Source organism: Nymphaea colorata, chromosome 6 (genome assembly GCF_008831285.2).
Source record: "Nymphaea colorata isolate Beijing-Zhang1983 chromosome 6, ASM883128v2, whole genome shotgun sequence".
NCBI classification, from domain to species: Eukaryota; Viridiplantae; Streptophyta; class Magnoliopsida; order Nymphaeales; family Nymphaeaceae; genus Nymphaea; species Nymphaea colorata.
The window spans coordinates 13,984,890-14,056,978 of record NC_045143.1 but is presented as its reverse complement, the minus strand read 5'-3'; the positions used below and the strand labels follow the sequence as shown (position 1 = coordinate 14,056,978).

Genomic DNA, 72,089 nt, shown 5'->3' with positions numbered 1-72,089 from the left:
CAGATCGAGGGTAACATGAAGTGAAGCGTCTTGAGATATCCCAGATTGCTATTGCAGCAACAAGGTCTAACCATCAGAGTCACCCGAAGTGGTAGACCAGCCCTTCTAGGCACCCAGGTTAAGGGAATAGGAAATGTCTCGCTCTCCAACCAAAAGCATCACAAAATCCTGGTCCCTTATGCTACCCAATACCCTTGGGCCCTCCAGTGCAGATGCAGGAGTGTGTAACTACAGTAAGTTCATGCGCACCACTACCTCCCAGGACGGAACCAACCACTGGACCAAAGCTCATACTTGCACTTGCATGTACCATTGGATAAAACATAGTCCATGTTTTCTTATATCCATTCAAATGTGGGGGTTATCCTTAGTCGACATAGTATAATAACTCCCACAAAAGCCAACCTTAGGCCCCATTCCTAAAACAAAACCAGTCTAGCCACTTTCAATTCCCAAGAATTAGGGGCGACTACTATATCATACATATTTGGTGTACACTACCAATCCTTTGTTTACTTCCTCACTCTACTCAAAAGATGGCTGGGTTGCCCAAATTTGCACTTTCTCTATCACATTTATAGTTCAAGATCATATCTGCACATTTATCGTAATCATATAAGTTTTATCATCATAAAGTACAATCTAGTATAGTTATTAATACAGATTTATTGTACTTTAGTGATAATCTTGCTTGTAACAAAACTAAGGGTAGGATCGACATAAGCAGGTATTATCCTTTTTTTTTACTAACTCATCTAGTCTGTCAAGTGTTCACCTTTCATCAGGATTTACCGTTAATAATGAGATTTCATTTATACACTCATTGTAGAACAGTCCCCAGGTCACAACCTGTTGCTTCCTAATTCATCTCTCATGATGTTGTTAAGCCACTCATACTTCACACATATTCTCCAATCACATCCTTATGCATATGCAATAAAGCTAAGAAACTCTATACTTTGACCTTTACCAGAGTTCAGTCCAGCTGCAACCATGCCTAACTCGATCAATTCCTGATTTAATGCACTGGGTTACTTTGAGTATGATAATTCCACCAACCGTTATAACATCTAATCCCACTTTACATTTCAGTTGCGTCGCAATCTCTGTTGGTCCCTTCTAATGACATTTGTGATGCATCATGTCCCAATGACCACATATTGTATTCATTATGAGCAGCAATCCTTATAGTACCAGTACACATATGCTTATAACCCTGCATATTAATTCATATGCACAACCATATGCATCCATATATAGGTAAACATACATATATATATATATATACATATATATATATATATATAATATATATATATATATATATATATATATATATATATATATATATATATATATATATATATATATATATACATGTGGTTACCTACACATTGTAACTTGACCATACACCAGTACACATATGCTTATAACCCTGCATATTAATTCATATGCACAACCATATGCATCCATATATAGGTAAACATACATATATATATATATATATATAATATATATATATATATATAATATATATATATATAATATATATATATATACATATATATATATAATATATATATATATATATATATATATATATATATATATATATATATATATATATATATATATATATACATGTGGTTACCTACACATTGTAACTTGACCATACATGAACTCTAGGCTTCTCTAGTGGCTGAGCATGCGTAGAGCAACAGTTCACAAATCCATTACTTTCGTATCTATCAATATGACAATGTCATGGATTCAGTTTGTTGAACCCTAGTTATGGTTTTTTTTTGTCAGTTTTACTGGTATAAATCCCTTGTTGTTGTTGAATACTTTGTAGCATATGTCCGAGCATAAGGAGATATGAGTTGCTGTAATTTTCATCATAGTTTTCTGCAACATGAGAATTGTTTATATCTAATTAAGCATTTGAGTAGGATTATATCAACCACATAGTAGCCTATATCTATGTTACATGAGAGTCCCTTCCTTTATAAAATTTATTGTCTCAAACCTTTGATTTCAGAGTGTTTCATTCTTCAAACAGAACGTGTACAACTGTCATGTGCACATACCATCAATTTCAGCATACGTAGATATTCATGGAACTAGAAACACATGTTACAGACAATTCCAGCACAAGGGTGCCACAACATACTTCATATAACTATATCATGAACTGAGTACCATATTATATATATTATTTCGCAAACAGCTCATATATTACCCTAAATATACCCCTTTATTTTTCTGCACACATGTGATTACACCTCACACACACACACACACACACACACACACACACACACACACACACACATATATATATATATATATATATTCATTTTAGGCAACCAGAGATATCTAAGACTAAGAGTGCTGTGTATCATTTCTAGCATACAACACCTCACACATCTATTCATATCTTGGCGCGTAAATACATAGATTTACTACTATAACATGCATATATATATATATATATATACAAGCAATAAATGTACAAGGGCTACATGCTGCACTCAGCTGAGTATTCCCATACCTTATTGCTCTATGCTGCAGTTCAATTGAGTGCGCCAAGAGGGCTGTCGTTCCAAGGCAGTCTAGCACGGTTTCCTTGCAAAATGTGTATTTACATGTATAATTTCAACCCCACCAAGTAGAATTCTCCTTGATTTATATATATATATATATATATATATATATACCTACCTATATAGATTATTTATAAAAGAAACTATATATATATATATATATATATATACCTATATAGATTATTTATAAAAGAAACTATATAACACTTTCCAGGTTCTCTCTAACTGTACAGCCCCTGATTTTTTACTGTCAGCACCCTAGCTCCTTGGCTTTCTTGATCCTTCAAGCCGCGGATGACAGTCACGTGGACCAGTCCCTCTTTGCTCTTGATCTTGACCCCCAAGACGTAGGAAAACAAGGGTTAACTCTCACTTTTCCCTAATTCCTGGCTGCTGGAACCCTTCTCCCTATGGCTGCAGCAAATGGGAACCTAACATGTGGTTAGATAAGACCAATATATGGCCAGCAACACCTCCATACGAATATTTTGAGTAAGGCTTCTCAGCTGCCGTCAATCATCTTTAGTTTCTTTTAATACTTTCAGTTACTACTTCCAGCCAGGTATATCTTTGGTAGCCCATTCATTTCGTTCCATGGCTGCCCCCTTTATGATATGTTTGACAGTTCCAACTATCATTATCAGTTATTGAATCTATCAATTATAGCCTATACCCTTATTTAATTTTTTTTAACAATAAAGAAAAAAGAAAAAGAAAACGTGGGCATTACAAACTCGAACTCTATAGACAACATATCTATGACCAAATAGTTTGAAGAGACGTCATTAAAGAATGACCATTACTAAGATCTAAGTATGAAGACATTAGAGATCATATATATAAAACAAATAGAGATACCATCGTCAATTAGATACAATCACAAGTAATTGGAAAATTTTAAAATTAAGAAACACAAAAACAATATTCTAAATCAAACATCCAAACAACAACAATATTGAGCAAATCAAAAATCAAAGCAAGAATCAAACAAATCAAATTACTATAGAATCTCAATTTAAAACTGCCATCAAATGCTACACATGAGAACAAAGAAAAATTGAATTTTAATCCAAACAATACAAACAAATTTCTTGAGCTATTGAACATTATATAGATAGCTTCTTTTTGTAAAATATTGATGAGCACTGGTGCCTTTTATTGATTTTGGTTGTAAAAGGGCACTAGCTTCTTAGAGATCCAACTTGCTCTCAAAACCTAATGCCTATGGGAATCTCATTGAATGAGAGAGAGCGTGTGTGTTTATATGCAAAATTTTGATTCTAAATGTAGACCATATAAATGAGATATAATTACTTGTACTTGGTTTTGTTTCCTTATGCGAGATTTCGAGAGACGAGACCCAATCTATTAGTATGAAATCTGGCCCTTCTTGGTGCCTTTACCAAGGGTAATGAGTCCAAGGACTGGACTAAAATGTTCAAATTCCTAAATATAAATGTCGTCCAAAAATCTAAGAAAGCAAACATGCCTTAATATTGAAATGATGCATGTTTTAAAATCTAAGTAGATCTCAAAAGTGGACTTATGAACAAGTAGAATTAGATCTGATGTCTGTTCTATTTCGGTCATCATAGATCAATGCAAATCAATGTACTAAACCTAATATGATTCATGTAAAACTAGACCATGTAGAACTGGAGTCTGGTTTCTATTGGGTGCTCAATTAAGGAATGTGTACCTATCTAGGGAAATTTGGATCCGAGTCTAAATCATAATCCAAGAAATTTCATGTGATTTGCATTCTAAGTTGAAATGGAAAGTGTCATGGATATCCAAGGTATTATGACATGGCATTGAAATTCAGAATCCATATTCCAAAATCCAAAATCCATGATCCAATGATTTCAATCTGTGATTTGAGTCTTCAAAATCATGTTCTAGGGTCTTTGATTCAATTCTCCAAGGGCTGAACTGTAGTTTAGAGTATAAGGTTTCAAATCCACAATTCAATATCCATGATTAAGAACCAGGTACTCAAAATCTAAGATCCAAAAACCCAATACCCATATCCAAATCCAAAATCTGAAGTTTACGATCGAAAGTCTATGATCCAATGTCTAAGATCCGAAACCCCAATTCTTGAGATCCATGTTCAAGTGTACTGAACAAGGGTTTTAATATCATGCTTTATATTAACCTAGGTTTTGATGCTAAAATCTGATGCCTTCAAATTGAAATCCTATATTTGAATAAACTATGGATAAACCAGCCAAGGGACATAGGTTTAGGGGTTAGAACTGGGATAATCTAGGTTTGGACCTACTTGGAATGGGCTTAATTAGGGAAGGTTCGTTTGATCCTAGTCAAACCACATGGTTTGACGGTACAGGTTTCATTCATCTCATATAGAGGAATTTTAAAGAGATAAGCTATGTCTAAGCTGTGGGGCATGGGTCATAAATAGTGGGCTCTAAGACCAAGCATGGGTTAGGTCTTAGAAGACTTAGACTAGGTTGGGACTCCATGCTTATCTGACCTTGGGTTTTGAAGTACTTTTGAAAAGCTTATTTTGAAAACATTTGATCCTGCACAAGGACTAGACTGAGTTCACGTGTTCACATGTTAGGGCTAATGTTATAGGCATGCTACTAAGCTGACCTGGTCAAGCTTCAAACAAGGATGCACGCGTGTGTAGAGCGATTCATGTGTGTGTTTAAAATAATTATGCATGCATGACTAATGAAAGAATAAGAGAAATGATATGTTGGTAGAATTTTAAATGAAGAAATGATTAAACACCAAACATGAAACTAAAAGAAACATAGAAAGATGGGAAGGGCATACCTGAACCCTACGTCTAGCCTAGAGAAATTAAATTAAATTTGTTCAAAAAAAATAAATAAGCTAAACTAATGCATCAATAAAGCAAATAAATAAAACATGGGAGCTAAGCAAGAAATAAACTAAACTAAACTTGCTAAAAGCAGAAAAAAAATTAAAGCATGCATATAAGAAAAGAAAAGAAAGAATAAGGAACTAAATTTATAACAAGAAAAGAAAGACGAGGGAAAAATAAATTACCTGAACTTGGAGATGTCTGAGCTTGCTCTCACAAGCTCTGCACACAGCCTGGTTGAGTCTTTGTTGAGTGCTAATGCAGCCCGAACCAAGACTTAGACAAAAAAACTAAAAAAATAATTTGAAATGAGCAAAATCTTTTAAGCACCTGTTTGGAATTTTTCTAAACTTTGTGAGCTAATTTGATAGCTTTTCAATTGCGTGGAGAGAAAGGGGGCCACTCCAAAAACATAAACTTTGTATTAAAACTATGTTTCCAATTGAAATTTGTTCGATAAAGCTTCAAATCTAACCTGAATTAAATTCTGCAAAAACTAGTGTGTGCACCAAGAAGTGGTGATTGATTCATGATAAAAGATTTGGATTGTCATGGAGCATGCAGAACAAATGATGCAAGAACATGAAGAAGGGAAAACACAAATTTGAAGCATAGTTTAAAACAAACATGCTGAGAAAAATGTTCATTCCTAACACATACAAATATCAATTCTGATTCCGTCTGTGCCAGAATGTTCAGCAAAGATTTTTGTATGGTTCATAGTCCTTCGTACGAATTGCATATGAATGGAGTGAGAAAATCATGATGCATTTTTGAAATATAATGTGCATTAAGATCACATGTGGATTTTGGATATGGTTTTGATACTAGGACCTAAATATGGGTCCAAATCTAAAGAAGATTCTAGAAGATGGACTGATTATGATATAAAGATTTGGATCACAATCTGATATTTGAACCTAAAATAATGGATCTTGATCTATAAAGATAGATCTCAGATCTAAGCTTTAGATATGAGATCTAGATATGAAAATTGGACTTGGATATGAGATATGGATTTGAAATCTGAAATGGTGCAAACTTGAACCTAGCTCGACCTAGGCTAGGTGGGTTTAAGCTGGGTGACATGGGCTGGACCCGCGCTAGGTTCAGTTTGGAAAATTGGTTTAGACCTAGGTTGCACGCAGGTCTACTGGGCTTAGCTTGGGTGCTATTTTTAGAAACCATACTTCACTGAAAATGGAGGTGGGCTTAGCCTACTAGGTTTACGTGAATGCATATGGAATAATAACTTAAGTTCATCTGATCCTAACTTAGGTTTTATGAAAAATGTATGCATTGTGGAAAATCGCCAAGGTATCCCTATAAGGAAGCTAAAATAGGTGGGTCATGCGGATGAGCGGACCACATTGAGAAGTGTGCATGTAAAAATAAGGCAACATGTAAAATTTGGTTGAAAATGACCTCGTTTGTCCCTCCACAATTCAAAAATACTATTATTTGTTGCTAGTAAGATGACCCTTTTCTAAATCCTAGGCAAGGGGCCACTTTGGATGAATGAGTTGAAACCAATGTCTAAAATACTCAAATTGGACACTAAAGAATATGATCCTAGCTCGACACTAACTGGCATGGTGTAGATTGTGCAAAATTTAGCTTGGACCTACTATTGCTAGTGAGAGAGTTTCTCTTATTTTAAGACAAAGCTCTAGAACTCAAATCTAGATTCTAGACCAGAAAGTAATTGTGGAAATACTTGTATGCACTGAGAAGAGCTTATGCTTAGCTCGGTTTGGATTGACATGGTCTTGGTGCTTCGGAATTGGCAAGTGCATGGTTTCAATGAGTTGGTTATGCTAGAGTGAGATGACTTCAAACTGCAAAAACATTAGTGAGCTAATTATAACAAGTCTTGAGGTATTGTAAAGTTGAGAAATTGTCTAATTGCTCGAATGTTAGTTCTCGAAATTTTGATGAAGCGCACTTTTCAGGTTATAGTGACAGGACATAAGATCAAAATGGTTATTTTCAGCTTGGGCAACATAGGTGATTTGAGTCTGGATGCCCAATGCCATGGTAACATGTGCTTGTTTGGCTTAATAATGACCAGTCTAGAAATTTCATGGTAGAGCGTAAAATGGTGTTTCCGACTAGCGAATATTTTGGGTATTTACAAATACCCCTCTTTGCTACAAAGTCAGGAAACCATACTTAGTGGAAAAGACAGAACACCAAACCTTGGAAATGATGAAGAAATCCTTTTGAAATATATAAAAAACCCTAATATGAGTACCAGTACGATACTTGTAGAATGATTGCATGCAACAAGGTGCAAAAATCTCACATCTAATTATGAGTGCTTGTAAAAATACTTGTGAAATTTTGACAAAGATTCCTTTGCTTGTACTTCTTCTATCTTATAAGGACTTGCATAATTTCATTTCACTTCAAGGACAAAGGTTTTTAGCCAATGTTATGAAATTCATCTGAGACAATTGTTCATTCATTTCGAAATGATAAGCCGAGAAGAGTTGCTCTCCATGTCATAGTGTTCCTTAGTACAAAATCTGTCACCATCTTGACTTCCTTGATAATCACAAGAAACTTACGTTTTGTCATCAGACTGGTTTTGACTTGACCGACCTTGATTTTTAGGTAGACATTATTTGTTTGTTTTCCTTTTCATTTTTCTGAATATGGCCATTTTTTGCTCTTGTAATTCTTGATATTGCTTTCTTGATTTTTCAAGCAAACCTCACCTACAAGGGAAATATCTCACCACCCTATACTATGTGGCTTGATCACTTTCATGGTCATGTAGCTTTCTCATGTACAATGTCATGTCTATCAAGATTTTGTTTACATGTAAAATTTTTATGTAACATGCAAACTATTTATATGAGACATAATTTACATGTACTCGCCTTTGTTCCTTGTGTGGAATTTCAAGAGACGGGACCCAAACTGCTAGTATGAGGTCTGACCACTCTTGGCACCTTTGCCTAGACTAAATGTTCCAATTCTTGAATCCAAATGTCATCCAAAACCTATTAAAAGAAAGCAAATCATAGTTTTAAAATTGTGCATGTTTTAAAATCTAAGTAGATCTCAAAATAGACTTATGAACAAGAAAATTTAAATCATGATATCTGTTCATGTCTGGTTCATCATAAAACAATGCAAATCAATATTCTGAACCTAATTTGATGCATGCAAAACAAAGCCATGTAGACCCAGAATCAAGTCGCTACTGAGAATTGGGTTTAAGACGTGGACCTATTAGGAGAAAATTGTTCTCAATCCAGGACTTGCAATGTGATCCCAGAGATTTTAATGAAACTCTTGTTCTAAATTGAAATAGGAGATGTTATAGAGGTCTAAAATATCATATCAGATATGGAGATCTAAAATTTATGATCCTAGGTCAGAGATCCAGTAATTTTGATCTAGTATCTACAATTTGATCTTCTAAAATTTAAGTTCTAAAAGAACAAATCCAAATCTGATTATTACATGATTCAAATTTCCTGTCTTGGGTCTAATTATTGAATATCGACCTGAGGTTTATAATCCAAAGCTCATTGTATAACATCAGATCCAACATCCAAGACTTGAGATGCAATATCCAAAATCTAATGTTTGAGATCCAAAATTCAATATTCAATTTTTGAGATCCATATTCAGAGATCCATAATCTAATACATGAGATTCAAATCCAAGCATGCTAGAATTGGGTTTATTATCAAGGTTCGGATCAGCATAAGGCTCACAATTTGAATGCAATACTTTTGAATTAAAATCCAAGATCTGAATAGGCTATGGATAGGTCAGTCAAAGGAACTAGGTTCAATCTGGACAAAACTGGGTTTGAACATGCTTATGGACATGTTTAATTGGAGCAAATCTGTTTGGCTTTAATCAAACCATATGATTCATAAAATTCAAGATCTGAATAGGCTGAGGGTAGGTCAGTCAAAGGAGCTTGGTTCAATCTGGCCTAAATTGGGTTTGATCATACTTGAGGATGTGTTTATTGGAGTACATCTATTTGGCTTTAATCAAACCATATGATTCATAATACTAACTTCATTCATCTTATTTGGATGCATGTTAAGGAAGTTTATGAGATCTAGGTTGTGAGACTGGGAAAGCTGAAACCAAACTAAGATCATGTATAAATCAATCTTCTCTTAGTTTGGTTTGAGTTTAATTCAGTTTCAAACTCTCTCTCTACTGTTTTCAGGTGTTTGAGATGTCTCTGCCTGATAAAGTGAGCTAAATTGGAGCTAGGACCACATTGGATTTTTATAGCCCTCAACCGGTTGCCCTTTATAAATATGATGTTTACAACTTGGTAAATTTTTTAATTTGATTTTCAGGGCAATCTAGGAGGAAATTTTTAGCAAGATTTTAACCATAGCTGATCTAGGAGTAGGCTCTCAAGCTGGTTTAGTTAGATTAAGAAAATTCATCGAACTAGAATTACACTAGAGGTAAAACTATCATTTCTTTTTTGAGTTATATTATTCTGCATAAACATAAGGCATATGTTACATGTACCTTGGTTTATGGCTTTTTTTTATTTTTATGACCATAGTTCAAATCAGTCTCCTTATTTGAACTTGTTTCAGTCCAAAATCACAAACAAGGGTATTTTGATCATTTGTCACCATGCACGTATTTTTCATAAGACCTAATTTAGGAGCCACATGAACCTAAGTTAGCTTTTCGTATACATTTACATGGATCTAGCAGGCTTGGGCCCAGGCTTAGCCTACCCTAGTTTTTCTCTACACTAGGGTTTTCCAAATACAGTACTCAGGCTGAACCTAATAAACTTGAGCCCAACCTACGTCTAAACCTAGTCTTTCAAAACTGAACCTAGCCCAGGTCTAGTCCATGTCATACAACCTGAACCCACCAAGCCCAATTTGAGCAAGGTCCAATTTCACACCATTTCAGATTTCAACTTCAGATTCTTGATTCCAATTTCATATCCAAGTCCAATTCCTAATCAAAACATATTCAGAATTGAAATCTATTTTTGCAAATCCAAATCCAGTATTCCAAATTCGAAATCTCAAAAATTATGGTCTGGATCTCATTAGCATATTGGATCCATATTCTAGTTTTCTTAGATCTAGACCTGAATCTAGGTCTCAATATCAAACTCAGATCTAGGGTTCATATGTGAGCTTAAAGCATATTATATTTAAAGCATCGCCCTTTTCTCACTCCATGCTTAATGTCAATTTACAAGAATGAACTTGAAACCAAGAATCTTCTTTGATGAGCACTTCGGCAGAAATAGAATTGAAATCAATATCTGTATGTGGTCGGACTAAACATTTTTTTGTTTCATATCAGTTTTAAACTATGGTTTTAATATGTATTTTCTCCTCTTATTTTTGCATCGTTTGTTTTCCATGTTTAATGTCAATCCAAATCCTTTATCAAGAATCAATCTGCACTTCTCTGTGCATGCACTGCTTTTGCATAATTGAATCAGAGTTAGTATGAGATCATGGCGAATAGATTTTGTTTAATGTTTGTGATTTTGAGAGAGGAGAGAGAGGGACTAAAATTAGTCCCATATCACAAATCCCAAGGGGACCTCTTTTCTATTCTATAAATAGGGGTTCACAACCCACACACCCCCCTCTTTGTCTCTCTCTTCAGACCTTGAGCTTGCCTAGAGAAGCCTATATAATTTGGTAAATTTTCAGTTGGGTACTCAAAAGACTTCACTCAAACAGGTTAAAGTTTTAGAGTCTTTGGTGCAAGTCTTAGTTCATGTTGCGCTAGCACTCAACCTAGAACCAACCAGGATCGATGTAAAGGTCATAGGAATGGGCTTAGTCAGGTCTTTAGGTTTAGGTAATTTCTTTTTCCTTTCTCTTTTTATTTACTTTCCTAATTCTTTACTTTCCTAATTCTTTAGTTTAGCTTATTTGCTTTCCTATGATAGATTTAATTTAATGTCTCTAGACTAGGTTAGAGGTCATGTATGCCCCTCTCATCCATGTCTCTTCTTTTAATTCCACGTTTTTGCTTAAATCATAAATATAGAATGTAGTTCTTTTATGCTTTCATCAATCATGCATTGCACTATTATTCTAATATGCACCCGGATCACCTTGCACCCACATACACCCCTTGTTTGCAACCAAACCAGGTCAGCATGTTTGTATACCTTGTGGCATTAGCCCATATATGTGAAAACCTAAATCCAGCATGGTCCTCACACAAGAACCCTTTCAAAATCATAGTTTTCTCTAAAATATTAATGAACTTTTTTAAATGGTTTCAAACCTAATACAGTTCGATAAGATCTAGCCCACACCAGTTTATACTCCAAAGGTAAGATTTCAAGAACTTTCTTGCATGGCTATGGGGAGTTGATGAAGGGAAGAGCAAGAGGGAAAAAGACTACATACCTCAAGACAGTATAGTTCAAAAAGAGATGAATCTTTACTTTAAAAGAGCAATGAAGCCTCCAAACGAGAACTCCGACGTATTGAAGAACCTCTCCAAACGCCTCTCACGTGCCCCCTTGAAGATGAAGGTTGAAGAAGGAGAAACCCAATGTTGAAGATGGCAAAATGTTAACAGAGGGAGAGAAAACTAGAAGAAGGAAGAGAGCTAAAAAAACTCCAAATCTCTCAGTTGTTGTGCTCAAAGAGTTCTCCAAGAGTTATCCCATACCCAACGATGAAGATGTAAGGGTATTCATAGAGTAGAATGGAGCCAAAACCCAAAATTTAAATTTTTTTTTTTAATTTCTCAAGGTTTGTTAAGAATTTTTCTTTTTTCTTTTTAATTATTTTTATTTTGTTTTATAGATTTTGACTTGTGAGCAGGAGCCCTTAGCTTGCAAACGCCCTTTGGATGGATTGGCAGGGCTAAAGCCCACCCAAGAAGCACAAACCGCCATCTTCACTGTAGGAAACCACACTATTGGCAACGGCTCTAGTTGCTGCCAATAAAACCATGGCTGTTGCCAATGGTTATTAGCAATAATAACCCTTTCCCTAGAGGATAACCAAAGGCTGCCCTTACCATTTGTGGCATTGGGAAAAACCTTTCCTGAGGGTGAGGGCTGTTACCAATAACTATATTGGCTACGGCTCTTTTTTGAGTGGCCATGAAAAAAGTCCATGCCAATATGTACATTGGCAACAATTGTTGTCATTGCCAATGGCATCATGCATTCCAATCTCCCTCCTAGTTGATATATATATATGCTCTCTCTCTCTCTCTCTCTCTCTCTCTATATATATATATATATATATATATATATATATATATATATATATATACACACATATATATATATATCCATATATATATATATATATATGCTCTATATATATATATATATATATATATATATACACACACACACACACACACACACACACACACATATATATATATATATATATATATATATATCATTGAATAAAGAAAAGCACTTCAGTTGAAATTTTAATTATACAAAATTTATACAAGAACATGTCCAATCATATATAAAGTTTAAAAAATCACTTAGAAACGCTCTTCAAATTGAGAAGTCTGTGTGATTCCTTTCAGTCAATCCTATGTCTACATCCATTGATTTACATGGTGAGTATTCCTATGAATATATTCTTATATCTTCCCTTATCTTTGAGTTGATTTTTCATTGCTGTATAGTAATCATCTCCCATCTTCCACAAGACTGCTCTGTAAAGATCTTTTGTGAATATGTGATCCTACGCTTGCTGCCACTGCTGATTCTTGATGGCAATGGCCGTTTCCACCATATTTTGAAGCTTCCTCCCACAACCTTCTGTATCCCACTGACATTGGGAAGCTGGATTATGCATGTCTCCATACTTTTGTACCTAAAACATAGAAAACGACACCAGCTTAAGCTGGAGATACAGATAACATAGTACATGCCATATTTTCAACTTTGTGAAATGCTTTATGATCTTAGTGAAACTAAATTAGACTATCCAAGTAAGTTCTAAGTGCTTTCAGAAATTAAATGGAAAGTTAAAATAACGCAAAAAGGCAAAACATTTTTAGGCAAACTTTGGCAAAGTGTTGAAGATCTATTGCAATTTGAACAAGTCATTTTCCAAATCATGAAAGAGTTCAACATGTGATGCTTTTATGGGAGGAAAATTTTCATCCAAAAGTGAGGCAAGAACAACCACTAGCTGCAAAAAAAAGCATTTAAGAAAGATCAGAACTTCTCCAAGTGACCCTCTAATTTTTCATGGTGCTGGTTATAGATCAGGCTCACATAGTCAAGTGTGAAGCTTAATGAAGCTAAATGGATTAGTTTCTTCTTCTCCAAAGAGATAAACCAAAATTACAAACTTGCGAGGCAGAAGTGAGAACCAATGTTAATTACAGGTGGATTCAAATCTTTGCCACAATAAGTTGCAGTATTATATGACAATTCTAACAATAAGAGAACATAATGCCAAAAAAAATGAGCAACATACAGCTGCAGTAAGAAGTTTTCATCATGTTAGCTTTCAAAAAAGGGAATTAGAAAACTCAAGTACCTTTTTCATGTCTTCAGGTGACTATGGTTTACAAGGAAATGCTCACCAAAAGTCGTGATATTGTTCACCGTCCATGCTGTTCAGACTGCAGGTGATGGTGGTCGCATCCATTCCGTCTCCGACGAGAATGTTGTTCAGCAACTTTTTGTCAAAATGACTGTTTTGACATAGACATCTTCCTTAACATATATGATGAACCTGCTACTAGTGCTCGTCTCCTTTGTTTGGCAATGGCAGAAGCCACCGTTGTAACGTCCCCAGACCCATCTTTTGCCACCTCCAAGTCTGCCTTGCTGCCTAGCTCTATCAGCTTTGTGGTTGTTGTGGGTGTCATTCTTTTTATTGGAGTTGTAGGTTTTGTTGGTGTGCTCGGCTTTGGTGATGGTGGTGGTGGTCAGGGGTGGAGCAAAGGTAGGGCCTGCATGGGCCCTGCCCCACCTCAAAAAAAAATTACATGTAAATTTTAGAAAATTTCACTTGTTCTATATAAAAATTTTGAAAAATGATATTTCGACTTTAATTAAAATTTTGAAACTTTAATTTGACCCCCCTCATGAAAAAATTCTAGCTCCACCCTTAGTGGTGGTGGTGATGGTGAGGAAGGTGTGCACTGCTTTGTTGGTTTAGTTTCAGGCTTCTTTGTGGTCTTTTTTTGGTCTTTTGGTCGGCTTCTTTGAATGTTTTAGTTTTTCTTTGGCTTTGGTTTCTGTTTCAAATGGAGCAATCTCTGGTCTGATGGTGAAAGCCAAGTGGGGAGACCATCGTCATGAACCTCGATGGCAGTAATGGCTCCACTTCCAAAAGTGTACCTTGTGTTCTGGAACATTCCTTTGCAGAGACGATATATTTGCAACATCAAGGGACAGAATGACTGCTTTTGACATTATATCATACTTTCATTGCCATTTAGCTGAGTTATGACAGGTTTCATCTTATCTATAGTCCATCATACATATGCTTTTTGAAAGCTGAAATAACGCCACCACTTGTGGAACTATAAAAATGAGCTTAGCTAAGGAAACTATCGACTGCCTAGGGTAGCTAAGGAAACTATCGACTGCCTAGGGTAATTAGTGGACATTATTAATGAGGCCTTGTCAATAAATATTCAAAAAATGGCACCATAAATTATGTAAAGCAGACAATGACATGAAAACACCGATGTTCCAAATCCACTTCCAGAAAAAAAAAAAAAAAAAAAAAAAAAGCATGAGCACCTGCATTATATTTATAGAATTTTTTAGCAACACGAGCATCTATAAATGGTACAATGAAACATACTCACTCATTTAACGGTTTCTTTTTGTGAAGATTAGGCATCTCAATCAAAGTTTCCCTTCAAACATTGAGTGAGGCATGTTAAGCTTTACTGTCTTGCATGATAATAAAATAGAAAAAAGATAAACAATTAAGATTTCATCATCTAGTTGTATTTGAAAATAATGTCATGTTTTCCATTATGTAAAATTTACCTTTCCTAATGCCTATCAAATACTGGCCTACTATAAAACCCTTGAGTAAGCTATGAACAAAATGAAAGTTAGCAGCTTGCTTTTACTGTAGGAATGGAGCAGAAAGCCTGCCAAACCACGAGAGGACAATATAGAGAAATGCCAAGTTTCACACGTTTAAAAATAGTAAAAGATTTCTACCAAGGAACATTGTGGAGAAAGGACTCCTTTAAGGACCTGTGTCAAATTGGAACTATTTCCCTTTAATGAGATATTGAAACTACTTGAAAAAAGAAAAAGAAAAAATACATAAATGGTTAAGAATATTATGAAAAATTTAGACTGAATCTTGTCCAGAAAAGATATTTGGGACCCACTTCCATACTATAGTGGACTATAATAATTAAAAACTCAATGAAGTAGGATTTTGCTGCACTAACTAATTTTGACTTAGCTGCGAATTCCAAAACTTTTATGTTATGCATGTTTAAGGCAACCAAGAAAAAGAAAAGAATGCCTACATTCAAGTTAAAGAATTTTTTTTAAAAAAAATGAAAAAACAGCAATTAGGTCATACTATTTGCTCTCTAGGGATCAAATATTGTAAGAGCCATGTCAAATGCATTAAAGTCAATTAATGAACATGCAGACAATCAAAGATGGTGTGAGATTTGGCAACTTCATTGAAATAAGTAGAGCATGACTTGAATTGTAGGTGCCTGTGGGTAGGCCTGGGCACCAGGCCGGCCCGCCACCTGGTACTCGAAACCCGGCCCAACCCAGGGCCGGCCCTGGTGTTGTAGTGTCGACATTGGACCTGCATGAACAGGCCCTGCCCGGACCGGTGCCTATGAGTATCGGACAAATGACCAAGCCTGTCGGGGGCCTGGTAAGCCTGCGACGGGGGTTAGGGTTTTTATTTTTCATTGGAAAGAGAATGAGAGTTGTGGGAGTTGATACTTGAGAGTCTGCTGGACTGCCACCACTTACGTCGCCAACTCGCCGTTTGCTGTTCAGCATCCACTGTCGCTGCACCGCCGGTCCGCCACTGCCATTGCTGCACAAAACTGTGCACGCCCTATGTCTGCAAGCCACCTCAGTCCACCATCTTTTGCTGCTTTTGAGTCATCCACCACTGCCACTGAATGGTCCGCCACGCAGCCATGCCTGCGCCTTGTGTAGCAGCATTACCAACATATGATGTTCTATTCTACGTTTGATCTTCCTCTCTCTCTCTCTCGCTCTCTCTCCCTCTCCTGCCTTCATAGCAGCATTTGATTTTGTGTGTTTCCTTTTTTTTGATACCTTGTGTTCTGCTATTGAGATTACCTCATGTAGGATTTTAAGTTTTGATTTATCTCAGAGAGAACGCCCTTCATTTTTATAATGCATCATAATACATGTTAGATTCATCTGAATGTTTGTGCGTACAAAAGTGTTTTTAGATGATTCTAGATCATTTTTCTTGCTGCCCTCAGACTCATGTCCTCCCATATATATTCTTCTTCGTTTGAATTTTGCCAACTTCTTGTAGCTGGACCATTGTTTATGCCAGGCACATCAATATGCTAGACTAACTTTGTTTCACGCTTAGTTCTGGAACTGTGCCTTTATTGTGATTGAATCTTATTTGATAGTTTATGCAATTTGATTTTCCCTTTTGGTGGATAGAATAATGGATGTAAAACCTTAGTTCATTGGAGTTGGATTGGTGTTCTATGAAAGCTGTTGTTAGGTTTGATGTGAAGTACTGACAAAAAGCCTCTTGATTTTGAACTATGTGCAAAGAATTGGCAAATGTTATGCCTAAGTCTTCTTTAAGGACCTTTTCACTAGTATTTGTAATTTCATCTACATGCAAGAAATAGTAGAAGAAGTGAAAAAGATGCAAAGTTTAATTGTGAGGTTAGATTCTTAATGTTAGAGAGAAATGTCCTGAGATACTTCTTGTTTGATTTGTAGGTTGTCGGTTTAGACTGCAGTGATGCCATTCTATTTTCAGCTAAGGTAGTTTTGAGTTGTTCCTATCCAGCTTTAGTGTCCTTTGAAAGTATTCTATTAGTTTGTTTTGGTGCCTATTGAAAGTGTTCTATTAGTTTATTTCTCTAAATGAAACAATGGCAGGCAAAGCAAATCTTTTAAGATATTTCTACCGTATTCTGATTTTACAGTATTTGTATGTGAAGGCCTGATATTCTTTTTCTTTCTTTTTTGGAGCAGGAAGGAATGAGAATAACATATATGGTTAATGCTAATGTGAAAAAGAATCCACCTCCTCAAGATACCTCAAAAGAGCCTCTCCAAGCACTCATATTTAACAAGCAACTATTAAGCAAGATTGAATAAATGCTTGATATCATGCTGCATAAACATTATTTTGGTTGTCATTTGTTCAGTTTATTGGATTTATTTTAACACACTACACCCATCTCTGCTTTTTTGATAGTTATAGACATGGCTGCATTTTATTTCTTTTTTCTTTTATCTGCATGTAATATACATGTTTTCCTTCTTTACATCTCTTCAAAGTTCTTTTCCCATATGTTTAGTTCTTTCATATTTTAACTATTTTACATTTCACCTCTACCATTGTTTTTAGAATCTACTTCATCTTATCCTTACCATATGTCTTTGTTACATGGAGAGAAAAGTTAAATATGTAAAACTAGAATTTGATGAAGACCAAGAAGAGCATCCTTCCTCTCCTCTATCTTTATTACATGGGCATTTCAACCAGCTCTTGTAGTCTTATCCTATATTGGCACTTCAAATTTTCAATTTATGAGTAGACATCAACTTGTTCAAAATAAAACATATTTTCTGCATCTTATAATCAAAATAGAGCGAAGTGTCCTTGGCAAAATTTGGTTGATCATTATTTGTTATTTATTATATTATTATATATGGCAAGTAGTATTTCACCACCTGCAATGATTAGCTTTTTAGTTATTGAATGATTTCGTATACATGATGTCATATGAATCTTGTTAGCATTTTCTTCACCTCAAGAATTGAATGAGTTCATGTGTTTAGGTTGTTTGAATTCCTTTCAAATAGTAAATTATGTCTTCTACCATTAGGAATGAAGAATATCATCTGATGGCAGATATGGAGGAAAATGAATCATTTTCATCTACAGAAAAGAAAGTTGAATCCAATAGAAAAAGAACTTCAATAGTATGGAATGACTTCACATTGATACAATTTAAGGGAAAAGAATTATACAAAATGCAGCCATTGTGGTGAACGATTAGGTGGACATAGTTCTAATGATACTAGTAACTTAAAACAACACAAAGGTACATGTGCCAAAAAAACAAGTTACTGATGAAAAACAATGAACTTTGTCATTTAGAATTAGTGAATCTGATGTGTACTAAATTTGATATGGAGACTATAAGAAAATGTATGGCTAAGTGTATAATAATGCATGCACTTCCTTTCAGTTTTGTATAATATGGATATCATAATGATCTTCTAAAGGCTTGCAATGTAAGGTTTGCTTCATTTTTAGAAAAATTCTTAAAAAAGAAGTTCAGTCAATATTTAAGACTAAAAAAATGATATATCAATGAGTTATAAATAACCACATACAGTGAGTTTTGTTGACATTTGATATGTGGTTCTCACAACAGACATTAGGATACTTATGCTAGACAGCCCAATACGTTGAAACATATTAACAGTTACACCCTCATATACTTAATTGTTTACATGTGTCTCCACTACATAATGCAAGTTGTATATATGACATTTTATCAGAGTGCATTACTACAAAGTGAGAAATTCAATTGAAGTTGTTTTATGTTACTATTAATAACTATTCAACAAATGATAGTGGAATAAGTTTATTGAGAAGTACCATAGAAAGAAAAAATAATATTTCATTTTCATTGACAGGAAAATACTTTCATAGTCGTGGTGCACATATTATATATCTCATGGTTAAAGACGGTATGAATGATATAGATGATACAATTTCAAAAATTCATGACAGTGTCAAATATTTAAGGAGATCACCAAAATGATTTCATGTTTTGAAACAATGTGTAAAGATAATTGGTTTGGATGAGCAAAAATGTTTAAACTATGATGTTCCTATTCGATGGAACTATACATTTATAATGTTGAGAGATGCATTGTTATTCAAAGATGTCTTTCAACATTTGGCATCGTGTGATCCTAATTTTGCATGTTTGCCTTTTAATGATGAGTGGTCTCATGCATCTGATTTATGTCAGTTCTTGAAGGTATCCTACAATGCAACAAATCTATATTTTACCACTAAGCAGATAATATCTAATCTTGATTTTAAAGAAATTTTATCAATTTACCATCATTTGTGCAGGCATCATGGAAAAACAAATGAACATATAAGGGTATTGACATACAAAATGCAAGAAAAATTTGACAAATACTTAAAGAGCTATAATATTATTTTTGCAATTGTGGTAGTTTTGGATTTTAGGTTCAAGTTGTAAACTTGAAGTATTTGTTCATGAATTGTATGCTAAGTACAAAAACATGTATGATGATAGTAACATAAGTAATAGGCAAAGGAGCAATGCACCTATTAGTACCATGATTGCAACGACAAAGTATAGAAGTGTGGCTAGATATGAGTTCAAAGCATACTTCAGCTATGTCCCTCCTATATTGGTTCACACAGATCTAGACAAATATTTGATTGATCCAATGGAAGAAATTGCACCTAGTAGACTTTAACGTACTATCTTAGTGGAAGACAAATGAAAACAAATATAAAATTGTAGCAAAGATGGGTCGAGATGCTTTAACAATTCTTGTATCTACAGTTGCTTCAGAATCTGCATTCAGTATATCAGAAAGAATTCTTAATGATTGTCGATGTTCAATCACTTCTAAAAACGTTGAATTATTAATCTGCATACAGAGTTGGATTCGTGATCAATGCAACTTGTGTGAAATATAAGATGTTCATAGTTCAATCTAATTTATTTGACATATTAACATAGTAGTATACTTAAATTAATATGTGTTACAGTTCTCATTATGCAAAGCAAAATTCTGATGAGAAATGTTAATCTAATGCATGATTATCATGGTACATTTTTTTTCCATTTGTCATGTTTAGTATTCTATTTATGTAATTTGTGAACTAACTATTTAAATCTTTTGCAGGTAATATCTTTGGTGGTGTGGAGTCACGTATAAACTTATGATAGCATGGAATGTTGATGTAAAACTCTTGGAATGTAAGCTTTTGGATAAAAAACTTGTGGTTTTAAATCAGGGGAAGGATTTGGTTTGTACATCCAATGATAACTCTACCTATGAACTGTGATTCCCATTATAACTTTCTGCTCTTATGCTTTTGGGCTTCATATTGTTGCACTATTTTCTTTTGTTCCAGCTCCTCTGTGCATTCCTTATACATCAAAAATAGAGAAAGACTGAATTAGAAGTCATTTCTTCCATTGATGGCAGTCTTTGACTTTGTTATCCTTTATGGCCTTGTTTATGTTATTGTTTGTAACCAAGTGAAAGATGTTCAGAGTGTGTGATCATGTTTAAGAGTATTGGTTGTAAATATATGATGATTAAGAATATTGGTTCTAAATCTTCCTATGTAGAGAAAAATATTGTAGGCTTGTGATTGTGAAGTTCAAATTTAACATTTGAATAATTACAAGATTTGAATTGGTTATCTTTTGAATTTGTTTTTTGTTTGTCATTGAACTGATATGGTATGGACCACGATTTGTGGTAAGTCAACTTAACTCATAATTAACTGCTGAAAGTGAAATGGTTGGAGTTGAGAAACCATTCAATGTTGGTGAAAAACTAGGCCAAGGGAGGAGGGGCCAAATCCCAACCTAACTCGACACAGCCTAACCCGGCTCGCCCGGCCTGAAGTTGGGTTGTTAACGGCCTCCAGTAAATGGGTCGGGCCGGCCAGGCATGGCCCAATGCCTAGACATAACTATGTGTGCACAAATAGTGATGGTTAGGGTGTAAGACAAGAGACTTAGATTTGTTTCCATATAAATATACATACGTCCATATGTAGGACCATGTCCTACAAAAATTTGCACACTTTATTAGAAAGGAAAAAGGTTGAATGCATTTTTTAACAAGGTATAATATATCTATATGTACAAAATGTCATAAAAAATTCATGCATCTTTTTAAAAGAAAACATTTAATTCATTTTCATACTGATGTATCCGATAATGATGAATTATAGAGAACAACCATGGTCCAAAGACATTGATATGCCTAGTGGAAGTGCGGATGAGTAGTCTCAACAAAATTCTCTGTACTTGAACATCACTCAGAAGTCCATACACAAACTGATAGTATGGATGGTCACCTGCCATAGGAACTATAAGCATAAACAGATACTATTTCTGAAAGTTTCTAAATGCACATTTTTCATGTTTCTTCATTTTGTTGAGACAATTCCTATGCATTGTGTGCCCGCACTCAATATGTTTGTTGCCTGAGAAAGAAGACAACTTGATGGTCAGGTTCCAAGGGTTATATAAGATTTATTTCTCATATATAATGAGTACAAAGAAAATCATCTTACTTTTGCTAACAACAAAAGTAAGTGCTAGAGATTGAACTGTCAACATACTTGAATGGAGAAGTTTCTAGGTCAACTCACTTAGAAGGCATACCAAATGCTATGTTAGAATGTGATTATGCCGTTAAGGGAACTACTGCATTTGATAACATCTTAGTGACAAGGAAATAGAAATCATCCAATAGTAAAAATTTCAAAATGTCCAACCTTAGGAGGACAATACCATGGAAAAGCTCATACTGCATAATGATAATATTGGAACTTATAATCTTGAACCCAATCTAAGATCTCAAACTTGATACCCTTCATCCCTGCATTTCTGCATAACTTCTTCAATTTTTTTCACAATAGTTCTTCATTATCTGTAAGTTTTGATATTATATATTTTCTTTTTGACGTTTGTATGTTTATGCTTAGGTCAAACTTGTCTTTGAAACTATCATGATATACTGTATATTGCAAGTAAGTGAAACTATGAAATTTGGCAAGAAAGACAAACTACACCTTCATTAGAGGACATTAATTATAGGCATAAATAAAAAACAAAATCAAATATATATTAGGTATGCAATTTCTCTGATTAAATTTTGCATCACATCTTAAATCACTACAAAGTTTAGGAATAAATATTAAGTTGAATGCAAAGGTAGGAACATAAAGAACATTTTTTAATGTTACGTTTGGGTGCAAAACTACGTCACCTATATGGGTGACATTGGCTTTGGACCCATTTGGCAGGTTGATTGGAGGGTGGCTGGTGGAGATGGGCTCACGAATGTTGGAGATAAGGTTAGTGATGTGGTGCGTTGCACCGGTGTCAAGGATCCATGATTGTTTAGAAATAAAACATGAAATGGGTGAAGGGTATTTACATGAGAGGTTAACTCTGGGTTCATTGGTACCTTGATTAGAGTTTCCATGAATTCAAGGAATTTTTTGAATAGTTGTTCATTGGGTTGATCAGTGGATGCAGTTCCTAGGGTGGCATTAGCCTTTAGCTTTGTCAGTGCATTAGAAGAACCAAACCTGGTAGGGAAACCAAGAAGAAAATAACACTTAGCTTTGATGTATCCAATCTTTCCACAATGCTTGCACTTCATATGTGGCCTTCCTCTTTCCTTGGTTTGATTGTTTTTTTTTTCTTTCATGCATATGTGATGGAGGGTATGTTGCAAGGATAGAGACCTTTTCTGGAGCATGTACTATATTAACGTCATTTGTTTCTCCTCCTGAATAAGAAGAGAATAAGCCTTGGCTCTAGTAGGAAGCGAGCCCATCAACAAGAGTTGGCCTCTAATGGCAGCATAGCTGGCATTAAGGCCCATCAAGAACTACATAAGTTGATCTTGTTGGCGAAGACACTCAATAGCCTTCATGGAACCACATGAACAATCTAGAATGTAGCATACAAAGCCAACTCATCCCATAATCCCTTCATTCTTGTGTAATGAGCTGCAATGGAAGACTGACTTTGTTTGCAGTTCATTATCTGAAATTGTATTTGGTAAATGCATGGGCCATTGGCTTGAGAAAATTGAGCCTCAAGATCGCTCCAAATTTGGGCAGGAATTTTGACATGAATTACACTTGCCAAGAGATCTTTATGGATGAAGTTTAAAAACCAAGACTGAACCAGGTTGTTGCATCTTTCCCATGTAATTTTTAGGGAGATGAGTCTGTCAAGTTTGGCAATGGATCCGTCGACGAAGCCCAACTTGTTTTTGGCAGAAAGGGCTATCCTCATGGCCTTTTGCCACATCATATAGTTATCTCCTGTCAAGACATTAGAGACCAGGGGGTACTTGGTCCATCTAAATGATGAACATAATTTGGGCTTACTGTGCTAATGTCGTCTACATCATTAGGTTCTTTTAGAATCGTCTCTCCCCTTTCTGCCATCTTCCTCTGAGTTAATCATAGATCAAATTCGTCTTCAGCGTCTTCGGAAGGCTCAGAGATCACTGGTGGTGTTGCTCATGTTGCTGGTCAACCTCCTCTTGGTTCTCAAGCAGTAACAGAACCTATTCTTCCTTCCACCACAGTCTCACACACAAATTCGACAAACAAAATGCAAAGGAATCACCATTCAATCTCAAGAATTAACAATGGAAACTCAGAGGTTGAACGCGTCACCAGAATTACGAGTAATCCCAATTCTGTGACAGAGATTGGGGAAGCAGTCACCGGATTATCGCCGGTGGAATCAATTAGCTTCCTACGCTATCTGAGGCAGAAGAATAGTTGAAATCTTTCTTTCCCACCGTTCTGATGGTTCTGTAATTCTCCAGAAGAAATCAACAAGAGATTGTGAGTCATATAAAATCGACCTCCAGTTGAAAGAAAATATTAACACACAAGTGTAATGTGGTTCGGCTAAAATCAGCCTACGTCCACACAAAGACTCTTCAATTATATTGCCACATAGGGAGAGTACAGATATTTATAATCACTTTATGCAATTTAGATCTTTGATTTTAGGATCTTGATTTACACGACAGATTGGGGTATAATTATAGGAGAAGATAGGGGAAATGATTTCTTTCTCATTTAGAGAAGATTGGTCAGTTTTGGATAGCTCTTGAGTTTCGAAAACCATACCGTGTCCTTTGTAATTGATCCTGATCGTATTCGTTCCATAGATCTTACCATTCCCCCTCAAGCTAATCTTGGTGTCAACAAGATTGAGCTTGTTCCTTAGACCAGTGAATCGTGGTCCAGCAAGTGCTTTGGTCAAGATATCAGCCAGTTGGTCTTCAGATGTGACAAATTCAATTTGCACTTCCTTGTTGGCAGCTTTCTCTCTAATAGAGTGAAAATCAATTTCAATATGTTTTGTTCTTGCATGAAAAACTGGATTAGCAGCAAGGTAAGTAGCTCCAAGGTTATCACATCTGAGTGTCGGTGATGCTGAAATGTGAATCTTGAGTTCCTTGAGTAGAGATTGTAACCAAATAATTTCTGAAACGGCAATCTCAAGAGCTTTATATTCTGCTTCAGTGCTTGAACGGGCTATAGTATGTTGTTTGGTTGATCTCCAAGATATAATATTTCCTCCGAGTATAGTAACAAGTCCACTAGTTGATCTTCTATCATCTGGACAACCAGCCCAATCGGCATCGGCATATGCTTCTAACGTCATAGATGTATTTCTTCGAATTTGAAGACCATACATGTTTGTGCCTTGTAAGTATCGAAGAATGAGCTTGATATGACTCCAATGAAAGTCGTTAGGATCATGCATAAATTGGCATGCTTTATTAACAGCAAAGGCAATATCAGGTCGAGTAAGAGTGACATATTGCAAGGCTCCAACAATGCTCCTATGAAGCGTAGCGTCCATGAGCCTTTCCCCTTCATGTCGTGAGAGGGGTAAATTTGGAATGGCAGGGGTAACAACATCTTTACATTTTTCCATCCTGGCTTTTTTGGCTTTTTGAGAATATCAAGGATATATTTCTTTTGTGAAAGAACAAGATGATCGTTGTCGAAACATACCTCAATTCCAAGGAAGTAATGTATTTGTCCTAGATCTTTGAGGGAGAAATGTTGTCCAAGCTTTTCAATAAAATTTTGTATTTCTTTCTTGGAGCTACCAGTTAGAATAATGTCATCGACATAGATTAGGAAATACATAGTGCTAGACCCCAAATTATGAATAAAAAGTGATGAATCAGACTGTGATTCTTGAAATTCTTCTCTGATGAGAAACTGCTTCAAGCTGTCAAAGCAGGATCTAGGAGCTTGTTTGAGTCCATAGAGAGACTTTTTTAGTATGCAAACATGATTTGGCAATTCTGAATTTTCAAAACCAGGCGGCTGAATCATGAAAACCTCTTCTTTCTATGTTCTATGAAGGAAGGCATTATTGACGTCAAGTTGTTGGATGCACCAGCCATGACTAAAAGCAATACTCAAGACTCAGCCTGGTATCCAGACACAGGTGCCTCCCACCATGTGACAAATTTAGAAAAATATATGCAAGGTAGCGTTCCTTATCATAGTTCTAATTCTATTATAGTTGGCAATGGTAGTAAGATGCAAATTAAAAATATAGGAAACATGTACCTACCTAGCAAAACGTCATCCTTTGTTTTGAAAAATGTATTGAATGCTTCTAAAGCACACAAGAATCTTATGTCAGTAGCAAGGTTTACCAAAGACAATCAATGCTCTATTGAATTTTCCTTTAATGGTTTTATTGTTAAGAGTATGCAGACGGACAAGAGTCTTCACACAGGGCCGCTTGAGAAAGGAGGACTCTATAGATGGACGAGAGAAAGGAAGGACTGTACTAGCAACCCTATCAGTATTGGAGATGACGATCAATTAAAGACTACTAATACTTCTTTGGTTCCTCAAAATTCTTACTCAAGTTTTCAGTTATGGCATTCACGTCTAGGGCATGTTCACTTTCAGTTGTTAAACTCGTTGAAAGTTGCTGGTTTAATTTCTGTTAATGAAAGACATAAATTAGGTTTTTGTTCTTCATGTGTGCTTGGAAAAATGCATAAAATTCTTTTCCCAAAGCTGAGTTTCATGCGACCAAACCTCTTGAAGTGTTACATGTTGATCTTTGGGGGCCAGCACCATGTGCTTCACGAGAAGGGTACACGTATTAGTTCTTAATTGTTGACAACTACTCTCGCTTTTCATGGATCTTTCCCCTGTTAAAGAAAAGTGATAGCTTTCATGTTTTAAAACCTTCATATTTAGAGAAGATTAGTCAGTTTTGGTTAGCTCTTGAGTTTTGGAAACCATACGGTGTCCTTTGTAACTGATCCTGATCATAGATCTTATCACCTCCATGTCAAACTCTACTGAATTTCAGTCGGTGTCAGAGAAACATCCTCCGTAAACCTGCTGCTCTCTCGTCATTCTATGTCTCCCTCGATCCCCATCACAGATATGCAATCAAGATTAATCTTGTTCACAAATAGTACAATTCTTTAAAAGTGTTGAAATGAATCATTGGATTATCAGGTAATCCCAATCCTTTGACGGAAATGGGGAAGCGGTGGCTGGATTGTTGCCAGCGTCAATTGTTTGCTCCCTGAGTTGCGGGCGATGAAAGAATCCTCGGGCGCTCTCTCCAGTCAACACCAATAATTCTGAAATAATTCTACAATGCTCTGCTGGCCACTAGGATTCGTTTGGAATCCTACTCGACGCCTAATTCCACCGAATTGTTAATGCCACGTGATCTGCAGACGATTCATCCTCGCTCTTGGTCGTCGTTGAACCAGCAAAATCAGAGAATTCACAGTAACAAGCAGTGATTAAATTTGAACATGATTACGATGAATCACCAAGAAGTGTTAGAATGAGTCACTAGACGAGATTGAATTCCAATTTGGTATTGAAAAATTAGGCATGAAATCACCGTCGATGGCTCTGTTTTCCGGGCGATGGCTCATCTCAGGCAACAGGTGGAATTTTCTGCACAGCGCTTCACTCTTCACTCGAATTGATCCTCCCTTAACCAAATAAGCTTCGTAATGTTGATATGAAGGGGTTGGAAAGTTGGTTGATCGCCGGTCACCTCTCTAGAAATTCAAGAATCTGCCAATAACAGCCTACAGACAATGATAGAGATTGTCCGATGAAGACCCAGTCAATTAAATCAGGAATTACAATGGGAATCATATCTAAAAAAAACCTGGCTCTGAAAGAAAAGAACTGGAAAATGAGAGGAGTATATTTTTATTGATTGCCGACTTCACACTATATAGTCTTTTTTATTTTAGTGATATACATTGAAACCTCTAATCTTTACCTAAGATCAAGGATTAGCTCATCTTAGATCAGATTTCTTAACAAGAAGATTGATTTGCCATATCTTGATAAGTTCAAAAATTAGAGAGTCAACAAAAAAACCATTAAAACTAGGTTTTGAAAAAGCTGTCCACATTGTCACATTTTCGCTTAAACGAAGACCAACTAAATATGCAGAAACAAAAATCTCAGAAAAAGGATCGATCTCTAAACAGTTTACTTAACGAAAAGGGAAGTAAAAATGAACACATTGATAAAGGCACCTAGTAAAATTTCCCGTTGTTCTCTTTGCCTAGAGACAGCAAGTCCAGCTCCAACAATAATCGATGCCCAAGACGACGGCACTCGCTGGATGATACAGTGGGGATTTGGAACTTGCGGGTTTATGCACTAGGATTTACGTCCCAGAGAGGGGACCAACTCTCTGCGCCATCTGCCGACACAGAGAGGGAGAGACTTAGAGAAACACAAAGAGAGAGAGAGAGAGAGGCATACCAGGTTCTGAGCAAGAAGAGCAGAAGGCTGGCACGGTCGAAGGTGGTGCCCTACTGATAAGTTTTCTTCCCCTATTTTAACATGAGTGGTAAGCCCCGTCCAGGGTGCACAGAGGGCACGATATATATATATATATATATATGCCCATTTCTGGGCCAATGAAGGTGGCCTTTGCTCTACCCTCCCCAGGGGTCCCACGTTAAAAAAAAAATAAAAAAAAAATAAATATATATATTTTTAAGTGGTAAAATAGTGCTTTTATAAAATAGGTCAGACTCCATTTTTTGTGATTCCAGGTTCACTGTGGTCCAGATCGAATTTCCTTGAATGGGGAATAGCGCAGATTGATGTTGAAGGTAAAGATTGTGGATTAGGCTTGCAAATTAGATTTAGATCCAGTTCTAGATTTTAAGAAGTAGAGAGTTGAGTTGAAAAGAAAGGAGAAGTTGGTGCACACACGCAAGGCTTTGATTAATGCTGGGAATTGATTCTTGGACTCAATTTCGGGCGTTTGAGTTGGAGTTTTAGTTAGGATTCAGATTTTTGGTTTTTGGATCTAAATTGGATCTTTTGGCAATTTTGTGGAACTATTTTCCAGTTGCGGGCCTGTTTTTTATTATCGAACTTAAATATGAGTTTTTGACCTCGTTTTTTATTTAGGGTATGATTTTGGATTTGTGGCTGAGATTTGGATCCACGTTTGGATATAAGGTTTGATTTTGGATCTAAAATTTTGGATTTGGGTATCTATTTTTTATCTAGAGGTAGAATTTGGATCTGGATCTAGATATAAGGCTTGGTTTCTATATCAAAGGTAAGATTTTGGATATGGGCTTGGATTTATATCCGGATTTGGATCTAAATTTGTGCTTGGACTTATAAAACAAGCCTGGATTGAGGTTGGGCATGGGTCCAAAGTTCAGAATTAAATTCAGATGAGTTTCAAAATAGAGTCGATAAGCAAATGAAAAGGTAAGTGGATCAGAATTAGGATAATAGAAGCATCTGAAACTCAAATTTATTGGAAATGATTGTGAAAATGCCAATTGTTCATGTCGCTTTTAACCGGGCTGATCATATCAATGACTGGATTTAGTACTTAAGGTTCTAAAATGTGATTGCCGGCAAACCTAAATGCAAAGGAAAAGCTCTAAATTGTGAAATGAAAGAATTTTAGAAAACTAAGTGGTCATCAGAAATTTGAGAGCATGAACTGGAAATCCTCGAACCAAGTAACATGGTTCATGATCCATATCATAATAGATCCATGCAAATGGGTAATTCCTGGATCTAATATGAATGTGTACAAAACTATATTCAATACATAATTGAGATCCGGTTTCTAAGTTCGGGACATGGACCTAGGGAGATCTTGATTTAGAGTTCAAATCAGACTTCAGTAAGGATTATCCAATTATTAAATCCATATGTTTGGTATAGACTTGGGGTTATTCTAGAAGGAGTTTAAGTTAAAATCCTGACTGAGAATTGGTTAACAGATATAGTTCAATTCACAAATGATATTTGATTCAAAGTTTATGATTCAACGAAAATGAAGTTTAATAATCCAATCTCAGGGCTTAGGGATTTGTGGTTTCGGATGAAGGTTGGAAACCTCAATGTGAATTACATAAGGTCCAAATCTAAAGATGTTAATATAAAATCCAATTTCAAGATCTAATTCTCATAAGTTCTGAGTTCAATAATCCAATTCCTTCTATCCAAATCATATTCAAATTTGATCTTATACTTGATCTCAAAATCAATATCCCATTCGTTTAGATATGGATCTAATTCCTCCAAGATCCACACATCCAACTTAACTAGGGTTCGGGTTTAACATAATTAAGGTTGTGTTTTAACCTAACTAGAGTTTATGTTTAACCATGCTAGGGTTTGGGTTTAACCTAACTAGAGTTTTGTCAGTACATGGTTGTGGACTCAATATCAAGTTTTGGTTGAAATATGGGGAGAAGACTAAGGTATTAAGTAGGTTTAATACTAAGGATTGGATTTCAATCATGAATGCATTTGGGTTTTTAGAAACACGAGTTAAAAATGGAACAATTTGAAAATGTGCATTTGAAAACTATGATTTTGAAAATTGCATTTTCATATAATTAACTTAAGTATGCATGTAGCTAATGATTTTAACTTGATTAATATGAAACCTAAATCTATGTACAACTTTGAAATGTGAATGTATTATGAAAGCAAACAATTAAGCTCATTAACAAAGAATAAAACAAAGTAGAACACATGAATGATATGATATTTCACAATGATATGGAATTTGGATTGAAATTAAGACTTTCACTTGATAAATCAAACTTAATGAAAAAGGTTTAGTGTCACAAACTCATTCAAAACTTTAAACTAATTTGCCAAAGTCCAAATGTAGTATTTTGGAAACAATGCACATTTAATGATGATGCATGAATACAATTAATCAAATAAACATATTTTAAAACATTAAAATGATGATTTGCATGATTAACCACATTGGTTTGGAGTTTTACCAAGAAGGAAAATAAAAATAATTGATTAAAATGGAAAAATCAGACAAAGAATTCCTAACTAGGTGAAAAATAGAAGTTTTGTTAAGTTTTGGAAAACTGCAACTTATTCTTTACAACTGATTTGATTAGCCCTAAAAGATAAACAAATGATCTCCAATTTTTACGACATTTTTGGTGAAAAAAACTCCACACATTACATAATCAGTATCAAGTGATAAATCTGGAAAAATCTATTTTTCACAAAAAGATATTAAGCAAAAGTGTAAGTGCAAAAAACATATTTTGTGCAAAAAATAGTTTTAATGCAATAACTTTTTCAAGACTCAAAACATATTAAAAAAACTTGGATTTACTTGAAATATGGACTATAAATTCTTTGCATAATATAGAATCAGTATAATTTTATAGACTGAAAAAACAATAACGTAGTTATTTATCAGCAAATTTCTTACAAAAAATAGTAAAATAGCTCCACAACTCATGTTACAGGAGTGCGCAAAAGTTAATGTAAAGATTTTCAATGATCGCCAACTTGATACCCATTCTCTGTATATCAAGCTTTCAACCACATTTAAAATTTTAAAAAAAGCTTTTGAGGACAAAAAAGATAAACTTGTAAACCTAAGCTAATCAATAGGTTTGCACAAACAAAAAACAGAGAACAATTTAAATCATGTACTATGCCAACATGAGGGACATGTCAAATCTACACGGATTAATGTGAAATTTGGTGTGTGTGGAAACTCCACAAATCAAAAAATCTAAAGAAACTTAAATCACGAGAAAAGATTTGCAAAGAAAGGAGCTATGCATCAAGTAAGTTGGTGAAGTAACTTGAAAAATTAGAATTTTGTAGAAAAGACGGTCATTATGATGGTTTCTACACTAATTTCAAATAGAGGGAAATTTGGCTTTGAAAATTAGGGGTTTCATTGAAAATAGTCTCCCAATACTAAAAAATTTTGAAAACTATGTGAGTGAGATTAGCAGATGTTTTGGTGTGAAGAAATTGGTAAAAAGTAGGGGAAATGAGCCATTTTGAACTAAAGTCGACCGATTGTGAGCTGGAAATTGCAGAAGCTTTTGGTGATTTATAATTATAAAAATTTTCATAACTAAAATGGTAAAACATGACTTTGAAGAGTTTCAAGCTATTTCATGAAAATTAAACAAAGTTTAGGCAAAATGAGGGTGATCAAGGGCAAAATGGTCCTTTTTGAATGATGGCAGGTTGGGAGATTTGGGTCTGGCTGCCTAAAGTTCGGATCATAAAGTTTGTGTTTGTGCGATCCTTAGTCTCTGCATTTGAAAAATATTTGACAAAAATCTGTATAACATTTTTCAGTCGGCTGGGATCACTGAATGGACTCGACCGACCGATGGGCCGCTAGTCAAGTCGGATGTGAAGCCGCACCTCGTAGTCGGAGGGAAGACGCCTCTTCGGTGACGCCTGCTCCACGTAGACTTGAGAGCCTTCGGAACTTCCACGGGAGGTCTGTCAAGCACGTGACGCCTGCTCCACGTCGACTTGAGAGCCTTCCGAACTTCCACTTGACTTAACAAGGCGTTCGGAACTGGACTCCACAGCTCCGCCTTGGGAGGGACGGAACAACTCCTTGCCCGGAGACTGAGACTGACTGAAGAAGACGGCATCATGCCCGATTGAATCCGGCTTCTATGAGCAGACGATTACTCAACACTTTGAACAGAACGTCATTTGCAGTAGTGACTTTTTTCGGTGAAGAGTCGCTTTCCCTGTTAATGTACCCGGTCTAGTCTCTAGAGGTTCCTCAAATGTCATCGCTAGCAGAGAGATCAGTGGGGTAAATAATCATTTTGGCAGTAAAAAAGTTGGGTCAACAAGTTTTCTTTTTGTTTCTCTTTTAATTGTCTATCTTATTGGATCGAACAGTCCAAGTTAAATGGATGGGTGACTTTTAAAAAGCGAAATCACAATTATATATATATATATATATATATATATATATATATATATATATATATAATCGTAACTCCCTACACACACGCACACACAAAGACTGAAATCAACAGCTACCTCTATGGGGATGATTCTTTTCTTGTGTCGTCAAAAATCACAAAAGTGGAATTGAAAAAGATCCATTTCTTGGACGTGGATTTTAGCGATTGAATGCACATTTTGTGATGTTTTCTTGCATCAAAAGTTAAAAAAAAAAAAAAAAAAAAAAAAAAAAACCATTTGTCTATGGAGATTGCAGGCTGATTTCAAAATATATATATATATATGTATATATATTGGTTATGCAACGAACAATTTCTAAAAGGGATGTTACAAAAATATCAGAGGTGCTCTTATTATTGTGTGAATGGATTGATAGGGTTAGTTACCAAACTTATAGCCTTTATATTAAATATCATCAATGTATGGATATACTTATAACCTTTCACTGAAAGGCCTATTGACGGCTGTGGACAGAGCTAAATGGAATGACTTGTATGGTTACCAGTAACATTAAATTGAATGAAGAGTGAGATAAAAGAAGAATTGCCATGATTGTACACCTGGGATTACCCATGTTTCTGTATATGCGTTTTCACAAATAATTCATGACAACTAATTTTTGAAACAAATCAAATTATCAAACAACTATCTATTTGAGAGAAGATATCGAGTGATAGAATAGACGTTGGGATCCAATATATATGTCTATGTATATTATCTTGGACATATTCAAACATTTCCTTTATATGGTTTTGCAAGCTGCTACTTAATTTATCTAACCTAATATATATGGTTTTGTAAATATTCACTACTTTGGAAAACATGTTACAATTTCATGCTCATGAGATGTATTTTTCATATAATCAGAAAATTAATAGTTCATATAACTCAAATACCGTGTAATTAAAATTTGGTTCTTTTGATTTTTTAAATTTTACTCAAATAATCTATTGCTTTGACAAGTAAACAATAACGAACGGACTTATTTGTTCAAACCAAGTAAGAAAATGCTGATATACAAGGATTTTAAGGTGATTGAACCTTTTGTGGGCCAACTTCTGGAAGCTGCCCTTTCTTTTCATGAACACCGATATTGCAAATTTAAGTACATCTGGCGCTTGTCTAGTTCATGTCATGGAATAATTAAACAATAAAAGTACATATAGAAATTCAAGCTAAGCAAATGCTCGTTTACGTGCTTTTAGAAGCCATTTGTGATAGTTTAGTAGATAAAAGTTGATCAGTATATATTTGGAGACTCTCTCTCTCTCTCTCTTTCTCTCTCCGGTCCACCCATCCCCACGTGAGTCAAACCTTATGAAGACCCAAATTTTAATTGCCAGTAATTGGATTAGCTTGTGTGTAGGGATGCCAGTGAATTAGATTGGGAATAGATGTACTCTTAACTATATCGGCTTTTGGATACGTTTATATATTTATATTTAAATTTAGATTCAAATGTGAATAAAGAAAAGTCTATATACCATATCCGAATCCAAATTGAAATTCTAGAATCTGATTTTTAAATTCACATCAACATATAAATTCAGCTTCTAAGCAAGATTTTAACTGCATTATAATATATTAGAAACCGACTTTCACAATACACGTACATTGGGTAGAAGATATCAGAACTAAATCCAATTCAAATTTGAATCCAATCATATGTTTATTTAAATATGATTGCAAATCTGGATCAAACCCAACTTCTTAATCACATAATTTTTTTTTTTCGTATATCTGTATCTTTTTCGGTCAAATATCACATCTAAATTGGTTTTATTGACATCCTCTATTCTAATTTTTTCTATTTTTAACTTTATGAATGATGAATCGAGAGTTAAATTTAATATTATCAGGTGTTAAGTCTTACGATTTATTGGAGGTGACTAGACACTTCTCAAGCAATTTGTCTCGACCTCATAAATTCAAGTAAAATGCTGAGTTAAAAAATGAAATATTTCCATTATTTGTATTGGTGGGAAGGGGTGGGCTTTACCACGAACGGCGTAACCTGAAATTCTGGGTAGCAGCAGAGAGCGGGTGAAAGCGAAAGGGGCGGGACGGCCAATTGCAGTAATCGCTTGCATATGCTGCGTCTTCCCTTTTCTTCTCCTTCGTCTTCTGCTTTTGTCATTGCTTCAAGTGCTAAAGCAGAGGGACGGGGTTACTGCGGAGGCAACTGACTTCAGACGACCCAAAAAAGGGAAAGAGCTTCTGTTTCTTCTTCCCGTCTCCATCGGCACACCCTCTCCTCTACCGGGCTCCGGGGTTTCGCCGGTGAATGGTTCCTTTTCCCCTTTATTTCATTGTTCTTTTTCTGTTTCCTGGATTCCTTTTCCTTTTTATCTGATTCCATTGTTCTTCCTCGTCGTCTTCTTCTCTGGTGAGTCGCTGCTGCTTCATTTCTTTCCTTTGTCGGTCGACCTCTTCTCCCCTTCACAAAATTTTCTTTTCCTTGCTCTTGTTTTCTGGAGGGGGGAAACCTATTCGTGTGTCTGTCGTGTGTGAGAGAGAATTTTCTTTAATTTCCATTATTTTTCTCTCTCTTACTGTCGAGCTGGACGGAGATCGGCAGGATAAGGTAACAAGAAGAAAAAACAAAACATGGAAAGCGATAAAGTTCGGTTGGTTTGGAAGATGCAGTTGGGGGAAAAGGCGGGAATTCCGTGACTTCTTTAACGCCTTCCCTGGGTGCTGCTTTTGTCGCAAAAGAAATTTCTTTCTGCTAAAAGGAAGGAAGGACGAATCAAGTGCAGTTTTTCTCTTGTTTTTTTTCCTATATTCATCAGTCGCGTTCTCCGACGAAAGCGGAATACAGAAAACGCGTTCGATTTCTCCATATCCCTCATAAACAAATTCATAGATCAGGGTTGCGCCATGGATTTCCTTGACCCTGGGGCCTCGGCCACGGGCCTGACGCGCTATCGCTCAGCAACCAGCGCGCTCCTCGCCGGCCACCTCGCCGAAGCCGTGGGCGAGGAGATCTCGACGGCGACGGAAAACACTTTCGCGAAGTTAATCCCCGATCGCGATCCGACGTGCCTCACCTCCGAGTTGATTGATTTCCGGCCGACAGTCTTCGGGAACAAGGAAGTGTCGTCCCAGCACCAGCAGGACGGCCATCCCGCTACGACGTGCTCCTCGTCCATGCTTTACCGGACGTTATCGGGGAACCGTGGAGACGTACCGGCGACATGCGGGGAAGGACTGAGCTGCCTCGGCGTCAACACCGCCGTTAGAAGTAACGGCGGCGTGCTCCTGAGACATAGCAGTTCTCCTGCCGGCTTCTTCTCGCACCTGACGGTCGATAACGGTAAGCCTTTCCGTTGAATTATATAATCTTTTTTGCATCTCTTGTTGTTGTTGATTTTCTTTTTCCCGCGGATTTATTTATCAAGTTTATTTGAGAGCTTAGAGACCTTGGCCTTTCAAACTCGTCCAGTCCACACGGAAACCAGAAAGCTTACTTTCCTTAAAAGCGATTTGAGGGGAAGAGTTTTAGTACTACTTTTGAAGACGCGAATTCTCATTACAGGCCTAAGAAGGATTGACTAAATTCGAATCCAGATGAATTCGCCCCTCTTTGTTAATTAAATACACATAAGCCGTCGGTATTATAAATCAGGGGCACGTCCAACCTTTTTGTTCTTCTTGCTTCTCACGTCAATTCGATTTACTTGCTCCTGCTGTTGCTTTAAGCTGGCTTTTTCTGGCCATGCTTTTGAAAGCTCATACTTCACTCATGATCAGCAGCCAGAAAATTTTGTCTGAAATGACACTCATTCACAAATTTTTGTATGTAAAGGAGTACTCATTGATATAACAGAGAAAATATTTAAAGATGCTATGAAAATAAAGAAACATCGAGAAGCTGGCCCATATATGAAGCTCCGCCACTACTTACATGCTTTTGTAGTGCACTTTCATTTTCTTTTTTTCTTCTCCAGGAATCGACTGTATGCTTTTCGTGCGCGTCTCGTCTGGATAAAAAACTATGAGCGACCCTCACCCCACCATGCTAAGAGTATGAGGGTACAAAGTTCCGGACAATAGTTGGTGGTACAAGATCATCACACCCTTTCACTGCCATTGGTGGTTACTCCATTATCTCGTAGGCCTTTCTCTTGGCCATCATACGTTTTGGTTAGCACCCATTCAAAGCTCGTACTTTTGCAGAGTTTTACTTTATGTGTAGCTTGATTCGAATGAATTCACTTACGGAAGATCTCTTATGAATCAATACTTACTACCTAGGTCATACTTTTCTGAGAAAGGGTAACCACTTTCTTATGTGATAACTTGCCATGCATGCTAATAAATTGGTGGCCGCAGCCAGGGGTTCTGAAGAATGTTAAATGGGGACCATCAATCAATTTTTACTATGATGATCTCCTAGCGAAGGAAAACTAAAAACTTCAATTTTTATTGATTGCTAGCAAGTGGCTTAATCACTCTTTGCCGGGTCCAACGATATAATCTTAAAAACAAAAAGAAAAAGAACTTTTCTTAATCTTATTAAATTTCCACTAATTCCATATATATATATATATATATATATATATATATATATATATATATATATATATATTGCCGGATAAGGAAAATTTAAAAATCTTTTCTAAAAACAGCCAATATTGGGCATTAGTGACGATTTACATTATAGCGAATATTTATATCGTAGCGACAATTTATGATAGTTTTAGCACAACTTATGGTTGTTCCAACCATTGTTTCTAAATTTTTAGCATCATACATGATGCTCGGTAGATTATATATATATAGATGATGTAATACCCTAAATCACTTAGTTCAGTAACAAAATTTTAGAGCGCTTAAACTAGATTATCAATGTCATTTTTTGTGCAATCTAATCTCACACATACAATTTAAGAGTGATTTAATACGAAAATCATTAAGTCAATCATGTCATTTCTTGAGTTTTAAATGGATTATCTTAATTATAAAAAAATTGACAGCTTATGGAACACTAAAACTAATCAATATTTTTCATGAAATAATCACACACACACACATGTATATATATATATATATATATATATATATATATATATATATATATATATATATATATATATATATATTCTCAATACCTTGAGTTTTTTTTTACATGGATGATTGAGAAAAAAAAATGTGATAGAGCATTTTTGTCTTGTAATATTAATTTACATTTTTTTAGTCATTCACCATCAAACAACTAAAGCTGTTATATCTGACGCATATAGATGGTTGAAAGAAAAACATCAAAAAAAAAAAAAGTAAAACCAAATATTAGATTATGAAAGTAGCGGTCACATTTTTCTTTTTATTTTATTTTCTTTGACCGTTTATCACAATAATTGGATGATCTAATTAGGTAGCTGAGCCATAGTCACCATTTACTTTTATGATCTCGTTTGTGTTTGTGCCTTTACTTTTTCGGTTGCTAAACTTCACTAGGGCAGCGGAAACCAGAAAATTGCCGTCTTCAATGCCAAAGCGCATCCCCGTCAATGTGGCGTCGTCTTCTTCGTGCATTGTGAAACATCAAGTTTTTTAATCTTTCCCAGAGAATTAGACAAATAGGTCCACTTGATCAAATTTTCTTTGTTGTACTGCTGTTTGTATTACTACCATCACTCCAACATGGCAAAAGCGAAGTCTTCAACAACGACAAACTAATTACCTATAAAAATAATTTAATAGCAATCACCCTTCTCTGTTTTGTTCCGCAGAAAAATGGAGACACCCAGTTTGAGATATTATAGATAAATCCCCGTAGCCGGTTTTGTTTTCCTGTGGGTTTCTGGTACTTCATCTATATAACGCCCTTATAAACGGTTTTCTGATGGGCTCCGGCCGTGGTTTTCGCGTCAGGGTACTCCGTGATGAGCAACGTGGGGAGTTTCAGCAGTGGGAACGCGTCGAACGGCGAGACGGCGTCAGCGTCGGCGGCTGCGGCGGCGAGTCGGTTGAAGCAGCAGCTGAGCTTCCAGAGGCATGCGTCGTCGACTCGGCGGATGCCTCGGATACCTGAGATGAGTTGCGATACCGACGAGACCGCCGGCATCTCGGGAAACACCAGGTTGGTAGATGGAAGCGAGGATCGGTGCGGTTACCTCTCAGGCTTCCCCATCGGTTTGTTCGATGACTCACGGATCAGTCCGGAGAAGATTATGTCCGACTCCACTGCGTCACATACACAGGTACCCATCTTCCATGCTCTTCTCCGGCTACTCATTTTGGGCTCTATAGAGGGCTGGTTGGTGATAGGGCCGGCGTCTTGGGGCCACAGGCACCGGCACCGGCCTTTCACCAACATATCTAGACAAACGACTCCTAGGATAAGTTGGGATATTACGCCATCATTTTGGAGGCAATATCTCGATAAATCCAAGCTTCATATAAGAATAGGGGCACGAAGATCGAGATTTGAAGGGACTCTGTGCTGTCCTACGATGGGCGCGGGAGCTATTTTTTCTGTTCGGGTTAAAAAACAAGAGGGGTGTCTTCGAGTAAACTGATTGTCAGCCAGCCAACGGGATGTTGAGCCAAAAGCTGCTCTTCCAATGGCCATTTCTTGGCAGGCAGTCAGGGCATACCAGGTTGGGACTGATTATAAAATTAATCGATAGTCAGCTAAATAGAATAAAAATTCTCAAAACTCTCCCCGCATAAAACGGAAATACCTGTTAATTAGTTTTTATCCTTGTCAATTATCGGGAGGCCGAGTCGACCATGGATCAGAACTTCACATGCTACTTTTAGCCCTCATATTTCTTTCATGTTTTTTTTTTGGTGCATTATATATTCCATGAACTCTACTCTTAGGATAATTCAGATAATTGAGCTCTCGATAATTATTATTTAGTAAAAAAGAGTAAGAAATAGACCTCAAATTCTGAAAACTTACAAGTCGGAACACATTTTCCCACCCAATATATAAATATAAAAATACATATTTTTACAAAGAATGATACATATATGTATCATTCTATATGTGAAGTGGAGCAGATGCAGGCTGTGAGTTCTATGTTGAGCATTTGATGGCTTACAATGTTGCTCATAGTTATCATATTTCCTCGTGCACACAAACCTGTTTGTATTTACAAGATTAACTGTTATTTTTTACATGATAATGTTTACTCGCAACTCCCTTTCTCTTTATTAAATGTTACTGAAGATTGAATTCAGTAAATGAAAAGGAATAAAGTTGTATTTAAAATAATATCCACACGTGTTTAGCCCGTAACAGCTTTGGAATTGGTTGGAACTCTCTCTCTCTCTCTCCACATGTGCGTTATCCTTTTTTCTCATCATTAAATGCTCATTGTGGAGCATTAATCAGAATAGAGAGGGTGGGCAGGAGGTGGTAGGGGGGGGGGAGAGAGAGCCGATACAATGAAAATATATAGCAAAATTTGGGGACAAGAAGTCCCCTAAGTAAATGAGAAAGAGAGAAAGAGAGATGGAGAGTGAGAAGGATTCAACTAGTAAACATACTTATCCTACTAATACTGGAACAAAATTAGTGAAATCTATATAATATTCTAAGTGCATTTGCTCATAATTTTCGAGTATTTCTATTGTGTGTGTTGATATGTACCACTGGAATGAGTGAATTTTGCTGATTTAGCTTTGGGATGGCAATTTCCTTCCAACATAAAGGGAGATTAATACTAGAGGTGAGCGCCATGCTATTCGAACCAACCGGATGCCCATGGTTGCTGACCTGAGCGGGTGGGCTGGCAAAAAGTAGCAGAACTGCTAGATCAAATCTCCCGAGAACAAGGAGGAGCCCGTGAATTATGAACCTTGAAATGCTGACCTCCCGCGTAATAGCCAGCTGCCCTGACAGTACGCCAACCCCTTCGGGTTCAGATTTGGTGTCATAGACAAGGTTCCAGAAGTGGTGCCCTTTTTGCTTGCTTTGTCCTACCTTACTTTTTAGTTTTAAAGCGCAACCGTTCAATTGCTGGTAGTCCAAACCATGGGCACATCCAAGTCATTTTAAAAAAAAAAAATTCTTTACATATTAAATTTCAAAAACCAAAACCTGCTCCGGGGGACGGTTTCGCCCGTTGTATCCCGCGGTCCCTCTGCATTAGTCCCTATGGCTTTCCGCCCCCCCCCCTATTTCGTCGTCACTCTTTGCCCTGTCGTTTTCTTTGCGAGAAAGGGAAAGGCGGTGGTTGAATATTTTTCCAGAAAAGGAGCTTCCACGTCAGAGGGGTTCATCACAGGGACGTTTTTGGTGGTGTCATATTTATATATAATAAAAATATGTTGGGTGATAAAATATTTAAAAACCATTCCAAAAACACCATATAAAAGTACTCCGAGTAACTTAGGAACAGTTTATATTATAGTGCTTTTAACAACAGTTTATGATGTATTCAATTATGTTTTTAAAATATTTAACCGTCCGACAATATCCGGCAGCGGAGAGATCTCATGTCCTATATTCAAACCTCTTTTTAACGAACTTTCAAATTTTCTTCTTTTTTATAAATGTGGTCGGAAACCGAACGGCTCATGATTCATGCATGAGATATCGGTGGAGACTAGCCATGGTCTCTGCTTGTCACTTCGAAATCGGTATCTCTATACGTTGGCCCTCGCGTAATTTTTCTTGTTTTCACTTCTGGCAGTACCGTGACAAACAGGGGCCCTTGGCTGCTCGAGCATGTCGTTAGATTAGATTTACCGGATGACTGATGTGAGTTTTGTTTTGGTGAGTCAACACGATCTTGTTAATGGACGTGTTTCCTGATTGAGGAATCACTTTACTAGATCCGTATCTGAATCCTTCTAAAGTCTAAGAGCCTTATTTTAGTTGAAGATGTGCTTGAAGCGCATGGCGGACAAAAACCTTATTACAGTTTTTGTTTATCTTGTTTATTATTTTTTCTTTTTGGTTTTCGTTCTCTATTGGCACGAAAGGTTGTTTTGGTTTGTCATATATATTTTTTCTAACTTTTGTCACTGCGGCTCTTTCACTAACACGAAATAAAGACAGCTTGTGAATACTTTAAGAGTGAACTCGCCAAGTTTTTCTGAAAGCATTTGAAAACTTGTACCTAAGTTGTGTCACGCATAATAAGTATTTGATAGAGTTCCATAGCATTACAATTTACAAGCCGCTGCTTCTTGAGTTAAAGGAGCATCTTATAACGAACGCATGCCACTAAATATGATACCACAAGTGATTTATCATGAAAAATATGTTCCTGCCTTCCAAGCGATCTACTTTTTATACCCAGCAATAAATGAGAACATCCCCATACTTTTTGTGAGACGCCTTCTTTTTATGTTATTCAAAGAGTTTCAACGTTCTTCTATCTTGTGGCCCATTTCATTTCCAGGTCACCTCCTGTAAAAGAGGTTCCAAGGCCCCAATTTTTCTTACTTCTCAGGTCTTGAGCAGCTCCAGCATCAGCTATGACAACAGTATACCCTTCAACCATGCCCATCACTTAAAAATGCAGGAACATAACACCCCATTATTTTAACTTGGTACATTTAGCAGATGCTAGTTTACATGTAAAAGTTTGTCTCACCGATGGATGGATCAAGATTTCGCTTCGGTTGGGCACAGTGAACGCAGGACAGTATGGGTGAAACGAACGCGCTATGTTCCAAAGTTTTTAGTTCCTAATTTAGGGAACGATATGGCAGTGCACTATATGGAAACTACTCAAAGGGTAAGGCAGAAAACATTAAGCTTACAGACAACCAAATTTTAATGGGTTAATGTCGTGGTAATAGCAATGTGATGGAAACAAAGCCCTGTCAAGTCTGGTCTCTGTGTTTGCTATGTTTCAGTAAGGTTGTTCTCGGGTTCAGCGTTGCCGATCCCCAAAGAAAACTCAGTGACTGACCTGATTTGGAATGTGGATGACAGAAGGTCGGATCGGTGAGCGGGCACTTCCCCCCTCCTCTTAGCCATCAGTTCAGTCTGCCAAGGACTTCGGCGGAGATGGCCGCGCTGGAACAGTATTTTCTGGAGCAGGACTCCCCGCAATTCAAGGTTCGGGCCAAGCGCGGATGTGCTACTCACCCTCGAAGCATTGCGGAACGGGTACGTCTCCTTACTCTGTATCTCTCTCTCTCTCTCTCTCTCTTCTTCTATCCTGAATCTTCAGCAATCATGATTGGAACACGGTCAGCGATCGATCTGCGTCAAGATTAGATGAAGCGTATGGATGATCTTTCCGTGTACATTTTCGTTTTTGGACAGGGGCAGGCCAGAAATTCTTTTTAAGAGAGACCAAATAGTAAATTAAAGGATAACTTTTAATTTTTCAGAATTTTTACATATAGCAAATTAAAGGATAACTTTTTTTTTTTTTTTTCCTAAAGTGTGAGGATGGCTCCTGCGTGCCCCTCCGTCCCTGATTTTTGTTGATGAGGAACTCTTTGAGGACTAACTGAACCATATAACGACAAAAAATTTTGTGGGTTAGAGATACATATTTGAAAAATTGAAATCAGCTGGCGATAGATGTTGTCAATGATTACTAAATTTAAATGCATAGCTAAAAGCATCCTGCACAATCGTTCAAGGTATCACTATGCCATCCTGTCACTAATGCCCTCTTGGGAATAGGTTTTTAGTGACAAATTTTAGTTATTTATTCATCCGGTAGCCAATTGATTTCAATCTGCCAATTACATCTAAGGAATATGATAGGTTCAGGCTTAGCCAAGGCCCCAAATGATGATTAACCAACTCTGTTTGATGTGTTTGACATTAACTGAATCAGATAACAAGAAGATTTGCTCGATCAGGTGGAGTAGCTGCAAAATGAATTATTCACCCTAAAATAAAAGTTCTTAGGGATATATATATATATATATATATATATATATATATATATATATATATATATATATATATATGCTTCTTGGGTATAGGTTTTTAGTGACAAATTTTAGTTATTTGGTCATCTCGCAAAGTCCGGTAGCCGGCCGATTTCAATCTGCGCTACACATCTAAGGAATATGATAGGTTCATGCTTAGCACGGCCTAAAATGATGATTAACTGACTCTGTTTTAATGTGTTTGACATTGATCTTTAATGGTGAAGGACCTTTCGAGGGTAAACCACTTAATCTACCTGCAGTTTTCCCTTTTGCCCCAAAGGCTGATGGATCCGCAGTTATTAGTACTAAAAATTGAGAAACCCGTGGGTGAGCTTCAACCACCACCTTTTATAAGGACAAGCAATGGGGAAACTTGTGTTGCAAAGCAACAAGGTTAAGGTCTGAACCAGGTTTTCAATTTTAACGCCTTCACCAATTTCCCTTCTTACCAGTTTTCGCAGCTTTGCGTCCACATCAAGGCTCATAATTGTGTACTGCTTCAACAAGATAGTTCATATAATGGAATTCATCGCGTCTATTTAGCAAATTAACATTCATTTTAAATCTATATATATATATATATATATATATATATATATATACATATATATATTCTCATAAGTATAAAAAGAAGATGGCTGTAAATTTTTCAAAAGGAGAAAGCCATATTTTTTTTCATACGAATATGTGATTCATATATCGATTGATAAGAAAAAGAACCATGATGAATAAATCCATCGATTAATTCTCATTTGCTTGAAACGATACACGGAACTAGTTTTGGAATATAAAGCCCAAAAACTTGTTTAAGGCCATGAAAACACGTATATATTATTGTCACGAAAAATGTAAACGGTATATGGTGAAGAATTTTTGAGGTATAATATGGTAAAGTTGTATATTTTTAGAAAATTTTGAAATTTTTTAAAAAATTTAAAACATTTAATAAATTATGAAAATTATAAAAAAATAAAAAATTATAACAAATACAAAAAAACGTGAAAAAATATATATAAAATGCGTTTTTTCATGCTTTTTATTTTCTCTTTTTTTTTTTAAAAAAAAAGGACACGTTTTTTTTTTCACATTTTATACCACTGACTGACTGTTCTTTGGCATATTATAAGTATTTTTTTGGAATAAGACGGTTTTCTATGACAATGTTATATATAGTGGACTAGGGAATGACAGCACAGTCAATGTCTCTCTGGTTCTTGATAAAAGCTGATAGCATTGCAAGCCGTCCAACCTATTAAATTCGACGGCATTTATTACTTAAGTGTGGCTGCATGTGCTCTCTCATGCCATCAACGTCCATCTGAAATGCTTCTATAAAGATAACTAGATGCCCATCTATCGTCACAGCGCCACGCGGAGATGCATTGTGGGAGGAAGATAAAACGGATGCAGAAGCAGCTCTCTTGCATTGAATGCCAATACACTAGATTCAGGCAAAGAGACCATGGTGGAAGGTGTGGTTGACACTGCATGATGGGCGTCATCATCACGATTACTGACTACTGTAAAAGCCTTGTCCATTGGCTTCATCAGGCTTTTATGAGATTTGTGATCTATTCATTTCTCCCCTTTAGGGCCACAACAAATTCCGTTGCTCGTTTGTCTTCCATCTCCTTCTTGAATTGCTTTCAGTTTGTCGGTTTTCAGTATTGTCTTCAATCGTTCTACAGCCGTAGAATAATGAATTTTTTATGGACATATTTAGCAGAATCCTTGACCAAGATTCTTTGTTATCAAGCACCTTACCATGCATGGGTCGGACTGTGACTTGACATTGAAGAGCATCAAAACTTGGTTGATTTTGGTGGTGAATCTCTCTTGATATAACATGCTACTTGGAGTCTCTGCTCATCCAGCAACCCTATAAAAGAAACAAAGGACAGTTTCTTGCTGCCTACTGGGGGATTATTATATGGTTAAGACTCAACTCTAAGTTGAAGATTAGGATGCCACTTAGGTTACTATCTAGAAGTCCATTTAATTGTACAACCTTTTGTAGAATTACACAAGTAAATCTTTGTGTATTTTTCTGAAGTTATACTGATGGATTCACAAAACTTGCACCCTTGAATCAAAATTTAGTTGGATACTTTAAATAATTTTTATGAGATAAAACTTCAGGAATTTTAGAATGTAATTTTCTTTTTCTTTTTTTTTTTGAAATTGAAGAATTTTTGTTTTGCATGCCTAACTAACCTAACCACGGGTTTTCAGGTGCTTAACCGTATAAAATTACCACCATAAAATTAACTCCGCCCCTGCTTTCCTCCCTTAACTATGAGCAAGTATGGAGAATTATCTTCTCCTTCTCATTTGTTAAGTCATATTCGAAGATATTGTCTCGAAAAGCAGTCTTCTTTTTCTTGCTTTTCAAAGCCGCCATCTCCTTTTCTTTGTTGCTACTTAGGAAGATATTCTCACCGTCCATTCTACCTCATTTTTTGTTGCAGACGCGATTTTGATTATTCAAAGCCCGGGCTGCCATTTTTACACAAACTAGATAGCTTTGTGGAACCCCCAAATCAATTTGATATATTGTTCTGTCTTGCTGCAAACACGTCGTCGAGTTATCCTCTCTAAAACCCATTTATCTCAGAGGAAAAAGTATCCAATTCATGGGCATACAAATTACTATTCTAATTGATCGATCTACTTAGTTATTATGTCAAATTTATGCCTTTAAGTTGAAGAAACTAACGCTTTTGATGCTCCAAGTGAGTGCTTAGCCCAACTTACCTGCCTGAAGATTAAAATGATTGCTTTAATACTCTGCCTAACTTCACTAAAACTGCTTTTTTGTTATCATCTTTTTGGAGCAGGTCAGGAGAACACGCATAAGTCAGCGAATGAGGAAGCTGCAAGAGCTTGTGCCAAACATGGAAAAGGTAACCTCCTCTGAACACTGTTTGGGAAAGAGATAGACTATTGGAAGTGCCAAGTTATGCCTCCTCTTATGCATTTCAATTTAGAGCATTTGAGGGTGTTCGGTAAGCTGCGTTCTTTGAACTGCAGTGGTCCATGGATGTGTCCCGATATATTCATGGAACACTGTATGTCAAAGAGCGCATGCTCAGTGTTGCCAAAGCCATCATTAGATATTACAAATAGGAGCCATATTTCAACGCCATCCTGAAAAGGTAGACATTGGCAGCATAATGATCTGGAATGACTGTATGCCTTTTCAATTGGACAGTCAGAAGGGCAATCATGTCCGTGACGGTAAAACTTAGCCAAAAAACCAAAAGGAGCTTCAGAAAAGATTGTATGTTTTGCAACTCCATAAATTTGAAACCTATTGTTTACCAACACATGAAAATCTTGTGTCCATCTGCATCCTAGAACTCACAAACATAACATTAGTTCTTTAGCTGCTGGGTAAAACAGACGCCCCTTTTTCTCATTTTATTTTTTTAACCTTGGTTTTTAACATGACTAAATATTGAAGGTTTAGTTATTTCACTATTCATTATTTTTTTATTCTGATTTCATTATAGGTTAATTGCCGGTTAGTTTCTACATTTTTATGAAGTAGGTTCTGTTTCTTGTGGGTCGTTTGGCATTAGAAACAAGGTGTGAGTTTCTATGAATCTGTCTCAAGCTTGAGGTAGATTCATAAAACATGTCCCATAAACAAGTGTCCATGAGTCTACTCAAATTTGAAGTAGATTCATGAGACATGAGACACTCAAGTGCAGTTCCTCATGCCAAAGGGCCCCTTAGAATTTATATCGGATAGTCTTGATGTAACAAATTTTGATGATAAAAATTGGAGAATGAACTGCGATAAGAAATTAATTTGTCGTCAATATTGATCACCTTCATTCTGATTGGAAGTATTGATGTTGTTACGCCAGCAAACGAACACTGCGGACATGCTGGAGCTGGCGGTTGACTATATCAAGGAGCTTCGGCAAAAGATCCAGGTATGTGACAATAGGTAGGAAGGGCAAGGGATAAGATCAGCTGGATCGGTAACTCTCTCTGACCCAAATCCAGAGATAAGTCATCTGGTCTGCTAAAGACTAAAGTAGATGAACTTAGTTATAAAAATTTATAGACGAGTGTTATACAAAGAAAGTTGAGTCCGATCAATTAAATCCGATCCATTTACTCCACAGGAGAAAAGATCAAAGATATTAGAAGAATAATTCATCTAAAAATAATGTTTCTGGTAATAATATGTTTGTTATCATACATATCCAGTCGTTGCAGTTTATCCGTCAGTTGGTATTCATTCAATCATTAGTTCACAACCACAAAGTTACGAAAAAGGAACTTGCAACAGGAACCTGCAGGGATGCGTACTGAGGAGTCCTATTACTGAGGTTGCAGATAGGGCTTTTACCTGAGCCCAATCTGTGGCTGATCGTACATAGTCTGCAAATTCATATGCTTAGAATGTTTCAAAATCTCCATCGTCAATTATGGCAACCAACTTCCTTGCAAACCGTTGGTGCATATAGCTCACCCGTGGTTTTCCTTCGTGATGGGTTCCTTGTCGTTAAAAAGGAAAGAAAGAAGAGTGCAACAGGACAGCAAGGTGACTCGCAATGAATGGGACGTTTGAAGTGATACCAAAGTTAAAAGATGTACAGTAGGTTCAGCGGCAGAGGGAAGGGGCCGGCAGGGGCCTTGATCTCCATTAGATTTTAAAAACTTTAAACATTGATATGTAAATCTAAAATTTTTTAATTTAATATATATAAAAAAATTTAAAAATCTGTATTTCTGTTCCTGTTGAAATTTTGAAACTATATTTTGGTCCCTGCTACGCTCCCCCATGTAGGTTCACAACCCATGCCTTTAAACAAGCTAGAATGTCAAGTTGAAGGTAAATTTTCCTCAATAAACATTAAAAAAAAAAAAAAACCTTTCCCACTATACCTTTATTTTGCTCCCTGCCGTTTTCTTTGAAAATGGTTAAATTGAACCAACAATTTGAAAACGGTTAATTAAAAAGACCAATAAATAACTTTTAATAATGTCACTTGACATATATACCTCTGTTGTTCGGTTCGCTCTATGAAAGGCATGCCAGATCGTTGATCATAAGGCTCAAATTTGACTGTTGCATTTTTCAGTTTAACACGGCTCACGGCCTAACAACGTTATATTGTTGTTTTAGGATATGGACGCTGTTTAGGGTTCCATTCATTTTTAGAGCCATTCAAATTCCAAACCGGTTGACTTACTTGTAACGGTATGGGGCACCATCGAACCTGAATGCATATGGTTTCGCACTGTGCCCGAGGACATCTTTAGCAATTCTTCATGTATTAGATCGAATCATATGGTTCACTTGGAAGTGGAGTACTAAAAATATTGGATTGTGATTAACCCCTGAATCCAAGTATGATATTACCTTTGTTGTACAGATGCGACATTATATCAAGTCTAGTATGAATTTGGCTACATATCGTGTCCCCTTATTCTGACCATCTCTCTCTCTCTCTCTCACGTGCGCGCGCGCACACACACACACACATATATATATAATCTCCTTTTTGAACAAAACTCTTCTTCCTCACACTTGTAAAAGCAAGAGACGTCAAATCCGTCTTAACTCTTGTGGAAGACGGTTTTGTTAGACAGCCTTACAAGTTTCTGACAAGCGACCTACACGCCCTGGGCACTGAAGTCTTGAACTTCTTCACCTTCAAAGTCGTAACTGCTAGAAAGGTGGCGGTTTATCAGGAGCAAGTTTGGGCGAAGAACAAGGAGTAGCAAGTAGCTTGTTATATTCCAGTTCCAATCCTTGTTTTGGTTATTTTTGTGTATATACCCAGTATTTTTATGTTTGTTTTAGTTCTGATTTGGGTTTGTGCTTTCGCATATGTTTCAGTTCGGGCAACTTGTTGATCATTTCTTTGATTTCTTTTTATTTTTGTTGCGTTGTTCTGTAGTTTGTGGGAAGTAGTACGAGTCACATTTTTCTTCCTGAATGACACACATAGCTTGCAGGAATGGAGTTCTTGTTTTTATGTCCCCATTTTATGTTCTATTCCTGAAGCCTTTTGTTTGCTGTACTGATACAGGCACTTTCCAGAAGTCGATCAACATGCACATGTGGCAGCGCACAGAATACATACTGAAGCTCTGGACTATAAATTTCTACATGTAGCAAAAGGCTTTAAAGAAAAAGAAAGTCAAATTATTCTCTTTACTTTGATGGACTATTAGCCATTTGTGACGACAGAGTAGCTGGATTTTATTTATGGACCAGAGAAGAAGAAAGAGACAAGTGAGAGTGGAAATCAGACCTCTTCAGAGTCTGGCAATTCGAATCAGGATGGCTGACTTATTGCACAGCTGCCAATAGAATACATGTATGATAACATTCTGATAACTATGTAAACTTCATTTCCTTTTTCTCTCTACTTAGACTTTAACATAGCATTAGGGTTTTGTTGTGCTCATCTGTGCTATCATCAATAATGCTTCGAAGGATCTTGTTAATTTGTGAAATACAAGTGTAGATTTTTGTTAATAATGCAAGAGTGATTAACGCCACAAAGTACAAACATAGCGCATTTGAAGCTGAATGCTTTCCAGATATGAGGCGGGTGTGTAAGGAAATAATATCAAGTAGAGGATAAATTGGTTTTGTTTGAACGGATCAGATGATGGGGTATAACATCCTTCATGTACAGCAATGCCTCATATTGAAGGAAATACAACTACCATAAATTCACAACTGAACGTAACAGCGAATGTAAACGTTTCTGATTCATATGACCAGTAATTGTGCATTTGTTATTTGTTCCCTTATAAAGTTTATACACAACAACGAAAAAGGTTATTCGGCACAGCCAAAGCCATGACCAATAGACCCAAAAAACCGTGGCTGAAGATATGTTCAGCCATGTTCTTGCTCAAGGCTGTTGACTAAAGTGACCGTGGGAATAACCCTTGTGGTAACTGACCTTTTGTAATGGTTTTGACCACCAGTCATGGTTTACCTAGAACACTAACCATGATTTTGACAGCGACCATTACTGGCAATAGCCATAGCTCTTTATTTATTAGCCATGAAAAGAACATAGCTATTGATTATTTTACCTTTTGTTTTAAATACACACACACACACACACACAAAATTCAAAATTATAAAAAAATTACATTGAGAGTGAGAGAGAGGGAGAGAGAAAGTTGAAAAAAAAAATTCATTGAAAAACAAAACCTAGTGACGAGGTGTTACCAATCTGTAAAAGCAAAAGAAATGATAAAAATGACATAAGAGAAAAATTAGCAAAGAAAAGAAGAACAAAAAGCATAAAAGAGCAGGAACCATTGATCAACGCCAATGATATATTCCCTTCTAATAGATTCTGAGGGCAAGGGACTGCATTCGAGGGAATGCTTGATGTGAAGTGGCGAAGAGTAACTAGGGTGTGGCAGTGGGTGATCAAGCGCCGTTTGGTAGTGTGGGCAGAAGAGGGCTTCCTCAGCCTCCATCTTGGGCAGACCGTGTTGCAGGGCGTGGTTCTGCCCATCAAGAAGATCTGGCTCCCTTAAAAGTTATTCTCGGTAAGGGACGACCAAGAATAGTAGTGACTGAAGAAGACCTCTTAAGCATGACAAAACCCTTCCAATGGTCGGCAGTTTGTTGTTTTATGGGTTCAACCTCTAAAGTCAGCGGGAACATCTCTAAGCTCATCTCTGGCCTACTTACTCAATGGATGGGGAGAATATCTCCTCACATCTCCCTTCTCAACAAAGGGGATTTTTTTGAATCGAGTGACTAGTGAAGAAGAACTTAACTTGATATTAAAAAAACGAGTTTGGAAAGTGGGTGGTAGGGTTCTGGTCGCTGCCAGATGGAGCCCTGGCCAACCACTTGAGATTAATCCTAGTACTACCGTTCCTTTGTGGGTGAGGCTGCCAGGCCTCCCACCATATTTTGGAAAGGTCGAATCTTCAATGCAGTGGCAATGGGATTACAAGGTGATTTCCTAGAGGCAGACACTCCTATGGTTCAAATGTCCTGCACTAACTTTGCTCGCATTTTATTGGATCTTCCCATCCGATCTGAACTACCGTCTGAGGTGGAGATTGACTTGGGAGGTGGCCATATCCTCGCGCAAGCAACCGTTTATGAAGGTTGCCTTTGTTTCTGTCATATGTGTGGTGTGAACTCTCATCCTCCGGAGAAATGCCCTAAAATTCTTAACTCAAAAGTGAAAGACGACTCTAGAACTTCGGAGGCTAGCCACATGGTCAGTGGAATTTCTCTCAACAGAGGAAATGGGCCATCAAGCGGGTCCCGATTGGAGCACATTTCTGCAGCCAACAGGTTTGAAGTGTTAGCAAAAACTGAGGAGGATCATGGCTCTCATGAAAAAATCAATGAGTGGCCAGAAAAGTTGCCTCAGAAGTTAGAGCAGGAAGGTTCTGCCCCTCTTCGTGCACCGAGAGGAAAAAAGGGCAAAAATAAATCGCCTAATTCAGTGAAAGATCAAAACAACAGTCACATATCCACTGAGCGCCTTCTCAATCCTTTCGCCTCAAAGCCTCCTGATGTGCAGGACTTCCCTTATGATGTCCCTCCAGGGTTTTCCTTTTCTTCTCCTAGTCAACCGGTGCAAGATGGAGTTGCCAGTTCTTCGAGTAAACTTGGTGCAACAGAGGGATTCTCGTCACGGGCATTTAGATTAAGTCGTGATGCTAAACACATAAGCCGGGGGAGGGGAAGTAGGAGGAGCAAAGGTCGGAACATCGTAAAGGACACATTTATCTTTAATCTTCTCCTGCATGAAGACCTTGAAGGAGCGGGCAACAAATGCAAAAGGACTTGCTATGAAAACTTTTCACCCGATTTTGTCCTAAACCCCCAGGTTCAGCCCCTAGAGAGCCCTATGGGGGAGACCAAGGAGGGTGAGATGTCCTTATCAGAGTTTCTTCCATGAACTTCATGTCATGGAATGTAAGAGGGTTGGTTAGACGGGAGGCTAACCTAGAACTCTCCTCTCTCCTACATGATTTCTCCCCTGGTTGGTTTTGCTTAATTGACACAATGCTCTCTACTAACAAGTTCCAACAATGGCAGCTTATTATGAAGAATTATGGTATGGTTTTCAATTCCCACTTGTCCTCTGGGGTTGCTCGTATTCTCTGTGCATGGGATCCAGCAAGATTAAAAGCTCAAGTTGTGATCATAGATCATTGTTGGATTTTCTTAAAATGTTCTAGGAGAGGCTCCCAGGAGATTTTCTATGTGGAAGGTATCTATTTTCCCACAAACCCTTATGCTAGGCAGGTGGAATTTCAGAAACTTCGCTCTCTCCTTCAACATCTTCAAGAACCTACTTTGTTGATGGGAGATTTGAATTGCATGCTGGGCCCACAAGATAAAACTGGTAATAGTCCCTCACTCTTTTCTTGCAATAATTTTGCCTCTTTCTTGGCGAGCAATATCTTTAATCCACTGGTAGATTCTAAAAGGACCTTCACTTGGACTAATAACCGCAAAAATGGAGAAACCATCTTCTGCAGGTTGGATTGGTGTCAGCAATGGTCAGGGAGAAATCAACTTAAAGTGGTGATTCGATCTTCTTCTGATCACTCGCCTCTTGTCTTCTCGTCTTCCTTCTTTGTTATCGGCCACACTCACCCTAGACTTTTTAGGTTTTTCAGTAGTTGGGCTCGGCTACCTGAGAGCCACAGGATAGTGGCTGAAGCTTGGTCTCGTCGTGATCTGGGCTGCCCCCTAATTAGGGTTATCTCAAAGCTTGAAAGAGTAAGGAAAGATTTATCTAGATGGTACAAACACCAGGTTGGGGACATGGCTCTTTGCATCAACGGCCTAAAGCAGTCGCTTGAGGACACCCAAATCAGATGTGAAGCAGGGGATAGTTCTGCGGCTTCGGTGGAAATGTTGCTTAGGCAAGAGTTATCGACTGCACTCTTGGAAGAAGAAAGTCAGTGGGGACAGAAGGATAGGATTAAATGGCTCCGAGAGGGGGACAGTAACACGGATTTTTTCCAAAGAGTGGTGAAGGGCGTCGTGTCAAAAACTAAATCCTCACTATGGAAGAAGGTGGCTTGGAGTATGAGGACCAAGATACGATTCAACAAATACGTTTCAACTATTTTTCTAGTCTCCTTGGCACTACGGATGGCTCGGGTGAGATCTTTCCGGGTTTATGGGATGGAGAAGTCGTGTCAGAGTCAGAAAACCAAAGTTTGTTTAAACCTGTCACTAGAGAGGGAGTGAAACAGGTGGTTTTCGAGTCTAATCCAGATAGCGCTCCGGGGCCAGATGGTTTCCCTGCCTCTTTCTTTAGATCTTATTGGAATATAGTGTCCAATGATATTTTTGAGGTTATGCATAGCTTTATAAATTCTCGGAGGCTTGTCAAGAAGATTAATAAGTCTATGATAGCTCTTATTCCAAAACATGAGAGCGCCAGAAGGGTCACTGAGTTTCACCTGATTGTGCTTTGCAATTCATTGTATAAATTCATGTCCAAATTGCTGGCCAATAGGATGAAAAACATACTCACAAGGATTATTGGCAAGGAGCAGTATGCGTTTATCCCGGGCAGATCTATTTATGAAAATGTTATTTTAGCCCATGAAGTTGTCCACTCGTTGCAACCCTCCAAGAGGCCTTCTTGCTACTTAAAACTTGACTTGTCTAAAGCATATGATTTGGTTAATTGGAAATTCCTTGAAAATGCTCTCCTCAAGGTGGGATTTTCAGAAGCGTGGGTTGCGCGCGTCATATCTTGTGTCACCTCTACCTCTGCTTCGGTCTTGGTTAATGGGGTTCAAGGGGAGTATTTTCATCTTGCTCGTGGGCTTCGCCAGGGAGATCCACTATCTCCTTATCTCTTCACTGTCATTATGGAAATTTTTAGTAGGGCTATCTTTGGGCGAATGGCAGACCGCTTGTTTAGGCCCCCCCTCATACCTCGTGTGGGTCGCGCTCCCCCGTTTCTTGCATTTGCAGATGATGTACTCCTCTTTAGCGACATTTCTCATGTTTCGATAGAGCAAGTGCAAGAAACATTGTGGCTCCTAGCGACTAATGCTGGTCTAAAGGTTAACTCCCATAAATCTAATATTTATTTTTCTGATGCAGTGTCGGATGAGGTGAAAGACAGGATCTGTGCCACTCTTGGGTGGCCTTGTGATGCCCTCCCTACGTCTTACCTTGGGCTACCTTTGTTTGCTAGTAAACTAAAGGATGAATGGTGTCAACCTCTCATCAACAAGGTCAAAAAACGGCTTTCTTTGTGGAAGTCGGCCACCCTCTCCTATGCTGGCCGACTATGCCTCCTCAAACACGTCCTTAGCAGCATTATTGGCTTCTAGATGTCAGTCTTTGCTCTTCCTAAGAAGGTGTCTGGGCCACTTGCTGCATCTATGGCCAATTTTTTATGGGGAGGAGATGGGAACTCTAGAGCTAGGCACCTTATTGCTTGGGACCAAGTTTGTAAACCTTACTCGGAGGGAGGTGTGGGATTACCACGTCTCGAAGAATGGTCCAAGGCATGCCAGGTAAAATGGTCCATTTCCATCTGTGCTCATGAAGTAAATTGGGCCAAATTTTGTCACAAGAAATATGTTACTCCTATGAGTTTATGGGTTATTAAGCCCAAAGCGAAACAATCTTGGTTTTTCAAGAACTGCATTTTGTCCTGGTATCCTGTTAAGGGAAATGTTGTGTGGCAGATTGGCAGAGGTGAAATAAACTATTGGTATGGTAAATGGGGAGGTCATGTTCTTGCTGATGCCCTCTTAGAAGAAGAACTTTTATTCCTCCAAGAATCTAAAACAATGACCATCCAGCAAATTTTAGAATCTGACCTTTTCCTTGTTCATCAATTCGGCGCAGTTCTTCGTAGGCTTCACATGCCCAAACCTCAATTGGGAAGTGGTCTGGATGTCCTTCATTATGATGGGAGGCCTGCCCTTGAAGCTAAGGTGAGAGATACCTGGGAGGACATTAGAGAGAAGTGGCCTAAGGAAACTTGGAGGGAACTCATTTAGAACAAAGATGTTCATCCTCGTGGTTGTTGGTTCACTTACATTGCTATAAATGGTCGTCTCCCTACTCAAGATAGACAAAAGAAGAGGGGTCTTTTCCTACCAAATAGATGTCCTATTTGTACTATTTCTGAGGAGTCAATTGGGCATGTGTTGCTGGAATGCCGTCTTGCTAGGAAAATATGGAATTTGGTCTCTAAGAAATTTGGAAAGAAAACTGTGGGAGGTAGAAATATCATCGACGAATTAAAGCGTTGGTACAGTTGTAGCTTCAAGAGAGGTTGGGCTGCTCGATGTTGGAGGATTTGCTTTCAAACTGTAATTTGGAGTATATGGAAGTGGAGAAACAAGCGATTTCATGGGGGAGATAGCAAATCCTTAGACTTCATGTGTTCGCAGACATGGTTGGACTGTGTCAACAGCTTTGCCTGAGGAACTTTTGGAAATTTGGAAATGCGCTTTTGGACCAGTTTTGGCATTCATCCGGGCAAATGGGTAACCACTCATCCTAACCATGGAACTATCCAAAAAGCATCTAGGAAAACTAATGGTGCTTGCTGGATTGTGGTTAAGGTTAATGGAGCCAAAAATATTTTTGACGTGAAAAATCCTTTCTGCCACAGATCGATATCTCATTTCCCTGAGACAGAAATGTTAGCTTGGACGCTTCTTCATTTTGACTTCAATTGTTGCTCTATCATTATCATCAGTGCTAACAACAGGAAATGGAAATTCTGGCTTAGTTCTCTTATTGCAGGTAGAGGAGGAAATAGAGCTGCTCCTCAAATCGTGGCTAACAAAGTTCAACTTTTTCGCATCATAAATGAAAATCCAGGTGTGCATACTCTTTCCTTGCTGCCCTTAGTTTGAGTTTCATTGTTTTCTCTTGTGCGAGTTGCAGCAATTTTTGTTAGTTCCCCTGTAAATATTGTTTTTTGGCACTGTTGGATTAATAAAATTTATGAAGGAGTCCCCCAGCAGGTTTGATGCGGAAGGGAGAAACTTAAGGCATCTATTTGCTCGGTACCAGCGGACCTAGACCCTTATGAGTCGTAGCTTCACTTTGGGCCGAGAACCTCATCAGACTTCTCACACCTAAGTAGGGTCGTTACCTAGAAAACTCCCACCGAGTATTCTCAGATCGTCGTCTTGGAACAATTACAACTACGAACCATCACTAGCCACCCTTAGAACTGTGCTGCTCCATCAAGCTTATAATTTATCATATCATTAATCAAAGCATGATCCTTTTCTCACCATGCATAAATGACAATTATGCTAAGTATGCTGCAGGCATTTCAAGCAATCTAACAAGACTTAGGCATTAAATTTAAAAATCGGATAGCATGCGAAGACATATATGAAAAAGCCTAAGCGGTTAGCTCACAACTGGTGAATCTACAAATCATTGTTGGTCTCTTAAGCTTGTGAGTTTAAGTGAACTAAGCACTGTTACATTAAACTAACTTTACCACAAACTATGTTCTTAATATAAAGCTGAAGGTCAGACTAGGTTCATCGAGTCTGGGCCTAGCTAGCCTAGTCTTGGCTTGGTCATGGCATGGCGATGGTCAGCTAGCCATGGTCAACTAGCTTAACATGGTCGGTTGATGCTAGCTGGCTTAGCCCTGTCACAGCCCACTCAGGTCGGTCGACAGGGCCTAGCGAGCACCAGTGGGCGATGTTAGGCTAGGTGGTATCGTTGGACTCAGCATCACGAAATGAGTTAGATGGCACGACCCTACCATAACAAGATCATAATCTTAAGTTCCCATGAGCTGATTTGAGCTGTAAGGGAGCAGATTATAGGTTAGGATAACGCTAATGAGCTAACTCTAAGGACTCCTAATGTTATGTGCAATTGAGAAATGACCTAATTGTTCAAATGTTAGGCAATTCTTGAAAGTCGGGTGAAAATCCATACTTTTCAAGCTAGGGTAACAGGATATAGGGCAAAATGGTTAGTTTTAGCTTGAGTGATCTAGGTGATTTGTGTTTAATTGCTCAATGATTGTGTAAAAAGTGCTTGCTTGGTTCAGAAATGATCCTTGTCAATGAAATTTGAAATATCAGGGTGAAGGGTAAATTAGTTATTTGGATTATAAAAATTTTGGGTGTTCACAATAGACAAACATTGATATCTTAAGTATGAATCCATTTAAAATCTCAAGCAGATCACTCTTGTTGTTTGCAAAACTATTATGTAATATAATTAATGCACATGTATGAAAAAACTTCTCAGTAAGTCCTGCATATATAGCATTTATGAAAAGTTTTCACCACCAACAAAATAAAGAGAGAGAGAGAGAGAGAGAGATGAATACGATGAAGTGTCAAATGGATGTAGAACCTGATTATGACCCTCTACAATATAACCAGTCTCCAATCTTTTGAAAGCCTAAGCCACAAATAGTAGTTGGACATGAAAATGGTCATCGGCGACAGTTTTGATGCAGAAGAAAATGGATAAAAAACATGCTTGCAAAATAAGATATGGCATTTCAAGAAGCACATGTTGTATGTTGCCAACAACTTCTTGTCCATGGCTGCATGATTAATATTGAACAAAAATCAACGTAGTGGACCATTATGATCAATTAGTAACACAAAAACAATAGAAGAAGGCACAAACAAATGTTTCATAGTTTTACTTTTTAATTTGCCTCATTTTAACTTTTTGCAATAAATTAAATTGCTAAGTTGGAAAGGGCCATCCATCACTAATGACTAAAATGCAAAATGAACGTATCATGTGTAACATCACAAAGCAATTAAGGGGCATAATAAAAAGGTAGAAGAAGAAGAAAGAGTTGTGTAAAAGGGTGAGACATGAGATCAATCAGAGAACTCACCTATAAAGAGAGAAGGAGAAAAGCTTGTGGTCGTTCTAGTGAGGCTCCTAGACAAGCCAGTATCTCCTGCATGAAGATGTCTTCCATGGATGACTGCTACCATGCAATGCATTTCCTGTGTTTATTTCATTGAAATTCACATCATAATGAAAGTGATGCAATTTTAATTCTCTTCATTGGTATTCGCTCACCTTAGCCATTGCTTGATCTTCAATTGCACACAAACCTTAAAACATTGAAAACTTGAAATACAAAGTAATGAGGAAAACCAAAAACATCAAGAAGCCTGATTCCCACAAAAGAAACCCATAGGAGAAAAGCAATTTTCCACAAACAGAGATAGAAGAGATCACTAAAGCTATCTAAAAATCCCTATAAAATTCATGATTGAATACCAAAAAGAAAGAGAGGTGGGGTGGTTGGAAATCTAGGCTTAACGTGGGGTGGTTGGAAAACTAGGCTTAATGAAACTCATCTGATCACTAATGCCATAATATTGATATGCAAATTTCAGCAACTTTACAAAACAATGTAGAATATAATATTAATATACGAAATGGCTGTAAATAGCATTCAACCTACTCTTAGGCGTTCTACGCATAAGTCTAAGCCTTCAGCCTAGGTACGAGATTTCTATTGTGGAAATGCATGCAAAGGTTCCACCAAACATCCTTTATCAAAGTATTAGTGTTTTTATGTTTTTCAGCAACTCACAAAGTTTATGGACAATGGCTGCATGGGGGTTAGGCCCCCAACCTTTTATTCCAACAAAATGGAGTAATATGTACAACAAAAATGCGTCTGCATAGGACCTTAACTCGCAGTATTACAACCTGTTAATGGATCCCACATGTTGCCGTGGTGAATCCATTTCCTATACAATGCATTGGCCAGATTAATTGATGAAAGGTTAGTAGCTTCAGCAAGAGGCCATTTCTTGCAAATAGTAAGCCTATTCAGAAAGCTATTGCTCATGAAAACATTGTTCACGATTTCTGTGCCACGTTCAATGTTGCTGCATTGGTGTTGTTTCCAATCTCCATCAATGGCCAGAAGGTAAATGTGCCATGAGCTATCCTCAATGTTCACCAAGCGCATAATGCATTCCATTAGAATTTCTGTCTCCCACCATCCAATATGATTCTCAAACCAGTAGGCCACACCAAAATGGAACCAACCTGAGGCGTCTCTAATGAGACCAGCCACTCCTCTCCTGCCAACCTTATTCCTTTAACTAATGCTGATTTCTACCCATCTATCAGCATATCTAACTCCATTGCTCCATAGAATCCCAAAGCAGAGCCAGTTACGAATTTTAATCAGCTAGATTCCTTTCCATTGAAAGTTCCACCAGTATTCACTGCAGTGTGCCCAAAGCCGTTTTGCCAAGTTGCCAATTGGTATATCACCCTTATGCTTGATGTGATTACAAGTCTTCCAAATGAACCAAATTGCCATATGGAAGCTGCCTTTCCAGCATTTATCAAGCAGTTTATCTTTGAAGTCATTCTTATGCCACCAAATAAGTCCTTGCATCAGGTTTGGGGGACTCCTGTGCCACTGCTTAGCCCTCCTAAATTTTCGAAAAATGTATGTCCATATAAACTGAGCTCCTTTACAATTGAAAAAAAGATGGTTGATGTCTTCAATATCCTACTTGCACACTAGGCACCTAGAGGCAAGGGATCGACCTCGCTTTTGCACAAACTCATCAGTAGGTAGACGACCTAAAGTACCTAGATAAGTAGTCCAGGTAGCACTTGGAAGACCTCTTCCTTTCCAAACGAGTGTATTCTCATTGTTCTTGGAGCCTTTTTTCTGAATCCTTTGCCAAAAATCATACCGAGTGAATTCCCCTTGCTCTGCATTTCTCCACACTAGTGCATCAGGCTGCTCAACCTCAAGACAAGGACAAATAAAAGGAATATTTAAGATGGTGGGGAACTCACTGATGTACTCCTCATTCTCCTCCATGATTTCTGTTACCATGCATCCGAATGTGTTTTGTACCAGATGGCGATGGGATATTGGGATCTTATCAATTAGATGCTTTGGTCCCCAATAATCCGTCCAAAAGTTGGCCATAGCACCATTGCCAATCTGATAGCCTCTAGGGCTATCAAGGAATTGGCAGCAAGAAGGAGAGGGAGACGAGAGGGAGAGAGAAAAATTAGAAGAGAGAACAATCCAATATAATGACATTAGGGCTAACCACGCCCAAATAAGAACTTACAAGCTAAAGCAAGGTGGGTCCTCCTAAGGTCCCGATCCAAAATAATAGAATGTACTAAACTTTAATAACTCAAACATAATGAAAGCAATGCTCAATAAAGACTAAAACAGAGCATAACATTACTCCCCCATTCGGAAAACACCTTGTCCTCAAGGTGTGAATGAAGGGAAATGAGACGTAATGTCTTCGCTATCTTCCCATGTTGTTAGTGCCTCTTCATTGGACAACCATTCAATCAACCATTGTTGACGCCACTTGCCATCGACCCTAACTTTCCTTATGCTGATGTGTCACAGAGGTGAAAGAGCGGGCGGTTCCTCCAAGATGGGCGTACACTGGATATCTTCGCCAGTGGGTACCGTGTTGCAAGACCTCAATTTGGAGACATGGAATACTAGATGTATTGAACTGTCGGTGGGAAGGAGGAGCTTGTAAGCGAGGTTACCTATTCAGTGGCTGATTTTGTAGGGCTCCATGTAACGAGAGAGTAGCTTTTGCTGTCCAGCCCCCTTTAATAGCACAGTATGCAGTGGTGGTCTCTTCAAGAATACCCAATCACCCCCTTGAAAGGTTACATCTCTATGGTGGTGATTGTATTGTAAGACCATGCGATTTCTAGCAGTTGCAAGATGTTCCTTGAGGTCCTTCAGAATAACATCTCAACAGTGCAACTGGGTGTCAACCGTGTCATCGCGTGCAGTGCCTGGCAAATAACGGTGAACTGTAGGTGGTGGATGTCTATACACGACCTCAAAAGGGGTAATGTTTGTAGATGTGCATCAGCCAGTGTTGTATGCCAATTCCACCCAGGATAAATAGGTTGCCCAATCCTAGGGCCGTTGTCCTGCGAAGCATCGAAGGTAGGTTTCTACACAGCCATTTACTACCTCTGTTTGGCCATCCATTTGCGGGTGGTAGACTATACTCATCTTTAGATTAGTGCCTTACAAGTGGAAGTACTCTCTCCACTGAGGAACATGGAGTCCCGGTCACTGCTAATGGATTGAGGCATACCATGGAGCTTCCCCACATGTTCTTGGAAGGCCTGGGTGACAATCTTGGCTGAGAAAGGGTCACTCGGAGCAACGGCATGTGCATATTTGGACAGTCGATCAACCACCACTAAAATTGCCGACTTGCTGCAGGACTGGGGTAGTCCTTCAATGAAGTCCATCGACATATCTTCCCAAATTTGTTTGGGGATGGGTAATGGTTGCCGCAATCCAACTGGTTTATGTGTTTTCATACTTATTACACTCACAAGTATCGCACCCCTTGATATAATCGTGAATATGTTGTTTCATACTTGGCCAAAAGAATGCAGTTCGCAGGTGATATGTCCCCTCCACTCTCCCGTGACTAGAATCTTTAGAGTCATGGAAATGCGTGATCAAGATGCATAGCAAATCTGTGTCTGTGGGTATATAAATGTGATCCCGAAAGTATAAGTAAGGAGGACTCCATTCGTAGCCATAGCGTGTAGGATCCTCTCTCACTGTGGTGCGAATACGTTGAACCGAGACTGTTGTGTTCTGTGCCTAAGCTATTTGATCCCAAATCTAACACTGTATAGAAGTTGCGACAAAGAAGTGACTGGAGGATTCCCATGCCCCGTGCCTGGAGAGCCCGTCTACCGCTAGGTTATCTCTCCCTTTTCGATGTTTGATCTCAAAATCAAAGCCACTAAGTTTTAATACCCACTTCTGCACCTCAAGGAGCAAAGTTGACTGTTGCAGGCAGTAGCAAAGACTATGGTGATTGTAAGTACTACAAAATGTTGGCCCAATAGGTAGTGTCTCCAACGCAGCACTGCTAAAACAATAGCAATCAGTTCGAAAACATAAGCTGACTTACTATAGAAGTTCGAACCCATTGCGCGATTGAGAATGCAAGTGGGTGCTGATTCTGACTCAAAACCGCCCCGACGCCTATGTCGGAGGCATTGGCTTCCACTTCGAAGTAGGGGTGGGCATCGGGCCGGCCCAGTCGGACCCGGGTCCGGGTCGGGAAAAACCTGGCCCGGGCAGGACCGGGCCCAATAGGCCGGGCCGGTCCCTCCTCCTCTGTCTCCCTCTCCGCTCCCTCTCTCCCTCTCCCTCTCCGCTCCCCCTCTCCCTCTCTGCTCCCCCTCTCCCTCTCCCTCTCCCTCTCCCTCTCCGCTCCCCCTCTCCCTCTCTGCTTCCCCTCCCCCTCTCCCTCTCTTCTCTCTGCTCCCCCTCCCCCTCTCCCTCTCCCTCTCCCTCTCTGCTCTCCGCTCCCCCTCTCCCTCTCCTTCTCCCTCTCCCTCTCTACTCCCACTTCCCCTCTCCACTCTCCCTCTCCACTCTCCCTCCCCCTCTCCCTCTTCCTCTCTGCTCCCCCTCTCCCTCCTCCTCTCCGCTCCCCCTCTCCCTCCTCCTCCGTCTCCCTCCCCCTCCTCCTTCGTCGCCGTTGTTGTGCCTGTAGTTGTTCAGGCCATCGGTGGGGACCCAACGGGAGGGCGACAGGAGGGTGATGGGAAACGAGGTCGGGAAGGGGAAAGGGGGTCAGGAGGGTGGGGGGAAAGGGTCGGGAGGGCAGGCCGGGCTGGGCTGAGGCCGAGACTCGGGCTATCATGTCGGGCCCGGACCAGGCTGAGCGGCCCGACGGGCCGGATCGGGCTGACCCGGCCTGATGCCCATCCCTACTTCAAAGGGGATCTCGAAGTTGGGCATTGCTAGTACTGGCATCGACGTGACCGCTTGTTTTAAGGCATAAAATGTCTTTTCTGCTTGAGGAGTTTATTGAAAGCCATTTTTCTTTGTCAACTCGGTCAAGGGAGCAGCTATGGTGTCGAAATTGCGAACAAAGCACCTGTAGTAGCCCACTAGTCCATGAAAACCATGAAGCTGCTTGACAATGTGAGGTGAGGTCATTCCCATACCGCTAGCACCTTATCTGCCTCCATTCGAACACTACTGCGACTTATAACATGGCCCAAGTACGTGACGTGAGACTTGCCAAAGGTACATTTGGATAATGAGAAATAGAATACGTGTTGCCTCAAGAGAGACAAGACAGTGTGCAGATGCTTGAAATGTGCGTCCTCATGTACACAAAACACCAAAATGTCATAAAAAAAGACAAGGACGAACTGTGCAGATACGATCGGAACACGTCATTCATGAGAGACTGAAACATGACCGGCGCATTGGTGAGCCCAAACGGCATCACACGGAACTCATAATGGCTGTCGGGTGTGAGGAAAGTGGTCTTGGGAACATCTGCCTCCAGAACTCTGATTTGATGGTAGCCGCGCGAAGGTCAATCTTGGAGAAGAACGACGCTCCTTGTCACTCATCAAGAAGATCCTCCACCATAAGGATAGGGTACCAATCCTTAATAGTGATGGCATTTAGGGCTCGATAATCCACGCAAAACCACCAACTGCCATCTTTCTTTCGCACTAATAGGGCTGGTGATGCAAAATGGCTCCAACTATGTTGAATGACACCCTACGCTAGCATTTCTTGTACGAGCTGTGTGAGTACCTCCCGTTGAAAGGGGTTGTACCGATAGGGCTGTTGTTTGATGGCGACTGCCACAACCTGAAGATCAATCCTATGGTTGCAAGATTGTGGGGGTGGTAACCCTCTAGGAACTGCAAACACATGAGAGAATTCGTTAAGAAGTGAGGATGGATGTCCTCCATCTATGGTTGGTGTGGCATTCGAACTCTTTGCTGGTTCCGGCTGATTCATGAGGAGCACCAAACTCGCAGCTGTGCCTCTCAACATCTTGAAGTTAATTCCTTTTGTAGCCGCCGTTCGTGTGTTGGCTGCTAGCTTAAGTCGACGGCCGTCGCTTTTGTCACATCCCAACACTTTGACACCCAAAATTTTTTTTTGTTAAAACCTAAAACATTGAGGTGTGACGACACAACACTTCAAAAGAGATGACCTATGTAGTCAAAGACAATGGGGCAACTTTCATTTATATAACAATTTTCAGTTCATACAAAAATCACGTCATTCTTCTCATAATACATATGAAAAAAAATGCCCCAAATCACAGCATTGATGTCTAACAAAAACAAGACCTCAATATGACCCAAACAAGACGCGCCGACACTACAATAAACCCAAAACCTCCCCACTATGATGTGATAGAGCCATTTGATCAACCTGTTGTCCCAAGTCCGCCAAAACCTGAAAAAGAAAAACAACTGAATGCTTAGCCTTCGCAGTATGACAACAAGCCAGATAAATCCCTAACCCTCTAAGGTAAGGGCTCAAATATGGGATACAACAAATATAAAAGCAAATAACTAACATGTCGTGATAGGGCATGCAGTCACACGACTTGACAAGGAAGCCCCTCACATACAACATGACATGCAAAGGCCACTCAATGGCCACAACAACATATTTCATAATCACATTCACTTCATGCATATTCACTTCATTCACATACATATCATTCATGTTCACCTTCTTTTCATTTAAATTAGCTTTAGTAAATTGATAGCTCCTGTGGATGCAAACACAGACACGTGCACACCACGCGCGACGTACAATCAAGAGACAACCCCCCTGTGGTGGCCCGAAATAATATGGATCCATTCACGCTGCAGCGAAAGAGCACTTGTCCATGGATGTGTCAATTCCAAGGAGAGATACTCAGACTTCTCTAGGACACCCAGTTTGGGAACGGGAGAGCCCAACGCTCCAAGCACATCACACAACGGTACCCTGGGGCCTTGCATCGCCTGCACTCCGAACAAGCGAAACCAGTGGCGAAGACAGGACAACTCCCAAACACTTTGCCACAACCCACTGGCCTCTCATCTCTTATTCTTTCTTACTTATCATTATGGAAACACATTCACAAAATGACCGGCTAGCCCATGAGGTTTGTTCACTCCACGAGTGCACTCATACCTCCAAATGCCTTCACACGAGGGCTACACATATCATTAACATTCTTAGCTAGTCGTCATAACATTACAGGTATAACTACCCTTCAATTTCATTATTTCCCACGACAATGCATATGCAACATACCACAACATTCACATTAATCAAATACATCAATCACATCTTTCAAAATTTAGCCAAACCATAGAGATTAGTCTCGATTCGTGATTGGCTCGTAGTTGTCCTATGCAGTTATCATTATAGGATGCTTTCTAATGCACAATCGGGGTCGAGGAGATATTCGACTCGATACCCCACCTCATCCATCTTAAGTAGTTATCAATTCTAGCATGCACATGCAATTGCATAGTAATTTTCAAAACAAAATTTACCACATAAACATTCAATTCTCATCTACACAATCATTCAATCACATCACAACCATTCAATCACATTACAATCACAGGATCCAACGATCTTGAAAGCACACATTCAAAAGTTGGCCCCAGACAGAGATTTGCCTGGAATGCCGTCATGCCTGTCACGCGTCTACAAAACACCTAAAATGCCTTGAGCTTCACATCTTGTTGCTTCATGTCTACTGGACGTGCCCAGTGTACCTGCAAACACAATCAAGCAATAAGTTCCCTACTCGCTTCGTTTTATAATTTATACAAATATGAGACATAATCATTGAGGCATGTCATCGCTTCAAGAGGGTGTCGACAGGTAGTGTCGACCCATGAAACCCTCCAATAGGCCATTTCCCAACTCCTTGAAGTTGTCACCAAACATCTAAACTCAAAGCTTTGATCAATATATCACTAACACATTTCTCACTTGCTTTCTTTAGTTGAAGCATCTTCACAATAATTACACCCAACTTATATGCTCTTTCCCAACCAACAACACAATACACCCATTGACAATAGCACCACATGCTCACTAAAACGATTCTAAATCTTCTCAACCATATCAAATCTCTACAATGTTTCCAAATAGCTTTGAAAATCAATACATCATGCTAAAGCGATAGATATACACGTGGATTCTCGTCATTCTCAAAATAGCCCTAAACTTTTCCCAAAATAGTAACATCGCTAGCATCAAATCTTAAGTCTAGCATGCTCAATCATTAATTATACGTGCGCTAGCATAAAATATTAAACAATTTAAGCTCGATTAGGCCTCACTCACCCCAGTCTTAATGTCCAAACTGCTGCAATGCTCCCGACAGCCACCTCAAGTGTTCGATCAATCGCCAATGCCCATGATTGCTTGCTGCTGACAACAACAACACAGCCTAATTGCTGGTAAGTGGGAGAAGACAGACTTCCCTAGCTGAAATCCAATCAAACGACAATAAGTACGATGAGCATCAATGAAAGGGAGATGAAAAGAGAGGTCTGCCGTGAGAAGGAGGTAGTCGATAAGGTGAAAAGAGAGGCTCAGCTGAGAGACAAGGTTCGGTTGAAGGAGACTCACACGGTTAGGGAGAGGAAGCGGATAGAGAGAGATGGGAGAGGGTTGCACAGTAGGGTGAGGCTGTAGGCAGAGAGGGGGAACGGGCATAGAGAGTTCGAACAAAGTGGAGAGATAGACAAGAGGGCGAGAGGAAAGAAGAGAGAGAAAATGCACAGGAGAAGGGGGAGTAGGCTCGAGTGAAGGGAAAAGAACAAAAAATGGGGAGAGGGAGTGAGGAGCATAGACAGAGAAGGAGGTCGAGCAGTGTGGGCAGAGGGAGGGCACTAGTAGAGAGAGTCAAGCAGAGAGAGAGGGGAAGGTGCGGTGAAGGGAGAGGGAGAAGAAGAAGAAGAAGAAGAAGGAGGAGGGAGAGACAGTGATTGGGACCGACGGCTTACCTATGCAATGCTGTCACCGCCGCCGTCCTTCCTCCGCTGGCCCAAGCGTTGCCGTTGCCACGCCCTCCGTCGTCGGTTTTTCCTCCCACCTCCAATTTTCTTCCTTATGATGCAGTAGTGGGATTCTCGAAGAGGAAGACGAGGGAGAAGAGGCATCGGGCTCCAGTTCGTGTGTGGAGCTCAGGTCCGGGTCTGGACCCACTCTAGCTCCATCTAAAACAAAAATGAGCGTTACAACTTTGGATAAAATGCATTCACATACCCATAAAATCCCACACCACTTCGGCGAGTCCTCGTAACCAATGCATGCCCAACACAAGATCGGCGTCTGCCATGGACAATGTATATAGCTGCACCGAAAAACAATGACCTTGAATTTCTAGTTTTTCTTCATTGCAGTGACCTTTACACTTTAGGGTGCTGCTATCTCCTACTACCAGGTCAAACATATGGTGTGCATCGATCTTGCAACCCAATGCCCTTGCAGATTTCTCATAAATCTGTGAGTAGAGCCTGTATCAACCAGCACACTCACTGTTCGGCCCCTTACCTGCCCTTTGTCTTGCATCAACTGTGGTACCTTGTTAGCGGCTAACGTGTGCAAAGAGATTTCGGGTGGACAGCCCACTGTCATTTGTAAGGCCAACGACTCCTGAGGGTTTCAGTGGGGTCTCCTTTGCATGGCTCTTCCTCTTCCTATACCAAGTACATATGGAGGTGTTTGCATGAATGCCCTGCGGTCCATGACTGATCGTAGTGGAAACATATCCCTTGGCGTCGCTTCTCCCGAATCTGGTCAGGCCTGAGTCATCACACAAAAGGCCGTGCAGGGCCCTTGCCAAGAGGTGGCTTACTCATCGGGTTGTGTTGGTCGATCGTGAGGGTGGTAGGTGGTTGGAGGGCACGAGCCGTGTTAGGCAGGCGATTTAAACTCAGGAAACGATGGAGCTTCTCCTCGACCATGCATGTTGCAGCAAAACACACTTGTAGGGTGGTGGGTCATATTGCTTGGACCTCAATCCGCAATTTCTTCTTAAGGCCGCTGATGAATGTGCCAATAAGGGCCTCAACAGGCCACCCGTGAACCATGTTGCTAAGATCCTCAAAGAGCTCCTGGTACCCCACCACACTTCCTTTTTGTTGTATCTTAAAGAGAGCTCTACATTGTAATCTACATAGATTGATGGTCCAAACCGGACCGTCATGGTTGTTAATAGTTGCTGCCAGTCGGGTCGCCCGTGTTGCTAAACTAACCATCGAAACCACTGGATGGCGGGTCCTTCAAAATCCCTGGTAGCATGGCTAACCTTCATTGTTTTCAGAATTCCTTGGCACTCAAACAACTATTCGACCTTAAAGATCTAACCAGGCTGGTGATCACCATTGAAGCGAGGGAAGTCCATCTTGATCGGCCTCCATCAGTTGAAGTCTCCTCCTCCATACGAAAAAGTGGGTGGGATCGAGGAAGGACTGCCTTCCGTGGGCCCCGAAGTCATATTGCCGGAGAAAACACCACCTGGGGTCGGTCCCACACCCACATGAGTAGCGCCGAAGGTGCCAAATGAAACACCAAACACTCCATTGACAGACGGTTGTTGTGCAGGCAGAACGGCTCCCATCACACTATCGTTTCAAGGTTGGACGTGGGGTCCTGCGCCTGATGATATGCTATGAACCACACCAGGCATCCCGAGAAGAGAATCGCCGATGGCTGGAGGAGGCGGCGGTGAAGGTGACGCAAGGGGACCGCCGGTGCTGCGGTGGGTTAGGAAGGCGTCACGGAGGCTGGTGGTGACAACCGCTTGGATGGTGTTGTGTAGGTGTGCCTCGGAGTCGGTGTGCGATCGTTCGATCGTTTGGAGGTGGCGATTAACTTCGATAATAGTTTCCTTCATCCAGGCACGGTGGGCTTCAATGGCTGCTAAAGGACGGTGTCGTCCATGGCAGCCGTGGAATCTGTCATGGTGTCTTTGATACCAGTTGATAGCCTCTAGGGCTATCAAGGAACTGGCAGCAAGAAGGAGAGGGGGACGAGAGGGAGAGAGAGAGACCATAAGAGAGAACAATCCAACATAATGGCATTAGGGCTAATCACGCCCAAATGAGAACCTACAAGCTAAAGCAAAATGGGTCCTCAAGTGGGTCCTCCTAAGGTCCTGATCCAAACTAATAGAACGTACTAAACTTTAATAACTCAAACATAATGAAAGCAATGCTGAATAAATTCTAAAACAAAGCATAACACAATCTTCAAACTAACATTTACATTAGTCCTTCGCCAAGACTGCAATGCCCTTCGCCATGCTTTAAACACCCTCTTGCCCTTAACACTGTCGTCAATTAGTCCTTTCCGCTCACCATGCCACCCTTTAACAAGGTCTACCCAAGGGGAGGACTGCTGAGTCACGCGATACACTAAAAAAGCCAAGTTAGCTAGATTGGCTTCCTTGATGTCTCTGAGTCATATGTCTTCCTCTAGCTTCGGGAGACATGGAGTAGACCATTTAATATGATGATAACTTTTATTATCTGCCGTGTCGCCCCATAAGAAGTCAGCTGCCATTGTACTCAGTTGTTTGCACGTAGTAGCAGGAAGTTTAACCACCAGGCTCCAATAACTAGGTAATATTGATAGAACATGTTTGATTAAGCTAAGTCTACCAACAAAAGAAAGACATCTCTGTTTGCAAAGAGTTAACTTCTGGGATGAGCGAATAATTAAATGCCTGCATTGTTCCTCTGTCACATCATTCATTTGGTGGGGAATGTCAAGGTACATAGAAGGTTGTTGACCTTGATGCCAGTCTAATTCCTGCTCTATCTGCATGAGAACTTGGCTGTTCAAATTGAAAGGGAGGACTAAGCTCTTGGCAGTATTCATGATTGGGCCTGAGTAACTAGAGAAACCATCAAGACACGTTTTTAAGTTCTGAAAGTTCTTTAGCCTTCCTTCTATAAAGAAAATGATGTCGTCTACATATAAAGTGGAGAAGGGGGAGGTGGTCCTAGCCCCCATGGAAGGGATCCTTATTTGTTTGTTGTTTACTTGAACTTATATACTGCGAGTAAGTGTTTCCATGACTGTGATAAACAAATAGGGGGAGACTGGGGCCCCCTGCCTGATCCCTCTCTCATTCTCAAACCACATTCCTTCCTTGCCATTGATAAGGAGCGCAGATTTAACTGTGGTGACGATTGTCATAAGTTTCTTTACCCACGAGTCATGGAAGCTTAAGTGGCCACAAGGTAGTATTCAAGAACTCCCAATTCACTCTGTCATAGGCCTTGCTTAAATCAATTTTAGCACAAGTTGCTTTCTTCTTGTTGTTTTGAAAGATGTGAACAATTTCTTGGTTGAGTAGAAAGTTGTCCTGAATGAACCTCTCGGAAAGGAAAGCACATTGATTTTTGGAGATAATCCTATTTAGGATGGGCCGCATTCGCTTTACCATAATGCTTGTGATAAATTTCAGCAAGGTAGTGCAAAGTGAGATGGGTCGGAACTTCTCCAGCTACATCATGCCTTGCTCCTTGGGAAGAAGAACAATGTGGGTCTTGTTGACAGATTTCACCAATCTGCTGATATCAAAAAACCCTTGTATAGCCCCTGCTACTGCCTCCTACACAAAGCTCTAGTTGCTTTGACAGAAGCTATTACCAAACCCATCTGTTCCTGGCACGGAGTACTGGTTTTAGCAACTCATCATTCTCCTTGGGCAGCATAGTAGGACCCGGTGCAATGGTTTGTGGTAGGCATCCAGAGCCATCGGTAGTCCCTAGTAGGTCTGCAAAAAAATCAGTACAAGTTGTAAATATATTGGGAATATCTGTCTTAAGGCACCCCTCGTGAGAGATAACCTCAATCTTGTTACGATGCCTTCTTCCATTGGAAATCCCCTGGAAAAATTTTGTGTTTTTGTCTCCATCCCTCATCCATTTGATTCTTGATTTTTGACGTCATAGTCATTCTTCTAACCACAAGAGCTTGGATAATTCTCATTTTAGCCTGCATTCTTCATCTATCGCCTCTGGTACACCACTTTCGCTTTGGGCTTGAAGGCATTTGATCTTATTCTTAGCCTCTGTAATTTGATGGGGGAGATCATTAGTTCCATCTTTGCACCAAACCTTTAGCCTGTCCCTGGTTGCCTCCAGCTTATGAATGAGCTTGATCATAGTGCGACAACTAATATCCTCCTCCCAAGCTGAAAGAGTTTGATCACTATAGTCTACCATCTCCTGCCAATACTGAAAGTGATGAAATGAGGTATGACCCCAAGTGCTGAACCTACACTTAGAAGTGCAGAGCAAGATTGGGTTGTGGTCTGAGATAGTCCTCGTTTGCACTTTCAATTGCAGAATCAATTCGGGGTCATCCACCCATTCCTTAGAGATGAAGCACCTATCAATTTTTGACATAACATTCTCATGGCCCACACGATTGTCAGTCCACGTGAATTTCATCTCAGGACAAGATATTTCATATAAAGCTTATTGGGCTACAAAATTAGAAAAAGCAATATAAGCTTGAAGAGCCAGCGCCCTACCAGTTTTTTCACTGTTGTTTAGAACAGCATTGAAATCACCCATACAAATTACCAGCACACTACAATGATTCAGTGCAA

At 38.7% G+C, this 72,089-nt stretch overlaps 1 protein-coding gene across 2 annotated transcripts; it reads left to right on the top strand.

Moving 5' to 3' along the window:
- Positions 1-34,762: 34,762 nt before the first annotated feature.
- Positions 34,763-50,153, top strand: LOC116256658 (transcription factor bHLH130-like). 2 transcript variants are annotated; one of them, XM_050078527.1, is made up of 6 exons: positions 34,763-36,084; positions 38,646-38,974; positions 42,676-42,849; positions 46,472-46,537; positions 47,507-47,575; positions 49,688-50,153. In XM_050078527.1, the coding sequence occupies exons 1-6, from the start codon at positions 35,649-35,651 to the stop codon at positions 49,742-49,744; spliced, it is 1,131 nt and encodes a 376-aa protein (XP_049934484.1). In that variant the 5' UTR covers positions 34,763-35,648; the 3' UTR covers positions 49,745-50,153. The 2 variants fall into 2 exon arrangements, with proteins under 2 accessions (XP_049934484.1, XP_031488917.1); XM_031633057.1 differs by having other exon boundaries at positions 42,673-42,849.
- The last annotated feature ends 21,936 nt before the right edge of the window (positions 50,154-72,089 follow it).

What these genes read in the sequence shown, in the direction of transcription:
- LOC116256658 (XM_031633057.1), top strand. Translation starts at nt 35,649, where the DNA reads ATGGATTTCCTTGACCCTGGGGCCTCGGCCACGGGCCTGACGCGCTAT. An exon ending in GCACCTGACGGTCGATAACG is followed by an intron (nt 36,085 to 38,645) that starts GTAAGCCTTTCC and finishes TTTTCGCGTCAG; the next exon opens with GGTACTCCGTGATGAGCAAC. An exon ending in CCACTGCGTCACATACACAG is followed by an intron (nt 38,975 to 42,672) that starts GTACCCATCTTC and finishes TGTGGATGACAG; the next exon opens with AAGGTCGGATCGGTGAGCGG.